The sequence below is a fragment of the Triticum urartu genome, chromosome 3 (assembly GCF_003073215.2).
Source record: "Triticum urartu cultivar G1812 chromosome 3, Tu2.1, whole genome shotgun sequence".
In the NCBI taxonomy this organism is placed as follows: Eukaryota; Viridiplantae; Streptophyta; class Magnoliopsida; order Poales; family Poaceae; genus Triticum; species Triticum urartu.
Genome location: NC_053024.1, coordinates 44330508 through 44402596, shown reverse-complemented (window position 1 = coordinate 44402596; position 72089 = coordinate 44330508).

Here is a 72089-nt window from a genome sequence, read left to right as displayed (position 1 = left end):
AAAAGAAGTTAACAGCTAATCCATGGTAATGCACAAGACTTCGATATCCTCGATGATGGTTTCCACCTGAACTCGATAGTGTTTTATTGTAAGACTACTATGTGGTCATGCTTGTCTTGGACAACATGCTCACATGTATGTAGCAGAACCAACTCATGTTTTGGAGCTTGCTATCATAGTTCATTTCCCGAGAATCTCGCAACGTCATCTCGTCGATTTGTGTTGCAACTCTTCTTTTCAGACATGTTGAGTCTGAAGCATCCTGTTTCTAACCAGATCTTAATCTCAGGCAGATATGATGGTTGGAACATTCCCAACATTTGCATTTTGTTCCCAGCTTGCAACCCATTGTGCCAATTTTCCATGGGCTGCCCTTCTCAGTAATTGATGTTCAGGATCATCTTCGAAAGTGGTCCTACCATGGGTCCCATCCATTTCTGATGATAAGCAAAGTCATCCATTGCGTTGTCTTCAACAAGGTAGTCCACATCATCCATCCTAGTCCGAGTATGAAATTTCTTCGAGCTCTTTCAAACAATCAGTTGTAATTTGCCTTAAGCTGGTATGAAGAGTTTCAATGATCTATGGATCAAAAGTAATTCTTTTTGCCACTTAAGGGAACAGTCCAACAAGTCACCTTTTCCAAGGTGCCCCATTACGGGATCATGACAATTGTTTTCTCCCCACCTTGACACCATCCACCATCTTTCTAAGCGTGGAATTGTTGCCCACCAAATTAAACCCTGTCATTGTTCTTCCATCCCTCTCAATGTGTTTTGTGTCTCAACTCGAGATGTTTCAACATCTCATTTCGCGAGCTGATATTGTATAACTCGATCCTCGAGAAGATCAATCCTAGTAGAGTTTCTTTCCGTCATCATCTCGTAGATGAATATCTCAAAAGCGAGGATGTCAAGATCAACGTTTGCTACGAATCAACAACCTTATGAGGTGCAACTTGGATCGTGAAGATTGTGTTGGTCTTGTGCCCCCTCTGTCTTCTTACCTCACGTCTTGAATCTCGGGACGAGATTCTTGTTTAGTGGGGGTGAGTTGTCACAGCCCTAGCTTTACCCTGGCCTTGGACTAGTTTGGTTTGCTGCATCATGTTTAAATTCAATTGAAATTTGAATTGAGGAATTTTCCAAGCCTTAGAAAACCTCTAAAAATAACCAACATTTAAATCTCATCAAATGAGTCCAAGAAAATGTTCCTGTTATTCTGTGAAAATATTGGCAAGAGGTGAAATTCAAACCAATATTTTGGGAGTCACAGAAATAATTTATTTGGGCCTTTGATTTAAATCAATAATATAATTGGGTTGGAATTATTTCTGTTATATAAGAAATAATGTCCAAATAATCCCAAACTGAAATGTTTCATGTTGGGTTTATTCCATACAGTGAGCATGAGCAGTTTGGTGATTTTTGGAAGTGTCTAAGTATTTTTAATAAAGCCCTAAAGACTACAGAATAATAGAAAACAAAATTAAAAGAGAAAGAGGGAGAACCTACCTGGTGGGCCAACCGGCCCACCACTGTAGCAGCCCAGCCGGGCAAAGCCAGCCCGGCCCACCAGGGGCAGCGCTGTCTTCTTCCTCCTGCCAGGAGGAGAAGCAGCTGCGTGCCCGATGCACAGGGGAGCCGCGCTGGCTCCTCCCTGCCTACGTGCCCCCCCTCGACTGCCTGGTCGCCGCCACGCACACCCCCGGACCCCCTCGTCCTCTCCCCTCTCTCCCTGGACCTCTTTCCCCTCCTCTAGCTCCCTCTCCCTCTCTTCCCGAGCGCACCAGAGGGCACCGCCGTGCTCTACCACGGCCACCGGCCACCCCACGCCTCGCCGACGCGCCAAGAAGCCCCGCCTCGTTCCCCTCTTCCTCCTCACCAAGGCGGAGGGCGCCGGAAGCCCTGTGATGCCGCCAACGTCATCTTCTTTCTCGCCGGTTGCCGGAGATCCTCCTTGCCGCCCCGACTGCTCTGGAGCGTCTCCGAGCTCGCTGACCTCCCCGTCCGACTCGCCGTGAGCCTCCGACCCTGCCCATCCCTCTCCTCTTCCCCGTAGGTCTCCGTAGCCACCGGACTGCCTACGCCCGAACCCGCCGCCGCCTGCGCTCGCCGCCGACGCGACTCCGGCGACCAAATGGTCCGCCCGATGCATCCAACACACTCACCGCATCGTGTAGATCACGTAGGAGCTGGCCCCGTTCTTCTAGAGCCACCGCAACGACGAGTTCGGCCTCGCCCGAACTCCGGCAGCCGCAAGGCTCGACGCCGGCGTCGATTCCGGCCGTCCCAGGCCCGACAACCACCACCACTCGACACACCGTCACGCCAGCTTTCCAGAGAGCCCAGCCAAGCTTCGAACGAAGCACCACAGCTCGACTCCGAGCACCTCTGCCGCGCCTGGCTATCGCCGGTGGCCTAACTCCGGCGAAGCCGACGTGGCGATATCATTAGCCTCTAATGACGCCTTAACTAACACCATAGTGCCACTGCCGTGTGGGCCCCGGCGCCAAAAATTAATTAGTTTAATTTCTGTTTAGATTAGTGCTAATCGGTGTGGACCCCAAGTGTCAGCTTTGACTTGGTCAAGTCAACGTTGACCGGTCCCACCTGTCATAGACCCAAACCAGCCCGAGACACTGACCAGTGGGTCCCAGCGTCAGGTTTGACCTGGGCTAACGCTGTTGACTTGATGACATCATTCTGACGTCAGGCTGACGCAGTAATGCTTTATGGCTTTTAAATAAATCATAAATGATTATTTAATTCAGAAAATGTCCAAAACTTCCAAAAATCATAGAAATTCAACCATAACTCCAAATGAAATAATTTATATATGAAAAATTATCAGAAAAATCCAATCTATCCATTTATACTACTTTCATGCATGTTGAACCAACTTATACCCACTGTATAAGTGTAAACATGATAATGGCATTTTAAATGCTAAATATGGAGTTTGCATATGAACCCTTGGTCCATATGGACTTCATTTAAATTGTTGCTAGATGCATTAGTGCAAAACACATTCATATTGCCATGTCATAGCATGCATCATATTGTTGCATATCGTCATGTGTTGATTGAGTTCTTTCTCAGTTGCCGGTGTTTGTTCCCTCTCGATAGACGTTGTACCGACGCTGTGATCGTTGACACTGATGAAGACCCAATGATATCTTCAGAAGTGCCAGGCAAGCAAAACCCCCTTGTTCATTCCGATACAATCCCACTCTCTCGCTCCTGCTCTCTTTTACTGCATTAGGACAACAACGTTTCAACTGTTACATGCTGCGGTAGCTGAACCCCTTTCCTCTGCATGACCTGTCATTGCCACAGTAAATAGATGAAACCCACTAGCATGAGTAGGAGTTTCTTGAGACCTGATGTGCCTACTCATTCATGCTTGTTTTTCATGCCTGCTACTGCTTAGAGTTGAGTCAGGTATGATTCATCGGGGATGAATTGGAATGGTGTTGAACATGCCCTAGTGTGTGTGATCTAAGTGTGTGAACACAATTTGGTAAAGGTAGCGGTGAGAGGCCATGTAGGAGTACATGGTGGGTTGTCTCATTGCAGCCGTCCTCAGGAACTGAGTTCTGTGTTTGTGATCCATGAACAGTTACTAGCACACATTGGGTTCCGGCAACTCAGCCCATCTCGGCTTATTAATCAACTCGATCTCTGTCCAGGAGTTGCAACTAGTTTCTGGTGTTTGTAGGTAGTGTTAGTAGTCTACCAAGTGGCACCCGGTACAGGTGGGCTTGGGACATACTAGGCACAGTGGCACAGTGTACCTAGTGGCACCCGGATGGTGGGCTTGGGAACCCTGCACACATCGTTTGGGGCCGTGAGCGACACCCCGGTCGGATCTCCTTGCGGATGGAACCCGAATCGGCGATAAACCTGGATTAGAGATTTGTTGGTTAGTCAGGTCATGGCCGACTCCCTCGCCCGGCTTCCGCTTGAAGGTTGCCGAGGTACATGATGTGTACAGGGCGATAAGTGGCGAGAGCGTGTGTGAAGAAGTACACCCCTGCAGGGTTATCATTATCTATTCGAATAGCCGGATTCCTCGGAGATGGAAACTTGGACCCCTTGCATAGTTCATAGACAAGTGAAAGTGGATACTCTAAAACTCGCAAGATAAGCGTGAGTGCAATGGATGGCCTTCTCGTAGGGAGACGGAAGCGGAGCCATAGTGGTGTATTGATATGGTGAATATGTGGACTCGTGTGCGCCACCTCAAAAGAGTTACTTGCAGTCGTAGTTCAGGTTAGCCACTGAGTCAAAAGCTGGCTTGCTGCAGTTAAACTCCACCACCCCTTTGTTGATACCGATGCATATGTAGATAGTTCTGATGTAAGTCTTGCTGGGTACATTTGTACTCACGTTTGCCTATTTTATGTTTTGCAGAGAGACGTCAGTCTCGCTAGTAGTTCCGTGTGGACTTCGACATTTAGCTTGATACCTCAGCTACGATCTTGTGCCCTAGGCAGGATCTGGTAGATAGTCAGGCTTCTTAGCCTTTTTCATTTGTAGTTGTTTGTACTCGGACAAGTTAAGCTTCCGCATGTGCTTGTTGCTTGTATGCTCTATATGTTGGGTCATGAGACCCATGTTTGTAATATCTCGCTCCTCGGAGCCTAATGAATAAATACTCTGGGTCGTAGAGTCTTGTTGTGATGCCATGTTGTATTTACCCATATCGAGCATATTGTGTGTATGATTGAAATGCTAGGTATGTGTGGGATCCGACAATCTAGTTGTTTATCCTTGGTAGCCTCTCTTATGGGGAAATGTAGTCTAGTGCTTCCTTGAGCCATAGTAGTCCGCTACAGCCCGGTTCACCGGAGTCCTGCTAGCCCACCACTACTGCTCAGGAAAATTGACTGACCGGCATGTGTTTCAATTCGTTCCTGTGTCTATCCCTTCGGGGAAATGTCACGCGGTGACATCCGGAGTCCTGCCTAGCCTGCTACAGCCCGGGTTACCGGAGTCCTGTTAGCCCAGTGCTACAGCCCGGATTCACACGCTGCTGACCGACATGCTCGAAGTTGATTCATGTATGCCTGTCCCCATGGGTTAGTGCCGCTTTGGGTTCACGACTAGCCATGTCGCCCGGGTTCTCTGTCATATGGATGCTAGCCACACTATCATATACGTGAGCCAAAAGGCGCAAACGGTCCCGGGCCACGGTAAGGCGACACCCGTGGGAATACTGTGCGTGAGGCCACAAAGTGATATGAGGTGTTACCAGCTAGATCGATGTGACTTGGAATCGGGGTCCTGACAACATTGGTATCAGAGCCTGACTGCCTGTAGGATTACCAAGCCAAACTGGTCGAAGTTGAGTCTAGAAATGCTTTAGTTATAAGGGGAATTGATTGTGGAAGGGAACGTAAGGCTCTTTTTACTCCTTTACCTTATGCCCTTCTGATCTGAGTCAACCTCTTATTTTCTACGCGGATTAAGAACTAGGCCTTCTCATCTATCTATCAGGATGACGTGTTACTAATCCATAGACTTATAGAATTGATAGTTTCAAGTCTCAGTTCAGGTTCTACTACTTCCATATGTTCATAGCTGGCCTCAGAACCTTGTTATTGTGATGTTGAGTGGTCATGCCACTATTTTGCAGGATGTCTCAAATATTTTTGAGCATTTACAGCCGTTATGCTGTCCGAGTCATCCTAGGTTTCTAGATAATCTGATGCACTTGCAATCATTCCTCCATGTTCCTGATGTCAATTTGGGGCCAGATTAAATCACACTAATTGCTGAGTTGAGGTACTCTATTGCCTCGACATATATGTTGGAGCTATTATTATGACCCTAGGTGTCTTAGGGAGTCACCTAGTAATCTAGCAATGCTTTGTATTCCCGGTGTGATGATTATGGCCATTGTTCTTGAAAGCATCCCGTGATGCCAATTAGTTGTAGGTATTCTATTCCTGGGTTCTTGACCCAAGATTCACTCTACTTACCTCGTGTTGATAGTGTTGCTCGTACCTTTAGGATATTAGTAACCTTTGCGATAGTCCTCGAGGTCCGTGGTATTTCCTTCTTCCAAATACCATGAACTTCTTATGGCAGAAGTTCTTCTGAACCAAAAGATCACAATCAGAGTGCTCTTAATGGGTTCTCCATTCTACATTGTGATTCTGCCAGTTCTACCTTTCTGCATGGGTTATCTGGAAGAAATGTTGAGCTTTGCTCGACATACTAATCTATGCATCCACAACTCAGAAAGTTATATGTTCCTTGAGTTGACCCTCCTCAGCTGTATTCCGACCCTAGTCTATCAATTGATAGTCAGGAATAGTTGTGCATTCATGTTCGTCGATGCCTATTATTCTTGTGGTCTGTCAAGCCATTCTATTCTGGAATGACTAGGAGAAACAAACTCCAGTACCTTGTCCACTTCGAGGATTGGGTCAAAGTAGTTGTATTCCACAGATCAAAATGCCAATTCAGCTTTTGCTCTATTCTACCTTGGAGTGTCACCCTCTTTCATATCAAGAATGACGTGAGAATTGTACAATCTTTTATGAATTCTTGATATAGTGATACTTTCGCCATCATTATTCATTTCTTGGTCTCCGTGTTGGTTGTAACTGGAATGCCGACATGTGAACTATGATGTGTGGACAATACTCTCACTCTTAGCATGCTGGTTATTGAATCATCATCCTAGGATTGATCGTGCTACCTTGTCCTTATTTCTGGTGCACTCTTCGATCTTTGAGTTAGGATTGAATCCCTTGCTCTTATGATCATGTCGTCTTGCCGTGAAAAGCAAGATTGTTCTCGAGCTTAGGGACATATCGGTGGTTCGTGATGTTCCGAATATCTTCTCGGAAGTATTACCAGGTTTTTACCTGACCGCTATGTTGAGTTTGTGATCAAGTTGGTTTCCTATAAACCACCCCTTCTCCAAGAATCTGTGTTGGATACCCCTGAGCTAGTTGGTTGAGCTAAACAACAACTTGGAGATTTGGAAGATAAAAGCTTTGTCCGGCTTAGTTCACTCCAAAGGTATATCTTTTGTGTGTGTGTGTTGAAGAAAGATGATATCTCCATCGATTGGTCCTCGTGATCAGTTGTTGGATCTATTGTCTTGTCAAAACTTTGATTTGAGTATGGGCTATCGTCAAATCAAATCAGAACCAACGATATTCGTAATGTTGTCTTACTCGTGGTTGTTTCCTTGAGCATGCACCATTATATTCTTTGGGTTTGACCAATGCTATCGCTTTGTTCACATAGTTGTGGAATTCCATCTTCATGGAAATCTGGATGACCTGTTGTTGAGCCCATCGGCAATATTCTCATCTTGTCCATGATTCATGTTGAACATTACACTAGTATTTGAAACTTTGTAAGCAATGCCTTCGTGTTCCGTTCATGAGGCATATGATTGGCTGCAAGAAGTGACTTTCTCCAAGTTCACGTGCATTAGGTGTAAGTTGCCGCCATGAATTTGAGAAAGGTTTGTTTTGTTTTCCTTGGAATTCTCCCAAATCAGTCATGCATGTGCGAAGTATTCCGTGGTCTGTTAGACTGATCATCTTCGTTCCATATGAATTCCGTAGCACACCAAGCCACTGATTGATTTGTTCAAGGAGAAGAAGTTTCTTCCTAAGAGCTAGACTTACGCAAGGACTTCGATATCCTCGTTGATGGTTCCCCCCCCCCAAACTCGGTAGTGTTTCGTTGTAAGACTACCAGGTGACCATGCTTGTCTGGGACAGTGTGTTCACATGCTTGTAGCAGAACCAGCTCATGTTTTGGAGCTTGCTATCGTAGTTCATTTCCCAAGAATCTCGCAACGTCATCTCGTCGATTTGTGTTGCAAACTTTCACTTTTCTTTCTAGATTCGATGAGTCTGGAATATCCTGACACCAACCAGATCTGAATCTCAGGCAGATATGATGGTTGGAATGTTTTCCCAAGAACTATACTAATGGTCTCTCTGTAACCCGGTAAGTGGATGTCGTGGCCAACACACCCAGCCGGAAGACCTATTATTGTAGTATCTTGATTGAGAAAGTTGGCCACCTCCCCATAAGGATTTCGTAGGATTTGCTTTCGTAGTTTTCCTTATGGATTCTGGTGCTCCCGAAGTCCGACCTTTATTTGATGGCCATGTTGAGCTTTTAAGCATGACAATGGTAGCTAGAACAACAAAGAGAACATTAGAAGCGGAGTGCTAAATGTCTCTCGGTTGATCCTCCAGATTTTGTTTCCTTGGCATCGTCAAGGTAAAATCTGAGAAAGTGTTGTCCTCCTCTGCACCTGCACCCTCCATCGTTATTCATCATGGTAGTACGAGGTGTCACCAGGATCTTGACCTAGATGTTGGTAAAACCTTGATGAATATGGAAATGCTCAAATTCTTGAAAGAACACTCAGTCACTAGGTTATATCCTTGGTTTCAACTGGAATGTGCCTTCCATTTGCCGAGTTGTTCTATAACCGTAGTTTCATTTCCAAACTGAGTATGCCATCCTCTCGAATTCTTTCAAACGATCAATTGTGATTTGCCTCAGGCTGGTATGAAGAGTTTCAATGATCTATGTGTCAAAAGTAATTATTTTTGCCACTTAAGGGAATAATTCTACGAGCCACCTTCCCTAAGGTGCCCCATTATGGAGTCATGGCAATTAACTCCTTGCTACTTTGAAGCCATGCACCATCTTATTCAGTGTGGAATTGTTCTTATCAACTTGAATCCTCGTTCTCTGTTCCACTCCATCCCTCCTGATGTATGTTTTGTGACCAAGCAGTGCATGATAGCCACTACGGAAAGGGACGATATCAAAGATTAACTCTTCGCTTCAGAAATTATCCGGGGATCCGAAGACCACTTCCAGTGTGATTGAGCCCGTACAACAGGCCTCTACACCTGGTATGACACCTTTAAAGGTGGTTTTTGTGGGCTTGATCCTTGAGGGATCGATACCCATTTTGCGCACTGTATCCTGATAGAGGAGGTTCAGACTGCTGCCACCATCCATGAGGACTCGCGTTAGATGGAATCCATCAATAATTGGGTCAAGGACCAGTGCGGCTGAACCGCCATGACGAATACTGGTCAGATGGTCCGTGCGGTCAAAGGTGATCAGACAGGAGGACCATGGGTTAAATTTTGGGGCGACTGGCTCCATCGCGTAGTCATGTTCCCCGTATGTCGGACAGGAGGAATATGGGTGGCGTAAATCATGTTCACCATCTGTCCCCCTGTGTTCGGTGGTCGGGGTTCCTCATCATCGTCCTTGCTTTGTGACCCTTTCTCCTTATTCTCGGCGTTTAACTTGCCGGCCTGTTTGAAGACCCAACATTTCCTGTTGGTATGATTGGCTGGTTTATCCGGAGTGCCATGGATTTGGCATGGTCGATCTAGTATGCGGTCCAGACTGGACGGGCTCGGATTGTTCCTTTCAAATGGCTTCTTTCGCTGACCGGACTTAGAGCCACTGAATCCGGCGTTGACCGCCGTGTCTTCGGTACTGTCACCGTTGTTTCGACGCTTGTGTCTATTGCCTCGGGGCTTGCTGGTGCTGTTTCTGGCTCTCTTGTATTGTTGTTGCTACGGGCTAGCCAGCTGTCTTCGCACGCACAGAAGCGGGTCATGAGGGCCGTAAGGGATGACATGGACTTCGGTTTTTCCTGGCCGAGGTGTCTGGCCAGCCATTCATCGCGGATGCTGTGCTTAAAGGCCGCTAGGGCTTCGGCGTCCGGACTGTCGACGATCTGGTTCTTTTTAGTTAGGAACCAAGTACAGAATTTCCTGGCCGACTCTCCGGGCTGTTGGATTATATGACTTAGGTCATCGGCATCCGAAGGTCGGACATATGTGCCTTGGAAGTTGTCGAGGAAGGCGCCCTCCAATTCCTCCCAGCTGCCAATGGAGTTTTCGGGCAGACTGTTAAACGAGTATCTAGCTGGTCCCTTGAATTTGAGCGGGAGGTATTTGATGGCGTGAAGATCATTGTCGCGGGCCATATGAATGTGGAGAAGAAAATCCTGAATCCACACCGCGGGGTCTGTTGTGCCATCATATGATTCGATGTTTACGGGTTTAAACCCTTCTGGGAAATCAGGTCCCATTACTTCGTTAGTGAAGCAGAGGGGTTGTGCGGCGCCTCTATATCGGACCAAGTCGTGACGTAGTTCGGATGGAGCTCGTCTGCGCTTTTCGGCTCGGACATGGTTATGTTTCTCATGTTCCGCCAGATGGCCGTCGTCGCGCGTCGAGGCGCGCCCCCGTGATCCATAGATTGATCTTGTCTGACCTGCTCTCCTTTGCAAATCGCGTCGCAGGTCATGTGTATATCCCCGAGCTGTTGTATTTCTGTTTGTTCGGCGAGGTAGTGCGGGCTGGTATTCAGCTTGAGGTGCCTCTTTGTCCCGGCCACGTGGTGGTCGGTCAGCCGTACTGTACCTTGGTAGGACGGGTTCCAGCACCTTGTCATCGAACTGTGGCAACAGTTTGCGCTTCGGGTAGCTTTTGGTTGGGCGCTTGAGGCCATATTCCTCGGCTGCCAGGACGTCAGTCCATCTTTCATTGAACAGATCTTGATCAGCTTGAAGCTGCTGGTGCTTCTTTTTCAGGCTTCTTGCAGTGGCAATTAGCTGATGCTTAAAGCGTTCCTGTTCGGCGGGCTCTTCAGGCACGATGAAATCTTCGTCACCGAGGCTAGCCTCGTCCTTGGAGAGCGGAAGGTAGTTGATATCCTCCGAGTCTTCGTTCATGGCCTGTTCGCCAGGGCTGACTCGCCCATCATCCCGTTCTTCCTGTTCGGAGGTTGGCTCAATGGGGTCTTCATTGTTTTCGGCACCGTCCGGAGTGTTGTCCTCTTCTGTGACGGTATTGCTGTTTTTGCTGCGGGGTGGCTTGGAGCGGCGCTGCTGACGTTGGCGTTTCGTCTGTATCTCAGGGGGTTTATCCTCGACTGGATTTTCATCGTCGCCGTTGTTTTCTTTGGGTGTATCCACCATGTATATGTCGTACGAGGAGGTGGCTGTCCAACGCCCTGTAGGCAGTGGTTCCTGATCCTCTGCAGCATCGTCGTCCATACCGTCGATGTCTTCGGAGTCGTAATCAAATATGTCGGTTAAGTCGTCGACAGTGGCTATAAAGTGGGTGGTGGGCGGGGAACGAATTTCTTCATCATCCGCTTCCCATTCGAGCCGGACATAGTTCGGACAAGAATCTCCTGACAGGGAGAGAGATTTCAATGAATTCAACACGTCGCCAAAAGGCGAGTGCTGGAAGATGTCCGTGGAGCTGAACTCCAAGACCGGCGTCCAATTAGGTTCAACGGATGCGGATGCACGTGATCCGAAATCCATGGCCGGAGACGAGTCCGGGGTTCCGGTAACACAAGCCCCGGTCGATGTTGGGTCTGTGTGCGGCTCGAGCGCCTCTGAGTCTGTGGCCTCTGTGGTGGGGTTAAGCTTCCCGTCCTCGGATGACACAGTCCACTCTGGCTCTAGGGCTAGGGCAGTCACAGGTGCTATATCCTGCGTGTGGCACGATGACAGATCTAGGTCATTTTCATTGTAGTGGTCGTGACAACCGTCATGGGCTCGAATCCGTCGAAGATCAAGCCTCCACGGACATCGGCCACAAAATTGAGGCTTCCGAATCTGACCTGATGGCCAGGGGCGTAGCTATCGATTTGCTCTAGATGGCTGATCGAGTTGGCCCGTAGTGCGAAGCCATCGGATACGAAGATCTGTCCGGGGAGGAAGATTTCCCCCTGGACTACATTGTTGTAGATGATAGACGGAGCCATCAAGCCTATCTTCGACGACACAGTGGAACTCTCAATGAAAGCACCAATGTCAGTGTCAAAACCGGCGGATCTCGGGTAGGGGGTCCCGAACTGTGCGTCTAAGGTTAATGGTAACAGGAGGCGGGGGACACAATGTTTACCCAGGTTCGGGACCTCTCTATGGAGGTAATACCCTACTTCCTGCTTGATTGATCTTGATGAATATGAGAATTACAAGAGTTGATCTACCACGAGATCGTAATGGCTAAACCCTAGAAGTCTAGCCTATGAGATTATGATTGTTGAGCGTTAACCCTAGAAGTTTAAACCCTCCGGTTTATGTAGACACCGGGGGGGGGGGGGACTAGGGTTGTACAAAGTCGGTTACAGAGAAAGGAATCTACATATCCGAATCGCCAAGCTTGCCTTCCACGCCAAGGAGAGTCCCATTCGAACACGGGACAAAGTCTTCTATCTTGTATCTTCATAGCCCAACAGTCCGGCCCAAGTATATAGTCCGGCTGTCCGAGGACCCCTTAGTCCAGGACTCCGTCACTAACCTTGTGCCATGTCTCATCGGGACATGATGTTGCACCATGACACTATGACACTATGCAGGAGCGCCCTGCCTGGCCGACCATTATGCCGACCTCTGTTGGGAAACATAGTAGAAAACAAAAAAAATCACGCCTACGCACACCCAAGATCAATATGAAGATGCATAACGGGTTGGGATCACAATCATTATCATCGCCGTATTACAGCGGAAGATGAACTTGTCGGCGTAGATCATACTTAGAGTCCCTCGAACCATCGACGAACGATCCCAAGAACCTCCCAAGAACAGTCCCTCAAACCGAAGGCCGAAAGCATAACCTCTCTACTTGGTTGCAAGCTTGCAACCTTCACGATCTGGTAGCGCTTCACCATCCATAGCTAATTATCGCCGGAGAATTAGAGGGAGGAAATCAAAACCACATTCGTCTTCTACTTACGAGGATTAGAGGAACTAGACCTAGCTCTAATTAGTCAATTATGGTCAACTAGAACTAGAACTAGAAGAATTAGAGGAGGCTCCAAAACTTGTATGTCCATTAGAGCAAAAAACCCTAGTATATATAGGTTAGAGGAAAGGGAGAGGGCAGACACCAAAGAGGGAAAGTCCCTCCTTGGGGCGCCAGCCAAAGGGGGGGGGGGTTGTGCCTCCTCCACTTGGGCCAAGTTGGCCTAAGTTTCCTTCTCCGATTTGGCATTTTGAGTCCCGTTTTATTAAATTAAATATAAAAGTGTTTTAAATTTTTTTAGACGCTTTTATATATAATTTAACAACCCCATAAACATTTTCCACATATATATTAATTATCCGTAATACCCGGTATTACCCGATACTCTCCGAAACCCTTGTGGTGACCCCAAAACGCTTCTGGATCCTCTCGAAACTATTTTGAGTATTAATGAAACAATTTTGCAAATATGTTCTCATCACTCCCGTCCTACTAACACTCAGCATATCATGATTTCCTTAAGCTTGTGACCCCGTAGGTTTGGTAATTCTCAGACATGAACGAAACCCTTTCGTTCAATTAATGACCGATAGCGGAACCGTGGACGTCCATATCGATCCCTATGAACACATGAATGATATTCGAGTGAACCTTTGGTTATTATGTGATGTTACCTTCGGTTCATAATACTTTAAAAAACCCGGGATGCGTCGATATCCTGCCGAGTCATCACATGCTTACTATACCAATATCCTCATTACCGGTTTTGTTCTTCTTTCTTGTTATCGTGTTCCGACATCCCTGTGACGAAGTCATCTATGTCTAGCTAGATGATGATGGATGCCGTCACACCGAGAGGGCCCTAAGAATATCTCTCCATTGTTGGAGGAGAAAATCCCACTCTTGAGTTATCTAGTCCTTGTCAAACTTTGCGATAAACCTATAAATTGTCTTTATGGTCACCGTGTTACAAGTGATGTTTGAGAAACCCCAATGCCCACCGTATGGTAAGAAGTGACTATGATACTCTCATGCTCTAAGGAGAAAAATCACATGTTAACACTCCGTGTTATTACAATTGATTGTGGACAATATCAAGTCAATTCATAACAAACAAGTTTGGGTCGATTTAATATAATCGATCTTCCAATGGCATAATCTCAATGTTGTTTTAGGATGATCATTACACTTAACAATATCCTATGACCCGGAAAACTTGATCACCAACAACAATTGAGCTAGTCCTAGAGGCAATACTAGAAACTTTTTATTTATCCGTTTATCATTCCATACGTGCATATGAGTTTTCCACTGAATCGCATATTCCAGCATCATAATAGTTATAGCATAGAAATAAACTCTTTAATTATGAATATGGAAATATAATAATACAAATATCATTGCCTCTAGGCCATATTTCCAACAGTCTCCCACTTGCACTAGAGTCAATAATCTAGTTGCATGCTTTTCCAACACCCATGGCTATCTTGTGTTGCTGATGCTTTGCTAGTGGTAGAGCCTTCTGATGGGGAAGCTGCACGAAAATCAAAAAAATCCTACAAAACACCAAAAGATCTATCTATGGAGATGCTAGCAATGAGAGGGGAATGTGTCTACATACCATTGTAGACCGAAAACGTTAGTGTATGTAACATGGTTGATGTAGTCGTACTCTTCGCGGTCCAATCACAATCAAATCCAATCTAGTGCTAAACGGACGACACCTCCGAGATTAGCACACGTTCAGCTCATCGGTGTCCTCTCCTTCTTGATCCAGCAAGCGAGGGAGGGGAGGTAGATGAGATCGGGACCAATCCAATGGTGAGGTGGTTGTGGTGGTGGCAGTGGAATTCTAGCAGGGCTTTGCCAAGCACGTACCGGAGAAAGCTAGCATGAATTTGGGAGCAATAGAGTGCAAGGGTGGAAGGGTGCGAGTGCCCTCCCAAGCCCCCACTATATATAGGGGTGAGGGGAGGGGCACTGGTGACCCACAAGTATAGGGGATCAATCGTAGTCCTTTCGATAAGTAAGAGTGTCGAACCCAACGAGGAGCATAATGAAATGACAAGTGGTTTTCAGCAAGGTATTTTCTGCAAGCACTGAAATAGTCATTAACAGGAAGTTTGATAGCAAGATAATTTGTAATGGACAAGTAACAGTAATGGTAAATAAAGTGCAGCAAGGTAGCGCAATCCTTTTGTGGCAAAGGACAAGCCAAAACGGTCTCTTATAATATTATAAGCAAAGTGTTCTTGAAGGTACACATGAATTTTATCTAGTCACTTTCATCATGTTGGTTTGATTTGTGTTCGCTACTTTATAATTTGATATGTGGGTGGACCGGTGCTTGGATGTTGTTCTTACTTGAACAAATCTCCCACTTATGATTAACCCCCTCGCAAGCATCTGCAACTATGAGAAAAGTATTAAGATAAAATCTAACCATAGCATTAAACATTTGGATCCAAATCGGTTCCTTATGAAGTAGCACATAAACTAGGGTTGCTTCTGTCACTCTAGCAACCCATCATCTAATAACTGCTCCACAACGCATTCCCTTAGGCCCAAATATGGTGAAGTGCCATGTAGTCAACGTTCACATGACACCATGCTAGTAGAAAACATGGCTTTGGTTGAGGCCTGGGTAAGGGCATTAATCCCGATTCACTCACGAACCAGGACCAAAGGGTGCATCAGTCTCGGTTCGTGAGGCCAGGGCGCCCGCCGGTCCTCGGGGGCCACTGGTCCCGGTCCGTCTGACACTTTTGGTCTCGGTTCCACACACGAACCAGGACCAATGGGCCTTGCTCCTGGGCCTGCACCTTTAGTCCCAGTTGGTGGCTGGAACCAGGACCAAAGGTTGTCCGTGAGTCCCGGTTTTAGCCACAAACCGGGACTAAAGAGAAGCCTACATATACCCCCGCCCCTGCCCGTGAACAGAGCCACTGCTCTATTTTTCTGGACGGCCATGGGAGAGGTGGGTGGTGCTCTAGCTCACCTCCTATGCACATGAGGTGTTCGATGAAATGCCCGAGCCAAACTTAAGCTTTCTCCTATCGAAGCTCCTTGTCCAAGCTCCATTTTCCTCAAGATTGTCTAGGTTTGGCGGTCCGTCCTGTCCCGTCTCCGTCCTCACCGCCGTCGATCACCCACGCTAATCTCGTCGCCGGCACCACCGTGGTGAGCCTCTTGTTCTTATCTTCTTTCTAAAATAAAAAAAATTCTTACTTGTATGATTTAGGTAGATATACTTGAATAATTTTCTTACTTTTATTATTGTTTATTATTATATAGTGTGATGGTTTTGGTATCCACCCCCGTCGGCCCTCGTCCCGTCTATGATTCGGATGTGGTATATTATCTTTTATAACTATTTGTTTCATTTAGTGTTTATGACAATTATGTCGACCAATGTGACATAGATGTTTTTATCTAGGAGGTATGTGAACCAGAAATTTCAACCGACCCTCTTGTCGAGAGGTTAAATTAGTTGAAAAAGAAAACAATTACCTGAAGAAGAAATTGAAAAGAATTGAGGAGGAGAAGAGCATTGGAGTTGCATGTTGTAGATGTTGTCTATGATCACAAGATCAGGATGGATGCAATGCACTTGAAGATTAGAAAGATTAGAAAATATGCCATTCATACTGAGGCTTGGCATCATTATGCCGTTGGATCAATTGTTACCTTAGTTGCGATTATGATCGCATTTGTTGTTGCATTTAAATGTTTTACATAGTTTCAATGTATGTTTTAATTAGATGCTCTAGAAAGCTATATGTTGTTCAATGATAAGTGAGAACTATGGATGAACTTAATGCGATGATGAAATTCTATTAATTTGGTCACTTCTCTATTCATGATGTTTTGTAATGGTTTTTGACACACTTAATTATGTATAATGCACGTAGATGAACCGGCAATGGATGTACGGTGACAGACGCACCTCCGAGTACATTAAGGGCGTGCATAACTTTCTCGAAGTGGCTGAGGCAAACAAGCAGAATGGTTTTATGTGTTGTCCATGCCCTATCTGTGGGAATACGAAGTCTTACTCTAACTCAAAAACCCTTCACATCCACCTTCTTTAGAAGGGTTTCATGCCACACACTGGTACGCGTCGGTGCTATAAGAACGGTTTTCAACCCCTTTCCGCGATGACATTTGGAACCGCCGCCAAGTGAGTGTGGGCGATTGGGGGGGGGTCCTTCCCACACGACCCAAAAACCATCTGGGATAGGCCCTCCTGGCACACATGCTGTGGCAAAATGAGCTCGTGTGCGATCGGGCGAGGCATCGAAATCCAATCATTTCTGTTTGTATGTACATCCCACACGGTGAAACCCAGAAAAACATTTCCGTTCTTATGTATATAACACATAGTCAATCCAAGGAATATGTTTCCGTCCTTATGTACATCCCACACAGTTAATCCAGAGAAAATGTTTCCATTCATATGTATATCACACACAGTCAATCCAAGGAATACGTTTCTGTTCTTATGTACATCCCACACAGTCAATCTAGGGAAAACATTGCTGTTCGTATGTACATCCCACACAGTTTTATGTATAGGCTCGTGTGTGAAAGGTGTAACTATCACACATGCTCTGCCTTGGTTAACCGTTTGCTTTTATCAACTACATCACACACGATTTGGTGAAGAAAACTGTGTGGCATTGGGCTATCCATCACAAGTGCTTTTACTGCCAGAACCGTTTGTAAAGTTCCATGACCCATTTAGCAGGTTTATTAGTTTACAATTAATAATTCCAGTATTACGCAAATTCACATTTCATATCCAGTAGCTATTTGCCAATTTCATATCAGGCACATAAATATATTTTAACATCACAGTACGATAGCTACCTGAAAACAACACAGTACAACATATAGCTAGTTCAACTTCATAAGAACAATATTAGAACAATATATACATTTCCCTAATTGAGATCATCCAGGCACGTCTTATCCACCTTTGCTTTCAGTTCACTAAGAACCTGTTTTGCACTGTCCAACTGGAAAGTGCCTCCTCCTTCGCCAACACCATCTTAGCAAAGTCTAATTTAAAAAGCTGAGATCATTCTCCACCTTCCTCTTTTTATCCCGCATCTTCAAATATTCTTCAACGTTGACAACACTTTCTCTAAGCCTACCTCTGTTCTCTAACTCATACATGCTCCAGAATCAACTCCAAGTAAGAACACTTCCGTTCATCCTATAATATTTAAAACTAGATTAGTAACGATTGTAGGGGAAATGGGTTTATAGCAACATAGAAAATCACGAATACTTATTTTGAAAAACTGAAGAAACAGGTTAATTATGACATATCTTCTCAAAAAGATCAATGTGCAAATGAATTAATTTCTACTGAGACAACAACCAAATTCTGAAACATCAGAAGCTATAATTAACTACAACAACGCTACAAGTTCTTACTCATGTACTATAAATAAAAAATTGAACATTTTATGAGGAAGGTAAATTTAACTACAACAACATAGCGGCAGTGTTTGGATGACAGCAATTGATACTAACAGGTGTGTACATGCACAAATTTAGTAACAGAGAACTAATAGCACTAAGGTCATCCCCTATGTATGCCAAAACCGGTGTAAAGAAAACTTTTGATACATCTCGCATCGGTGCCCTGCACTGGCGAGCCGATGCAGCGGAAAAAAATAAGGGACCCTGACTCCGGAGCACATAGTTGCTCCGATGCCCAGTTCCTTCGTGCCATAAAGATTTAGTATTTTACTGCTTGGCTGCTCGGATGTGTGGACCAAAGTTGGCTACACAAACTGCTAAAGCGGTGCTAAATAATTTTCTAATGGCACCAATGACATTTTTAGATACGAGGAACAAACTGTGACACTATCTTAGGATGCGTTTGCTTAAAGGTGTGGTATGAATGGGTTGGGACCGTGACAGTGTCTGAATCACATCTAACAAATGATTTGTAACAACGAAAGGGTCTCACCTTCTCTGCACATGCCAGAAACTTCCTCCCACTGTCCACAGATTCAAACGCAACTAGCTTCACGCATGGAGATTGATGGTGACAACTAGCAGACAGATCTTCAGCCACTCCGCTCCATTCATTTCAACTAATGGTCCTAGGGAGCTACAAGAGGAAGAAATGACTCAAATCGACCACGGGGTTAAAATCCTTCATTCCAAATCATAGACCGAGAGAGAGAAGAGAGTCATACCCGGGTGGTGAAGGAGTCGTCGTCGTCGGAGGAACCGCTGGGGAGGTCATTGAAGAAGACCATGGCGACCCCGGCAGTAGGATGCGAGACAGCGAGAGCGAGGAAGCAAGCAAGGAAGCGGCTATAGCTTAGGAAGGAAGGAAGGAAGGAGGAAATAGGGAAAATATGACTTGTGGTCAGGAGAAAATGGGGTGGCCAAGGGGGGTGGGGGGCGCGGGTAGATATTTTGGCGGTAGGCCAAGATTTTGGAAATGTGGAGGGAAACTCTGCGCGTGGTACCGCCAGGCACCATTCACTTTGAATGATTGTGTGCATCACAAACGATTCTTCTGCTTTATGCGCATGGGATGAGTTTGATAATTCAAATTTTGGTGGAAATTTACCCGGGTACGTCATTGCATAATTTAACATCGCTTGCTAATTTGGGCACACAAAAGAGCATACAGCACACATACCACACTTATTGAATCGAGCAATTTTAGTAATTAAATAGAGCCACTTGACCTAAACATTGCTCTAACAAAAGGTCAGCATTAAAAACAAAGCCTAAGTACGCATAATTTTAACAAATCTGCGGTCGCGCCAGCCTATGCATTGCCAGTGTGAGATGAGAGGTCGATGACTTGTCCTGGCAAAATGCCGCCGTTGGTGGACTCTGTGTCCCCCCTGCTGAAGGCGACCTCGTCCTCGCTGACGTCCTCAAGGTTGTAGTACTCGTAGTAGTGGCTGCGCTAGAGCTCGCGTTGGTACTCCACCACCTATTCCTCGACGGACAGACTCTTCTCTATGTCGACCTCGGCCACACGCAACTCCTCCTCCTAGCGCTCCTCGATCTCCACCGCCTCCTGCATCTCGAGCTCCCGCTCAGCAATCTCATGAGGAAGCAAGTGCTCCATGGCCACCGCCGCCTTTTCGTACGTGGGTTGCTTGCTGGATTCCAAGGTGGCCTGGAATATCTTGGCATGTGCGTCCTCGATCTTTGCGTGGATGGCCTCGACCCGCGCCAGGGCGACATCAGCGGCACGGATGGCAACTCGAGCGTTCTCGGCGTTTGCAGCCGCCGTCACAGCAGCAGCTGCAGCCGTCTCGGCTGCTGCATCTGCCCTGTTGGCTACCGTAGATGCCCTCTCGGTGGATGCGGCCGCGCTCAATGCGGATGCTTCAGCACTCTCGGCGTAGGCGGCCGCGCTCTCGGCATAGGCGGCGGCGCTCGGGGTGGACGCGACCATCGTACTTGCCTTCATGAAGCGTTTCCACAACGTCATCTTTGCATTCATGGATTCGGGGGTTGCCGGCACTGGAGCAGACGAGCCGGTGAAGCTTAGGGAGAAAGATTAAAATAGACCCAGAAATTGTCATCGCAAATGGTTCCTACAAAAAAATTGTGTGTGATGTTGTGGACATTTTTTATTAGCTGTGAAAGACGAATTTGGAGTAAAGTGGCAACGGATGGTGTTTTAAATGTACGAGAAATATTTTAGTACTAACACAACTGTCATGTAAAATTTGGAAAATTTTAGGGGTCATTTGACCTTCTAAGACATTTATGTGATTTTCTAGCAATTTAATGACCGTAACTCAAATTTGAACTACATGTACATGCAACAGCTAACCATAACGGTTTGAAAAGTCATATTTTGTGTACTTGTGTGCGAATTAATTCCATGTGCAGTAAATTGAAAGGAATTTTCAAACATATTGGTCTAACGGCTATGACACAATTAAGCATGAAGTGCCATGGCATTTAAATTCCAAAAAGTTAAAAAAAGATCAGAAACACATGAAACATTGCTTGATGTAATGTCATGCCACCAAGATGATGTGGTAAAAATTTTGGCATGTTTGACGAAAATTTGGACACACACTCCTCACACACCGAAGCAACTCACTAGAAGGCTCGTGTTTTCGAGAGGGAACAATGCATGTTTGATGACGAACGGGAGATAGCTTCCCCTTATGGCCTTCAACTTTTCTACATTTAACGTGCACTAATACAACTGTCATATAAAAATTTGGAAAATTTCAAGGGTCATTTGACCTTTTAAAGACATTTAAGTGATTTTCTAGCCATTTAATGACCATAATTCAAATTTGAACTACATCTACATGCAACGGCTAACCATAACGGTTTAAAAAATCATATTTGTGTACTTGTGTGCGAGTTAATTCCATGTGCAGTAAATTAGAAGGAATTTTCAAACATATTGGTCTAACGGCATGGAGACATGCATGGAGTGCCATGGCATTTTAATTCCAAAAAATTAAAAAATGATCAGAAAAACATGAAACCTTGCTTCATGTAATGTCATGCCACCAAGATGATGTGGTAAAAACTTGCCATGTTTGACGAAAGTTTGGACACACACCCCTCACAAACCGAAGAAACTCATTAGAAGGCTCGTGTTTCTGAGAGGGAACAATGCATGTTTCATGACGAACATGAGATAGCTTCCCCTTACGGCCTTCAATTTTTTACTACATTTAACATGCACTAATACAACTATCATGTGAAAATTTGGAAAATTTCAGGGGTCATTTGACCTTTTAAAGACATTTGAGTGATTTTCTAGCCATTTAATGATCGTAATTCAAATTTGAACTACATCTACATGCAACAGCTAACCTAACAGTTTGAAAATTCATATTTGTGTACTTGCGTGCGTGTTAATTCCATGTGCAGTAAATTAGACGGAATTTTCAAACATATTGGTCTCACGGCATGGACACATTCATGGACTGCCATTGCATTTTAATTCAAGAAAATTAAAAAATGATCAGAAAAACATGAACCCTTGCTTGATGTAATGTCATGCCACCAAGATGATGTGGTAAAAAAATTGACCTGTTTGACGAAAGTTTGGACACACCCCCTCACAAACTGGAGCAACTCACTAGAAGGCTTGTGGTTCCGAGAGGGAACAATGCATGTTTGATGACGAACGAGAGATAACTTCCTCTTACGGCCTTCAATTTTTTTGTGCATTTAACATGCACTAATACAACTGTCATGTGAAAATTTGGAAAATTTCAGTGGTCATTTGACCTTTTAAAGACATTTAAGTGACTTTCTAGCCATTTAATGACCGTAATTCAAATTTGAACTACATCTACGTGAAGCGGCTAACCATAACGGTTTGAAAAATCATATTTGTGTACTTGTGTGCGAGTTAATTCCATATGCAGTAAATTAGAAGGAATTTTCAAACATATTGGTCTCACAGCATGGACACATGCATGGAGTGCCATGACTTTTTAATTCCAAAAAATTAAAAATGATCAGAAAAACATGAAACCTTGCTTGATGCAATGTCATGCCACCAAGATGATGTGGTAAGAAAATTGTCCTGTTTGACGAAAGTTTGGACACACACCCCTCACAAACCGGAGCAACTCACTAGAAGGCTCTCTTGGTTCCGAGAGGGAACAATGCATTCTTGATGACGAACGGGAGATAGCTTCCTCTTACGGCCTTCAAATGTTTTCTACATTTAGCATGCACTACTACAACTGTCATGTGCAAATTTGGAAAATTCTAGGGGTCATTTGACCTTTTAAAGACAGTTAAGTGATTTTCTAGCCATTTAATGACCGTAATTCAAATTTGAACTACATCTACATGCAACGACTAACCATAATGGTTTGAAAAATCATATTTTTGTGTACTTGTGTGCGAGTTAAAAAATAATCAGACGATGTGAATATCTAGTGTTCAAAAAAACAAAATGTAAAGATCTAGTAAGACAACCGCCCCCACACGATTGACACTCTATTTTGCGGCTCAAGGTTTGGTAGGTGAGTGGCGGGGGTCATTAATCAGACACGGTTATGTATTGGAGACTGTCAGCTATTATTTTCACACACGGATTTTGCTGCGGGAATCATGTGTAATTCAAACTACAATACTCGTAAATTCCGGCTACCGTCGTGTGTACTGTTCCCGTCGATCTAGATTCCGGCCGAAAATAAATACTACCTTGCTCGTGTCGTCCCGCCGGCATTCTCATCTACATCCTCCCCTCGCTCGCCCCCCCTCTCTCTCTCTCAAATCTCTGCCATGGCGCCGCCGGTCTGCCCACGCGCTGACGAGGAGTCGCTGCCTCCTGAGGACGCTCACTCGAATAGAAGCGACGAGGACCCCTACGCGCCGCCAGACGAGGTTGTGCCGGACCCCCCAACTTTGGATTTGTTTTGGGGCCAGTACAATCTTTGTCTGTGGAAGTCACTGCCGCCGGCTAAGAAAGCCAGGCATGTGGCGTTCAAGAAGGAGATGGCGGAGGAGGAAGCCAGGTTGCCAGGCGGCTTGTGAATCCTGTGATTCTGCCTGGAAAAAGGAGGCGGTCGAGCTTTGGGGGCAGGCATGTCGTCGTGCGGAGGAGGTGTACGAAGATGGATACTTCGCGAGGAAGGTCAAAGGCGCTGGACGCTTCGTCGCTGCATGGAGGTGGGCTGATAAGCTCCTGCATGCCACCAATGAGGAGCTCCGGTGGACGCCCAATGAGATGGCAAGATCGTTCACACTTGTTCGGCAGGAAGAGGCAAATTTGTACGTCAAGCCCTGCGAGACGGAGGATGCAGAGTACTGCCTCCGCATTAGGAAGACGCCACGCACCAGGGAGCTACTGGAGAGGGGCTGCCGGAATACTGGCCCCAGGAGGGATTATTAGTTTTAGTATTGTTCGTTTTCAGTTTTATGCATTGTACCTAGTAGTTAAGTATCATCATGTATATGTGATGTTATTAAATATATATATATATTCTGTGATGAACTAATGAACAATTAATATATATATTATGAATTCCATTTTCTATCTATTTTTGTATACTAATTTGAATCTAGCTGTTATCATCCACATATACAGAATGGAAAGAGTATATACACACATAGACACAGAACATATAAGAATGGAAAACAAAGTACACACATTGAAATAGAGCAATAAACAGAGAAATACTATGATTGAAGTGAATACATAGCTATCCACGTCGAAATGACTCAAAAAAATAAAAGCGCCCATGAGACCATGACCAGCAGCCCTTGCCTACGGTAGCTCTTGGCTCATCCTGAACTTGTGTAGGCATTCTTCCAGGCGGTCGACATGCTCACGGTACATATGGAGTGCGATCTCGAGCTCCAAGTTGGCTCTTTCATCGGGGATCACCAGCTCAAGGATGCGACGGCCATGTTCCTCTACAGCGCCCAGGTGGACACTTGGGCCAAGGAGGCGGTCGAGCCTATCGACCAGCGCGTTGGTATTGAGCGGGCCGCGGACAATGTGAATAGTGCGACCCATGCGAACGGTGCGACGGACGTCCGGTGCAAGTACGCAGCGGCCGCCCTCTGGTGCAAGTACGGCGCTGAGGGCCTCTACCCACTCCCGGCGAGGAATGTGGGTATTGACGGGACGTGTACCTAGCTGCGACGCCCCATCTACAGCAGGCAAGCGCTGATGGATCCGCTATTGCTATGCGGCGCGCCGCGCCTCTCGCTTTGCGGCGCTCCAACGGTCTTGCCGTGTGGCGAGCTGCAGCCTATCAGCATGGATGCGCCTAGCATGCTCTGCGGCGCGCCATCGATCACGTTGTGTGGCGAGTTGCAGCCTCTCGGTGCTGACATGCCTATCTTGATACGTGGCACTGAAGCACCATGCGTCAAGGGTCTGCTCAACCCTGGCGATGACGTGCATCACGCCATCGTCCATCGCGTCGCAAGGGAGCGCCTCCTCCTCGATGGGCCATGGCGCCTGCTCATTTTCCTCGTCGACGAGGTTGATGGCAAAGGCGGCGCTTTGGTGGGTTGGCATGCTTGGAAAAGTTGTATGTGCTACAGGCTGCGCTTGTTGCCTCCGTGCGTCGCGTGCCGCCTAGGTTTATGCACAATATCGCTGGGTGGCGGGAAACAGGTGAGGAAATGGCGGGAAATGGTGGCATGTTCATAAAATGCCATCAATTAATGGAAATTAGCATATAAGGAACATCGAGCTAGCGCAAGAAGTAGATGATGATCAGGTGAACACGGACCACACTAGGGAACCCGTCGGTGATGAATTCGTTAATCACAAACGGTTGTATACTAGCAAGCATTTGCCCACAACACACACGACTTATTCCATCACAAATAGGTCGTATGGATCAACTGTATGCCACGTCTCGCACATTGTAAAAAAGTAATGGGTGACCTTCTTTAACATGTGTTAAGAAAACAAGGACCTCGAGGTTAATTTAACTGATGTGCTGGATCATCCAGGTCAAGGTAATTTAATTTGACCTGGATGACCCATCCCATCAGTTAATTTAACATCAAGACAACTTCCTATCCAGTCACCCATTTGATGGTTGCTCCAGCCTGAGCACAGTTAACTTGAGAGTTCTCTTAGTTGAGCTATTGGTGGGACATCTAGTCCTTGCTGATATAGGATGCCTCTTCGCATCCTTATTGCGTACCCGGATGACCGCCCATCGCCCAATGGCCAATAGATGTTGTGTAGACAGAGCATATCACATACATCTTATTAGAGGCAATCATTTGTATTATTATCGGTCTTCGCACACATTTCTGATTATAGAACTGTTTGCCGCGTATAACACACATCTTGTTATATTGAACCGTTTCTGTTCTCTTGCCTCAACACAAACAGTTCATCCGAGTGGACCACATGCCCTATATCACACACACCTTGATCTGGCTGACCGTTTCTTTTGTGTTGCCTAATCAAAAATAGTTTATCCGAGTGAACCGTATGCTATATATCGCACACACCTTCATCTGGCTGCTCGTTTCTTTTGTTCCTCCTCATCGCAAACAGTTAATTGAACTGAACCATATGCCCTGCATTGCACACGCAACTAAAATCTGAACCGTGTTTGATGCATCCATCATCGCAAATGGTTTGTACCTTTTTGACAGTTTTTCTACACCATCGTTTGCGATTATTGGATCGCACACAGTTTCGTCGAAGGGTCTCTGATCGTAGTGTCGCATTAGAACAATCCTGCAATAGTCACACTATAATGTTTGGACCAAGCACGGAGAAAGAGGGGTTATGATGGAAGACAACAAAGAAGAAGAGGATGATGACAACTATCCGCCCACTGAATGCGGTGATGCTGCAACGGGGGAAGCTAAAGATCAAGAGGAACCAGATGATGTGCTTGATGATGATCTTCGTTGGGTCATTGTTGATGCAAAGAGACAATACCAAAGTGAAAAGGAGAAGTTGAAGTTCGATCGCATGTTAGAGGATCACAAAAAAGGGTTGTACCCAAATTGCGAAGATGGCAACACAAAGCTCGGTACCACACTGGAAGGCAGACAATGGTGTATCTGACAACAGATTTGAGAAGCTACTGAAAATATTGAAGAAGAATCTTCCAAAGGATAACGAATTTCCCGACATTACGTACGGAGAAAAGAAGGTTCTATGCCCTCTAGGATTGGAGGTGCAGAAGAAACATGCATGCCCTAATGACTGCATCATCTACCGTGGTGCGTACGAGGATTTGAACGCATGCCCGGTATGCGGTGCGTTGCGGTATAAGATCAGACGAGATGAACCTGGTGATGTTGAGGGCGAGTGCCCCAGGAAGAGGGTTCCTGCCAAGGTGATGTGGTATGCTCCTATAATACCATGGTTGAAATGTCTATTAAAAAACAAGAGCATGCCAAGTTGATGCGATGACACAAAGAGGACCATAAGAAAGATGGGAAATTGAGAGCACCCGCTAACGGGTCGCAGTGGAGAAAACTCGAGAGAACATGGGGGGACTTTGCAGGTGATGCAAGGAACGTATGGTTTGGTTTAAGCATGGATGGCATTAATCCTTTTGGGGACTGATGACCCACAAGTATAGGGGATCTATTGTAGTCCTTTCGAAAAGTAAGAGTGTCGAACCCAACGAGGAGCAGAAGGAAATGATAAGCGGTTTTCAGCAAGGTATTCTCTGCAAGTACTGAAATAAGTGGTAACAGATAGTTTTGTGATAGGGTAATTTGTAACAAGCAACAAGTAACAAAAGTAAATAAAGTGCAGCCAGGTGTCCCAATCCTTTTTGTAGCAAAGTACAAGCCTGGACAAACTCTTATATAAGGAAAAGTGCTCCCGAGGACACATGGGAATATCGTCAAGCTAGTTTTCATCACGTTCATATGATTCGCGTTCGGTACTTTGATAATTTGATATGTGGGTGGACCGGTGCTTGGGTGCTGTTCTTACTTGAACAAGCATCCCACTTATGATTAACCTCTATTGCAAGCATCCGCAACTACAACAAAAGTATTAAGGTAAACCTAACCATAGCATGAAACATATGGATCCAAATCAGCCCCTTACGAAGCAACACATAAACTAGGGTTTGAGCTTCTGTCACTCTAGCAACCCATCATCTACTGATTACTTCCCAATGCCTTCCTCTAGGCCCAAATACAAATAATGGTGAAGTGTTATGTAGTCGACGTTCACATAACACCACTAGAGGCTAGACAACATAACATCTCATCAAAAATATCGAACGAATACCAAATTTCACATGACTACTAATAGCAAGACTTCATGTCCTCAGGAACAAACGTAACTACTCACAAAGCATATTCATGTTCATATCAGAGGGGTAATTAATATGCATAAAGGATCTGACTTATGATCTTCCACTAAATAAACAGCATCAACTACAAGGAGTAATCAACACTACCCACTACCAGCAACCTACTAGTACCAATCCCAGACTTGGAGACAAGAATTGGATACAAGAAATGAACTAGGGTTTTGAGATGAGATGCTGCTGGTGAAGATGTTGATGGAGACTGCCCTCTCTCGATGAGAGGAGCGTTGGTGATGCGATGGCGATGATTTCCCCTTCCCGGAGGGAAGTGTCCCTGGCAGAACAACCCAAGATTGGTTCCGCCAAGGTTCCGCCTCGTGGCGGCGGAGTTTCGTCCCGAAAGGTTGCTTATGATTTTTTCCTCAACGAAAGACCTCATATAGAAGAAGATGGGCATCGGAGAGCCAACAAGGGGCCCACGAGGTAGGGGGGCGCGCCCAGGGGGGTAGGGCGCGCCCCCACCCTCATGGATAGGTGGGCCCCCTCTGGTGAACTTCTTCCGCTCAATATTTTTTATTATTTCCCAAAATGACTTTTGTGGAGTTTCAGGACTTTTGGAGTTGTGCAGAATGGGTCTCTAATATTTGCTCCTTTTCCAGCCCAGAATTCCAGCTGCCTTATGTAAACCTTGTAAAATAAGAGAGAATAGGCATAAGTATTGTGACATAACGTGTAATAACAACCCATAGTGCAATAAATATCAATATAAAAGCATGATGCAAAATGGATGTATCAACTCCCCCAAGCTTAGACCTCGCTTGTCCTCAAGCGAAAGCCGATAACAATAAATATGTCCCCATGTTTAGAGGTAGAGGCGTCGATAAAAATAAAATACGGACATGAAGGCATCATGATTATTTTCATAACAGCAACATATATAGATATTGTCATATGATTTCTTATTCTCAAGTAATAATCTATTCACAATTCAAAAGTAAGAATCACAAACTTTATTGAAAACCAGCAAACTATAATCTCAGTCATTGAAGAAATTGCAATTTATCATGACATCAGAAAGAGTCTATGTCAGAGCTTAATAGCAAGTCCACATACTGAACTATCATTTAGTCTTTCATAATTGCTAACACTCACGCGATACTTGTGGTTATGGAGTTTTAATCAAACACAAAGAAATATAGGGGCTTATAGTTTTGCCTCCCAACCTTTTACCTCAAGGTAATGTCAACAATAATAACTCATGCTCCCCTACATCCAATTAGATATATCCATTAGGATCTTTCCAACATACTGTGCTTGCCAAAGGATAAAATGAAAAAGGAAAGGTGAAGATCACCATGACTCTTGCATAAGGTAGAAGATGATAATAAAAGATTGGCCCCTTCGCAGAGGGAAGCAGAGGTTGCCATGCGCTTTTATGGTTGGACGCACAAAATCTTAATGCGAAAGAATGTCACTTTATATTGCCACTCTTGATATGAAACTTTATTATGCAGTCCATCACTTTTATGTCTTCCACATCACAAGATCGTATAAAGCTTATTTTCTCCCACACTAATAAGTCATAGATATTCAGAGAGCAATTTTTATTGCTTTTCACCGATGACAACTTACTTGAAGGATCTTACTCAATCCATAGGTAGGTATAGTGGACTCTCATGGCAAAACTGGTTTAAGGGTTTTTGGAAGCATAAGTAGTATCTCTACTTGGTGCTGAGAATTTGGCTAGCATGAGGGGGAAAGGCAAGCTCAACATGTTGGATGATCCATGACAACATACTTTATCTCAGATATAAGAAAACATAACTCATTACCTTGTCTTCCTTGTCCAACATCAACTCTTTAGCATGTCATATTTTAATGAGTGCTCCCAATCATAAAAGATGTCAATAATAGTATATTTTTATGTGAAACCCCTCTTTCCTTATTACTTCCTATTAATTGCAACAATGACCAAAGCTATGTCTGCCAACTCCCAACAACTTTTAATCATCATACTCTTTCTATGTGAAGTCATTACTCTCAATAAGATCAATATGAACTCTTATAATTTTTATTCTTTTTCTCTTTTCTTTTATTCACTCAAGATCATGGCAAAACGATCAAGGCCTTGACTCAACACTAATCTTTATTATATAGCTCACGGACTCGATTACATAGAGAGATCATAAAGCAAAACTCAAAACTAGATCATGCCATAAACTTTATTCTACTAGATCAAGATACTACTAATAGGATCAAACTAGGAAAAAGGTAAAGATAAGAGTGTGATGGTGATACGATACCAGGGCACCTCCCCCAAGCTTGGTAGTTGCCAAGGGGAGTGCTCATACCTATGTGATTATGTCTCCTTCTTTTTCGATGGTGTAATATTCTTGGCGATGATGCCCCTTAGGATACGATTCCCGAGCTTATTGACTTGGTGCTTGAAATCTATTATTTCCTTACGAAGCTTTCCTATGACGGCTAAAGCTCCTTGCACCCAAAGGTGTTGCATAGCTGCGGGAGAATAAGTGACACTCCTCTTCATATTTTTATAAGAAAGAAATCTAACATTGGAAGGGATAACCGAGTTTGGAATAGCTGAGCTCTGTAGTTCCCCCATCGTGAACCCAGCTCGGAAGCAAGAAGTGACTTCTTGATCCTCCATGGCATCTACCCTCATCAAATCAGCCTCCATCTCTTCCTCCGTTGCTGGCCCAAAGTGGTCAGCATCGCTGTTTGCCCTTGGTTCCGATGTTGGATGAGACACCCGGCTCTCCCGACTGATTCTTGAGAAGACATCTTGCTCTAATCTGCAATAGCAACAGCTCGAAACAAAAACAGAGGATATTTGCGTGATACGAGAGTAAAAACCTTCGGGAGAATACATAATGAATTTTTACCGACCAAAATACGTATCGTGCAAGAAAACGGAGTCCAGAAGGCACACGAGGTGACCACGAGGTAGGGGCGCGCCCTCCACCCTTGTGGGGCCCTTGTGTCCTTCCCAAACTACTAATTATTTTTCTATTTTTCTAAATATTCCAAAACGGAGAAATATTGCCTTAAAACTGTTTTGGAGTCGGTTTACTTACCGTACCACATACCTATTCCTTTTCAGAGTCTGAAACATTCTGGAAAGTGTCCCTTATGTATCCTCCGGGGTTACGGTTTCGATAACATTGGTTTCAACATTTATGGGATTACCTGAGATATAACGTTTGATTCTTTGACCGTTTACCACCTTCGGATTTGTGCCTTCGAAGTTGTTGATTTTTATGGCACCGGAACGATAGACCTCCTCGATAACGTAGGGGCCTTCCCATTTAGAGAGAAGTTTTCCTGCAAAAAATCTTAAACAAGAGTTGTATAGCAATACATAATCACCTACATTAAACTCATGCTTTTGTATCCTTTTGTCATGCCATCTTTTAACTTTTTCTTTAAACAACTTGGCATTTTCATAAGCTTGGGTTCTCCATTCATCAAGTGAGCTAATATCAAATAACATATTTTCAGCGGCAAGTTTGAAATCATAGTTGAGCTCTTTAATAGCCCAATATGCCTTATGTTCTAGTTCGAGAGGTAAGTGACATGCTTTTCCGTAAACCATTTTATACGGAGACATACCCATAGGATTCTTATATGCAGTTCTATAAGCCCATAATGCATCATCAAGTTTCTTGGACCAATTCTTTCTAGACCTATTGACAGTCTTTTGCAAAATTAATTTGAGCTCTCTATTACTCAATTCTACTTGACCACTAGACTGTGGCTGATAAGGAGATGCAATTCTATGATTAACATCATATTTAGCAAGCATTTTTCGGAAAGCACCATGAATAAAATGTGAACCACCATCAGTCATTAAATATCTAGGGACTCCAAACCTCGGAAAATAACTTCCTTAAGATTTTAATAGAAGTGTTATGATCAGCACTACTAGTTGGAATAGCTTCTACCCACTTAGTAACGTAATCAACAACAACTAAAATATGTGTATACCATTAGAGGCAGGAAAAGGTCCCATATAATCAAAGCCCCAACATCAAATGGTTCAATAACAAGTGAATAATTCATAGGCATTTCTTGACGTCTACTAATATTACCAATTCTTTGGCATTCATCACATGACAAGACAAACTTACGGGCATCCTTGAAGAGAGTAGGCCAATAAAAACCGGATTGCAATACCTTATGTGCAGTTCTATCTCCAGCGTGGTGTCCTCCATAAGCTTCGGAGTGGCACTTGCATAGGATCTGTTCCTGTCATGCTCAGGTACACAACGTCTAATAACACCATCTACTCCTTCTTTATAAAGATGTGGGTCATCCCAAAAGTAATGTCCAAATCACAGAAAAACTTTTTCTTTTGCTGGTATGTGAAACTAGGTGCTATGAATTTAGCAACAATGTAATTAGCATAATCAGCATACCATGGAGTACTACGAGAAGTATTTATGACATTTAATTGCTCATCAGGAAAGCTATCATCAATAGGTAGTGGGTCATCAAGAACATTTTCTAACCTAGACAAGTTGTCTGCAACGGGGTTCTCAGCTCCCTTTCTATCAACAATATGCAAATCAAATTCTTGTAGAAAGAGAACCCATCTAATAAGTCTAGGTTTAGCATCTTTCTTTTCCATAAGATATTTAATAGCAGCATGATCCGTGTGAATAGTTACTTTAGAATTAACAATATATGGTCTGAACTTATCACAAGCAAATACAACTGCCAAGAGTTCTTTTTCAGTAGTAGCATAATTTCTTTGAGCATTGTCTAGAGTCTTACTAGCATAATGGATAAAATTTAATTTCTTATCAACTCTTTGCCCTAGAACAACACCTACAGCATAATCACTAGCATCACACATAATTTCAAAGGGTAAATTCCAATCAGGTGGCTGAACAATAGGTGCAGAGATCAATGCCTTCTTAAGTATTTCAAATGCTTCTACACAATCATCATCAAAGACAAATGGTATATCTTTTTTTAATAAATTAGTCAGAGGCCGAGAAATTATTGAGAAATCCTTAATGAACCTCCTATAAAATCCAGCGTGACCAAGGAAACTTCTTATACCTTTGATGTCCTTGGGACATGGCATCTTTTCAATAACATCAACCTTAGCTTTGTCAACTTCAATACCTCTTTTAGAAACTTTATGCCCCAAGACAATACCTTCATTAACCATAAAATGGCACTTTTCCCAATTCAAGACAAGATTAGTTTCTTCACATTTCTGCAAAACTCGATCAAGATTGCTCAAGCAATCATCAAAAGAAGATCCATAGACGGAAAAATCGTCCATGAAATCCTCACAAATCTTTTCACAAAATTCAGATAATGTAGCCATCATGCATATTTGAAAGGTAGCAGGTGCACTACATAAATCAAAAGGCATACGTCTATAAGCAAAAGTTCCAAAAGGGCATGTAAAAGTAGTCTTTGATTGATCTTTAGCTGATACGGGTATTTGAGAGAAACCAAAATAACCATCTAGAAAGCAATAATGTGTATCTTTGCATAATCTTTCTAACATTTGATCGATAAAAGGTAAGGGGTAATGATCTTTCTTAGTAGCCTTATTTAATTTGCGGAAATCAATTACCATCCTATAACCTGTAATAATTCTTTGCGAAATCAATTCATCTTTATCATTAGGAACAAAAGTAATACCTCCCTTCTTAGGGACACAATGGACATGACTTACCCACTGACTATCAGCAACGGGATAAATTATACCTGCCTCCAAAAGCTTTAGTATTTCTTTTCTTACCACTTCTTTCATTTTAGGATTAAGCCTTCGTTGATGATCACGAACTGGTTTGGCATCTTCTTCCAGATTTATTTTGTGTTGACATAGAGTGGGGCTAATGCCCTTAAGATCATCGAGAGTATATCCGATAGCAGCACGGTGCTTCTTCAGAGTTTTCAATAATCTATCTTCTTCATGCTCTGAAAGGTTAGCACTAATAATAACATGATATATTTTCTTTTCATCAAGATAAGCATATTTAAGATTATCAGGCAACGGTTTAAGCTCAAACACGGGATCACCCTTGGGTGGAGGAGGATCCCCTAAGATTTCAATAGGCAAATTGTGTTTCAGAATAGGTTCCTGTTTAAAGAATACTTCATCTATTTCCCTTCTTTCATTCATAAACATATCATTTTCATGGTCTAGCAAATATTGTTCTAAAGGATCACAAGGAGGCACGACAATAGAAGCAAGACCAATAATTTCATCCTTACTAGGTAATTCTTCTTCACGATGTTGTTTACTAAATTTAGAGAAATTGAACTCATGAATCATATCATTCAAGCCGATAGTAACAACATTCTTTTCGCAGTCTATCTTAGCATTAACAGTATTCAAGAAGGGTCCACCAAATATAATGGGACAAAAGCTATCTTGTGGGGAACCAAGAACAAGAAAATCAGCAGGATATTTAGTTTTCCCACACAAGACTTCAACATCTCTAACAATTCCCATTGCTGATATAGTATCTCTATTAGCAAGCTTAATTGTGACATCAATATCTTCTAACTCAGCAGGTGCAATTTCATGCTTAATTTCTTCATATAAGGTAATAGGTGTAACGCTAGCACTAGCACCCATATCACATAAGCCATGATAACAATGATCTCCTATTTTAACAGAAATAACTGGCACGCCAACCGCAGGTCTATGTTTGTCTTTAGCACAAGGTTTAGCAATTCTAGCAGTTCCACCGCAGAATTGAATAAGATGCCCGTCAATGTTATCAGCCAAGAGATCTTTAATAATAGCAATATTAGGTTCAACTTTAACTTGCTCAGGAGGTGTATAAATTCTAATATTTCTTTTACGAACCACAGTTGAAGCTTTAGCATGATCCTTTATCCTAACAGGGAAAGGTGGTTTCTCAACATAAGAAGTAGGAACAATAGGATCATTATAAGTGACAATCTTTTCTTCAACTTTAATAGGTGTAGCTACTTTTACTTCTATGGGAGGATGATATTTAAACCACTTCTCCTTGGGGAGATCAACATAAGTAGCAAAAGATTCACAAAAAGAAGCTACTATCTCAGAGTCAAGTCCATATTTAGTGCTAAATTTACGAAAAACATTGGTATCCATAAAAGACTTAACACAATCAAACTTAGGTGTCATACCTGACTCCTTACCTTCGTCGAGATCCCAATCTTCAGAGTTGCGTTTAATTCTATCCAATAAATTCGATTTGAATTCAATAGTCTTCATCATAAAAGAGCCAGCACAAGAAGTATCGAGCATGGTGCGATTGTTTTCAGAAAGCCGAGCATAAATTTTTTGAAGAATTATTTCTTTCGAGAGCTCATGATTGGGGCATGAATTTAACATTGATTTAAGCCTCCCCCAAGCTTGAGCGATGCTTTCTCCTTCGCGAGGCCAAAAATTATATATATAATTGCGATCACGATGAACAAGATGCATAGGATAATACTTTTGATGAAATTCCAACTTCATTCGTGGATAGTTCCATGACTTCGTATCATCACATAGCCTATACCATGTCGATGCGTCTCCCTTCAAAGATAAAGGGAAGACCTTATTCTTAACAACATCATCGGGTATACCTGCAAGCTTAAATAATCCACAAACTTCATCCACATATATTAGGTGTTCATCAGGATGTTTTGTTCCATCTCTTGTAAAAGTATTAGCCAGCAGTTTTTGTAACATACCCGAAGGAACTTCAAAGGGAATAATTTCATTTTCAGTAGGTTCAATAGGTTGAGGAGCAACTCTTTGCTCTACTGGTCGGGGTGAAGATACCCCGAACAAGCCCCTCAGAGGATTACTTTCCATAGTAACAAGTGACAGTAAATTTCAGCACACTATATAAAATTTTCGTTACCAAATTCCACCTACCAAAGGCGCTTCACTCCCCGGCAACGGCGCCAGAAAAGAGTCTTGATGACCCACAAGTATAGGGGGTCTATCGTAGTCCTTTCGATAAGTAAGAGTGTCGAACCAAACAAGGAGCAGAAGGAAATGATAAGCGGTTTTCAGCAAGGTATTCTCTGCAAGTACTGAAATAAGTGGTAACAGATAGTTTTGTGATAGGGTAATTTGTAACGAGCAACAAGTACCAAAAGTAAATGAAGTGCAGCAAGGTGGCCCAATCCTTTTTGTAGCAAAGTACAAGCCTGGAAAAACTCTTATATAAGGAAAAGCGCTCCCGAGGACACATGGGAATATCGTCAAGCTAGTTTTCATCACGTTCATATGATTCGCGTTCGGTAATTTGATTATTTGATATGTGGGTGGACCGGTGCTTGGGTGTTGTTCTTACTTGAACAAGCATCCCACTTATGATTAACCTCTATTGCAAGCATCCGCAACTACAACAAAAGTATTAAGGTAAACCTAACCATAGCATGAAACATATGGATCCAAATCAGCCCCTTACGAAGCAACGCATAAACTAGGGTTTAAGCTTCTGTCATTCTAGCAACCCATCATCTACTTATTACTTCCCAATTCCTTCCTCTAGGCCCAAATAATGGTGAAGTGTTATGTAGTCGATGTTCACATAACACCACTAGAGGCTAGACAACATACATCTCATCAAAATATCGAACGAATACCAAATTCACATCACTACTAATAGCAAGACTTCTCCCATGTCCTCTAGAACAAACATAACTACTCACAAAGCATATTCATGTTCATAATCAGAGGGGTAATAATATGCATAAAGGATCTGAACATATGATCTTCCACCAAATAAACCAACTAGCATCAACTACAAGGAGTAATCAACACTACTAGCAACCTACTAGTACCAATCCCGGACTTGGAGACAAGAATTGGATACAAGAGATGAACTAGGGTTTTGAGATGAGATGGTGCTGGTGAAGTTGTTGATGGAGATTGCCCTCTCCCGATGAGAGGAGCGTTGGTGATGCGATGGCGATGATTTCCCCCTCCTGGAGGGAAGTGTCCCCGGCAGAACAGCTCTGCCGAAGCCCTAGATTGGTTCCGCCTCGTGGCGGCGGAGTTTCGTCCCGAAAGGTTGCTTATGATTTTTTCCTCAACGAAAGACCTCATATAGAAGAAGATGGGCATCGAAGAGCCAACAGGGGGCCCACAAGGTAGGGGGGCGCGCCCAGGGGGGTAGGGCGTGCCCCCACCCTCGTGGATAGGTGGGCCCCCTCTAGTGAACTTCTTCTGCTCAATATTTTTTATTATTTCCTAAAATGACTTTCGTGGAGTTTAAGGACTTTTGAAGTTGTGCAGAATAGGTCTATAATATTTGCTCCTTTTCCATCCTAGAATTCCAGCTGCCGGCATTCTCCCTCCTTATGTAAACCTTGTAAAATAAGAGAGAATAGGCATAAGTATTGTGACATAACGTGTAATAACAGCCCATAATGCAATAAATATCAATATAAAAGCATGATGCAAAATGGACGTATCAGGGAGCAGAGCAGCAATCATATCACCTAGCCCGTGACTATGTATCTATAACCTTCCTCCTTGGTTGTGCATGAAGCATAAGGTCATTATGATGTTAGTGATCATCCAAGGCCCTAAGCAACCCGACAATGAAATTGATGTGTACCCAGGGCCATTAGTTGAAGAACTTTTACAGCCGTGGAATGGAAAAGGTGTACGTGTGTGGGATGAGCATGAATAGGAGGAATTTGACCTATATGCGTTGTTGTTTGTAACCATCAATGATTGTCCTGCTCTCAGTAACCTTTCAGGACAGACGAACAAGGGATACCACGCATGCACGCACTGTTTAGCTTACACTGAAACTATATATTTGGACAAATGCAGGAAGAATGTGTACCTAGGACATCATCGATTTCCTCCGACCAACCATCGATGTCGAAAGAAAGGCAAGCATTTCAAAGGCGAGGCAGATCACCGAAATAAAGCCCGCCGTTCGTACTAGTGATCACATACTTGCTATGGTCAATGATTTACAAGTAATCTTTGGAAAGGGTCTCGAAGGACTATGTATTCTGAATGACGCTGAGGGACGCGCACCCATGTGTAAGAAGAAATCTATATTTTGGGACCTACCCTATTGGAAAGACCTAGGGGTCCTCTCTGCAATCGACGTGATGCACGTGACGAAGAATCTTTGCGTGAACCCGCTAGGCTTCTTGGGTGTGTATGGGAAGAAAAAAGACACACCGGAGGCACGGGAGGGCCAACAACATGTGCACGAAATAAATGACATGCCTCCAAAGCAGTATGAAGGTCCTGCCAGCTACACTCTTACCAAAGAAGAGAAGGAAATCTTCTTTGAATGCCTGCTCAGTATGAAGGTCCCGTCTGGCTTCTCGTCGAATATAAAGGGAATAATAAGTATGATAGAGAAAAAGTTCTAGAACCTAGCTAAAGTCTCATGACTGCCACATGATTATGACGCGATTGCTTCCGGTTGCATTGAGGGGGCTTCTACCGGAAAACTTTCGATTAGCCATTATGAAGCTATGTGCATTCCTCAATGCAATCTCTTAGAAGGTAATCGATCCAAAAATCCTACCAAGGTTAAGGAGTGATTTGGCGCAATGTCTTGTCAGTTTCAAGCTGGTGTTCCCACCATCCTTCTTCAATATCATAACACACATCCTAGTTAATCTTGTCGACGAGATTGCCATTCTGGGCCCTGAATTTCTACACAATATGTTCCCCTTTGAGAGATTCTTGGGAGTCTTAAAGAAATATGTTTGTAAACGTGCTAGGCTAGAAGGAAGCATATCCACGGGCCATCAAACAGAGAAGGTCATTGGGTTTTGTGTTGACTTCATTCCTGACCTTAAGAAGATTGGTCTCCCTCAATCGCAGTATGAGGGGAGACTGACTGGAAAATGCACGCGAGGAGCGGACTCAATAATATGTAGGGACGGGCATTCTTGGTCTCAAGCACACTACACAATTCTACAGAATTCTACCTTGGTGACCCTGTATGTCAATGTACACAAGAATATTCTGCGCTCCAAACACCCGAAGCAGTGTGACGACTGAATTACGTGTGAACACATCAGGACTTTCGGCAGTTGGTTGCAAACACATCTCATGGGTGACAACACTGTTTCTGATGAGATGTACTCATTGGCCAGGGGACCATCTTCGACTGTATTGACTTACAAAGGGTACGAGATAAATGGGAATACATTTTACGCGATCACCCAAGATCAAAAGAGCACCAACCAAAATAGTGGTGTCCGCTTTGATGCAGCAACCAAGAGGGGAAAGGACACATATTATGGTTACATCATGGACATATGGGAACTTGACTATGGACATAATTTTAAGGTCCCTTCGTTTCAGTGCAAATGGGTCAATCTATCAGGATGTGGGGTACAGGTAGACCCACAGTACGGAATGACAACAGTGGATCTGAACAATCTTGGGTACACAGACGAACCATTCATCCTAGCCAATGATGTGGCGTAGGTTTTCCATGTGGAGGACATGTCTACCAAACCGAGAAAAAGATAAGATAATGAAGCGAATACATCATACGATGAGCCTAAGCGCCACATAGTTCTTTCAGGGAAAAGAGACATCATGGGACTGGAGGGCAAGACATACATGTCTGAAGATTATGAGAAGTTTCATGAAATTCCTCCCTTCAAAGTCAAGGCTGACCCAAGCACCCTATTAGACTATGAAGATTATCCATGGTTACGGCGCAATAAGCAAAGGACACGCGCGAAGAAAAAGTGAAGACTTTCTCTCCAGAACTATTCTGATGATGGCTTTGATCTAGAATATCACTATAGTGACATGTCTAGAAATAAAATTCCTTTTGTAACAGATGAGTTTTCGTCCGAAACCCTGAGACTTCAAAAGAGATTGTCCATTTTGTACACGAAGTGCATCCAGCTTTTTCCGTAATCCTCTCAACTTTTTAGCACATGCTATGTGGGTGAAATGAGGATACCATGCCAACTTTCAAGCTTATCAGAGTTCATTTGTAGTGCTTTTCGATTTCAGGGTCATTTAGTTAAAAAAATCAGTAAATGCATGAAAAATACCAAATGAAGTCAGAAAGGGTTGAAAATTGATGATGAGGCTTTGAATGGTGCATTTTGAACACACAAAAAGTCTGGAGTTCAAACAAGTTCAAAAGAATGAAATCCCTTTGTAATAGATGAGTTTTCATCCGAAACCCTGATACTTCGAAAGAGATTGTCCATTTTGTACATGAAGTGCATCCAGTTTTTGCCGTAACCCTCTCAACTTTTTAGCACATGCTATGTGGGTGAAATGATGATACACTAGTACGCGTTGGTGCTATACAAACAATTTTTAACCCCTTTCCGCGATGGCGTTTGGAACCGTCGCCAAGTGAGTGTGGGCGATAGGGGGGGTCCTTCCCACACGACCCAGAAGTCGTCGGGGATATGCCCTCCTGGCACACACGCTCGGCCAAATGAGGTCGTGTGCGACCGGCGAGTGCTCAAATATGGCAATACGTACAATAGAGCTAAAAATACAATTATACAGGCGAAATTGTTTCCGGTCGCAAGTACATCCCACATAGTCAGTCCCCGCTAAACATTTCCGTTCGTATGTACATCCCACACAGTCGCTCCAAGGAAAACAGTGTTCCGTTCACAGGTACATCACACATAATTTTCCTTGTTAAATCGTTTGTGATAGCGTTGCCATTGCACACGATGTTAACAATTTTATTGTGGTAAACGTTTGCGCAAGGGGGCCTAACGCAAACAGTTTTCAAGAGGATGTCGTGTGTGTAGTGGAGATTGATCGCACACGTAGCGGATCCTAGAAACGTTTCTGATCTCCACGTCTATCGCAGACATTTCGCTTTCGCAAACCGTGTGCAGTGTAATCCCCAATTTAAAATCACATGTTTTGAATTTTAAAGTAGGCAATCACTTATTTCATATCCAACCATGTTTATTACAAATATAGGTTCAACCACAAATGCATAATTCGATGCACATGTACATATACTGAAGAACTATAGAAGCACCAAGTAAAGAATGATGAACCACAGTTGTACTAAAGACTGTAAAGAGAGAGGCAAAAGACATTCTGGTCGCTGGAGAAGGTGAAGTGGAATGCCCATATTGTGCCCTCCTCCATGCGTAATGCGCGCACGACTCTAGGCCAACCCCTTGTGATGGCTGCCCGTCCATGCTTCACTGTCTTCATTACGACTTCTCGATGCTCATTGTAGTCTGGATGAAATACTTTAACCTTCATTGCATGTCCACCAATCATATACTTTGCGAGGTAATCTTGAGTGAACTGCTTCGAGAACCACTTCGAACGAAAAAGATTCAGACATTGTTGTCTAACAACTCATTATGGACAGTAAAAAGAGAAGGTTGCAGAGTTTGAGGTTACCACCGTACATCTCACTGTTGTGTTGGATAGAGCATAAACAATAATTTTCTTGCCACCATTCGTATCTTTTTGCTAATAATCCTTATCAGTTTCCTCACTTTATGCTTGTTCATGAATATCTCATTGCCCCAATAGCGTCGTCCAATTCATGGACCCACCGCGATCAGCGTCAAGTTCTTCGGGAGAGAGCCCTTGAAGATGCTCGGACAACCATCACGCACCGGCGTGATGCACGCCACCAGTCAGATAGACGGGCAGGACCCACTATGGACCACCCGGCACTGGGAGGCTACGGTGGCCTACCCTACGAGGTGGGTTGACCAGCCTTTACCCGTGAGCTGCGGCAGTTCCAGTGGCCTCCCACTGCACATCAAGCCGACGTTGGCGCGAGGTGGGTTGACCAGCCTTTACCCGTGAGCTGCGGCAGTTCCAGTGGCCCTCCCACTGCACATTCAAGCCCGACGTTGGCAAGAAGTACAACAACAAGACTCACCCGTTAGAGTTCCTCAGCATCTACACAATCGTGATGCAAGCTGCTGGAGCCCGCGATGACAAGGTGCTTGCCAATTACTTCCAGTTGGCGCTTAAGCCTAACGTCATGTCATGGTTGATGCATTTGCCAGCGGACTCCATTTCGTCCTGGTCGGACCTGTGTCATGAGTTTATTGGCGCATTCACTGGAGGCCATCAAGCTCATGGCCAGGCAAGCGATCTGCATATCATCCCCCAGAAGGAAGGAGAAAGCCTGCGCAAGTACATCCAGAGGTTCAGCCGAGTGCAGTACAACATTCCAGACGTTCATCCCGCCGCCGTGATTAGTGCATTCCATCAGAATATGCGCAACCGCATGATGCGTGAAGAGCTGGCGATGAACAAGGTCAGGGATGTGGCCGAACTTTATGTTCTGGCCAACAAATGCGCTCGGGTGGAAGAGGGGAGGAAGTACCCTAGCAAGGACGCTGGTGCGGAAACCGACTCCACGGACGATGACACCTCTGCCCCGACGAAGAAGGGCCGGCGCCGTAACAGAAAGCGCAAGGGCAAGGTTGTGCTTGCCGTCGAGGGATCCAACGACACCGGCACCGCCAAGAAGGCCAAGGTGAGCGACCCGGACAAGGAAGTTCCCGGTTGTGCCGCTTGCTGGGCCTTGGCGGCTGCCGAACAGCCAGGAAGCTCTGACAAGCAGTACTACAAGATCCACCGCACCAAGGGTCATGACCTCCAGAACTGCCGACAAGTTGAGCTGCTTGCTGAGAAGAAAAAAGCTGAGTATGAGAGGCGGGACAAGGAGAAGGGCCAGGACGGTGCCGAAGGATCCGGCAAGAAGCGTGGCGGCCAAGGAGGCCGCCGTGGCAAAGATAACCAGCAAGAGAGGCCCGCCCGGGGCCGCGACAAGAAGCAGGAGGATGATGATCACAACGAGGACGACGAGTCTAGCGACCACGAGTTCCAGAAAGCTACGGAGGCCATGTGCATCTACGGTGGCGCCTCATTGCACACCTCTCACCGCCAGCTCAAGCAGTGCGCGTGAGATCACAGTGGTGGAACCATCAGTCGACGCACGGAAGCCACTAAAATGGTCCATCACGCCTATCATCTTTGACATCGAAGACCACCCTAATCGCACGACTGCGGTCGGGTGTTTGCCGTTGTTGGTTTCACCAACGATACGCAACCTTGAGGTGACGAAGATGCTAGTTGATAGCGGGGCCGGGCTGAACTTGATCTCGCCTGTTGTGGTCAAAAGGCTGCAGATTCCTGATGGAGACCTCGAGGAGACGGGCACGTTTCAAGGGGTCAACCCGGGAAGAAGCCAGCCGAAGGGTAAGGTCACGTTGCCTGTGACGGTTGGAGGTGAGTTGAATCACCGGACGGAGAGGATTGTCTTCGATGTAGCCGAGATCCCCTTGCCCTACAACGGGATCCTCGGCCGCCCGACACTAGCCAGGTTCATGGCGGCGTCACATTACGCCTACAACACGCTGAAGATGCCTGGGACGATGAACATCATCACCGTCCCCTTCGACAAGAAGGATGCGCTGATTTGCACTGACCAACTCTACCGAGAAGCAGTTACAGCAGCTACCGCTAAGGCACTCGCTCCTGCCGCTGAAGCCCCGTGAGGGAAGAAGACCGGCAAGACCTCTCGCACCCACTCAAGCAAGCGCACCTCTCCGGAGTGCTGTGCTCCTGTCGAGGACGTGCCAGAGAGCTCCACTGGCAAGAGCACGAAATCCAAAGCTGCACTGCCAGAGACCAAGAAGGTGTCTGTCAAGGAGGATGGCACAGGAGGGGCTTTCACCATAAGCTCCACCCTCGATAGAAAATAGGAAGGCGAGCTCGTCACTTTCCTGCGGGCGAATGTCGATGTGCTTGCGTGGCAAGCATCCGACATCCCCGGCGTTCCTAGGGAGGTGATTGAGCACCATCTTGCTGTCTGTCCTCACGCGCGGCCCGTCAAGCAGAAGGTAAGGAAGCAAGCTCTGGAAAGGCAGGAGTTCATGACGGAAGAGGTCATAAAGCTAGAAGCGGCAGGCCTTGTAAGATGGATACTCCATCCGACGTGGTTGGCCAATCCGGTGGTAGTGCGCAAGGCAAACGAGAAGTGGAGGCTGTGTATTGCTTACACATATATCAATCAGGCTTGTCCAAAAGACCCTTTCCCGTTGCCGCGCATTGACCAGATTGTTGACTCCACGGCCGGGTGTGACCTGTTACCATTCCTCGACGTTTACTCAGGATGCCATCAGATTTTCATGACGAGAGAAGATGAAGAGAAGACATCATTCATCACCCCATGTGGTACGTATTTCTTTTTACGAATGCCTTTCGGATTGAAGAGTGTTGGCTCGACCTTTGCAAGACCAGTCCAAATTGGTTTTGAGCCTTAGCTACATAGAAATATGGAAGCTTATTGATGTCTACTACGCAACCTTCTCCTTGTAGACTGATACGTATCCAACGTATCTATAATTTTTGATTGCTCCATGCTATATTATCTACTATTTCGGGCAATATATGGCTTTATTATCCACTTTTATATTATTTTTGGGACTAACCTATTAACCGGAGGCCCAACCCAGAATTGCTGTTTTTTGCCTATTTCAGTGTTTCTGTCACATCCCTAGCTTCTGGTAATGCTCTAGGCTAGCTTCATGTGTGCATCATGTCTATATTCCGAAAGTTGAAATGAGGAAATTGAAAGCCTCGGAAATCATTTTAATAAAAGGGCAAGAAACCCTAAAATTGCAATCAGTAAATCCAAAATGCCCTAGAAATAGCTCTGACAATTTTGGCACGAGTTATAAATCAAACCAAAATTTTGGAACATTTCTAAGGAATTATTTGGGCTCTGATTTTAAATCAATATTCTATTTGAATTTGGAGTTATATTCATAGTATATAATGAATATATTTTCAAATGCCCTGACATATTTTATGTATATGAGGAGTAGACCTTAAGTGACATAAAATTATCCAGGGGAGTTTTGGCACTGATTTCAAATTTGTTTGAATTTGAATTCAGTGGCAATTAAATAAAACAAAACAGAAGAAAAATAAAAAAAGAGCAGACGACCTACCTGGCGCTTACCTACAGCCCAGCGGCCCAGCTGTGCTGCCCAGCCCACCTGGCCCGTGCCAGTCATCACCTACCTCTGCCAGTAGGCAGAGGAGGGAGAGAGCACACGCGCGCCCGCGGCGCCACACACCTCCCTGCTCGCCTGCGTCATCGAGGCCACCGCGACGCCCCGGGCCTTCTCTTCGGCGCCGCCCCGAACCCCTGGACGTTTCACTCTCCCCCTCTGCCCTCTCTCTCGCCCTCTCCTCGCCATGGCCGCAACCGTCAAGCGCTCGCTGCCGTGAAACCCATAGCCACCGCGCACCCTAGGCCCCGCACCGTGTCCAACCACGGAGAGAAGCTCGTCCTCGTCTGAATGCTGAAGATCAGAAGCCCGGACGCACTACAGCGCCGTCAGCATCATCGTCTTCCTCGCTGGCAACCCGTGGATCGCCGCCGTCGATTCGCGCCGAAGAGGGCCTCCCCGAGCCGTCTGAGCTGCTAAACCACTTCGCTGTGAGGACTCCTTCGTTTCCCCCTGCCTCCCCTGCTCGTTCTCGTGCCGTAGCTGCCGTCCCCGCAAGCATCGAGCTCCAGCCATCGCCATGGCCGGCGAACCTCGCGCCCCGGAGCTCTTCCGCTCACTCCAGTAGCCCCCGCGTGCTCTTCAGGTCCCCAGGATCTCGACGCGCTCCTCTGCTCTCTGGCTAACGCGCTGCAGCCACCGCGCCCATGCTTGCCCAAGCTCCGGCCCCCACCAAAGCCACCATGGTCATCGTCCCCGGCCACTCCACAGCCTCCCGAGGCCTCCCCTAGTCGCGCACGAGCGTGAGCTCTCCACTGGTACCCTCGGCGCATCGAACCGCTACCGGAGCAGCGATTCCAACAAGCCTCCACCGTCGATTGAGGTCACCGGCGACTAACCCCGGCGACCGCTGACGTGGCACCATCATTAGCTCTAATGACGGGGCTAACTAACCTCCCTACCTCACTGACATACGGGCCCCAGCACCCATTTAGGTTAGCCTAATTTTTCTGTTTAGATTAGTGCTAAGCATGTGGCCCCACGTGTCAGCTTGACTTTGACTTAGTCAACGTTGACCGGGCCCACCTGTCAGCGACCTGACTAACCCAGGCTCACTGACCAATGGGTCCCGTAGGTCAGGTTTGACCCTGGCCGCCCTGTTGGCTCGCTGGCATCACTGTGACATAATGCTGATGCAATAAAACATTTTCTAGATTTAAGTTTATTCAGGAAATTCCAGAAAATGCTACAAACTTCAAAAAATCATAGAAAATAATCCATAGCTCAGAATTAAATAATTTATATATGAAAAATGATCAGAAAAATCCAATCTACCCATCTGTACTAGTTTCATGCATGTTTAAACAAGTTAACCTGCTGTTTAGTGCAAAACATGATAAGGCACTATTTAAGATCACAAATGAGTTTGAACTTTGAATCTTTGGTTCAAAATAGCTCAAACCCATCTAGTTGTTGTTTCATTAGCCCAACACACTCATTTTACCATGTCATGATCATGCATCATATTGTGCATTGCATTGATTGTGTTTCTTTCTGTGTTGCTGGTATTTGTCCCCTCTCGTTAAACGTGGTTTCGACGGTTTGATCGATGACACCGATGAAGAACTATACTATTCAGAAGTAACAGGCAAGCAAAACCCCCTTGTTCATTCCGATACAATCCCACTCTCTCGCTCCTTCTATCTTTTACTGCATTAGGACAACAACGTTTCAACTATTGCATGCTACGGTAGCTGAACCCCTTTCCTCCGCATGACCTGTCATTGCCACAGTAAATAGATGAAACCCACTAGCATGAGTAGGAGTTGTTTGAGCCCTGATGTGCCTACTCATTCATGCTTGTTTGTCATGCCTGCTATTGCTTAGAGTTGTGTCAGGTCTGATTCATCGGGGATGAATTAGATGTGTGTGAACATGTCCTACTGTTGAGAGCTAAGTGTGTGAACACGATTTGGTAAAGGTAACGGTGAGAGGCCATGTAGGAGTACATGGTGGGTTGTCTCATTGAAACCGTCCTCAGGAACTGAGTTCTGTGTTTGTGATCCATGAACAGTTACTACCACACATTGGGTTCCGGTAACTCGACCCCTCTCGGCTTATTAATCAACTGGATCTCTGTCCAGGAGTTGCAACTTGTCTGGTGTTTGTAGGTAGTGTTAGTAGTCTACCAAGTGGCACCCGGTATAGGTGGGCTTGGGACAGACTAGGCACCGTGGCACGGTGTACCAAGTGTAGATGCATCCGTCAAGGTGGGCTTGGTAACCCTGCACACATCGTTTGGGGCCGGGAGCGACACCCCGGCCAGATCTCCTTGCGGATGGAACCCGAATAGGCGATAAACCTGGACGAGAGACTTGTGTGGTTAGTCAGGTCATGGCCGACTCCCTCGCCCGGCTTCCGCTTGAAGGTTGCCGAGGTACATGATGTGTACAGGGCGATAAGTGGCGAGAGCGTGTGTGAAGAAGTACACCACTACAGTGTTATCATTATCTATTCGAATAGCGATTCCTCGGATATGGAAACTTGGACCCCTTGCATAGTTCATAGACAAGTGAAAGTGGATACTCTAAAATGCACAAGATAAGCGTGAGTGCTATGGATGGCGTTCTCGTAGGGAGACGGGAGCGGATCCATAGTGGTGTATTGATATGGTGAATATGTGGACTCGTGTCAAAAGAGTTACTTGCAGTCGTAGTTCAGGATAGCCACCGAGTCAAAGCTGGCTTGCTGCAATCAAACTCCACCACCCCTTTATTGATACCGATGCATATGTAGATAGTTCTGATGTAAGTCTTGCTGGGTACATTTGTACTCACGTTTTCCTATTTTATGTTTTTGCAGAGAGACTTAAGTCTCGCTAGTAGTTCCGTGTGGACTTTGACGTTTTGCTTGTTACCTCAGCTACGATCTTGTACCCTTGGGAGGGTCTTGTAGATAGTCAGGCTTCTCGGCCTTTTTCATTTGTAGATGTCTGTACTCAGACATGTTAAGCTTCCGCATGTGCTTTGACTTGTATGCTCTGAATGTTGGGTCATGAGACCCATGTTTGTAACATCTCGCTCCTCGGAGCCTAATGAATAAATACTTGAGTCGTAGAGTCTTGTTGTGATGCCATGTTGTATTTACCCATATCGAGCATATTGTGTGTATGATTGAAATGCTAGGTATGTGTGGGATCCGACAATCTAGTTGTTTATCCTTGGTAGCCTCTCTTATGGGGAAATGTAGTCTAGTGCTTCCTTGAGCCATAGTAGTCCGCTACAGCCCGGTTCACCGGAGTCCTGCTAGCCCACCACTACTGCTCAGGACAATTGACTGACCGGCATGTGTTTCAATTCGTTCCTGTGTCTGTCCCTTCGGGGAAATGTCACGCGGTGACATCCGGAGTCCTGCCTAGCCTGCTACAGCCCGGGTTACCGGAGTCCTGTTAGCCCAGTGCTACAGCCCGGATTCACACGCTGCTGACCGACATGCTCGAAGTTGATTCATGTATGCCTGTCCCCATGGGTTAGTGCCGCTTTGGGTTCACGACTAGCCATGTCGCCCGGGTTCTCTGTCATATGGATGCTAGCCACACTATCATATACGTGAGCCAAAAGGCGCAAACGGTCCCGGGCCACGGTAAGGCGACACCCGTGGGAATACTGTGCGTGAGGCCACAAAGTGATATGAGGTGTTACCAGCTAGATCGATGTGACTTGGAATCGGGGTCCTGACAACATTGGTATCAGAGCCTGACTGCCTGTAGGATTACCAAGCCAAACTGGTCGAAGTTGAGTCTAGAAATGCTTTAGTTATATAGGGGAATTGATTGTGGAAGGGAACGTAAGGCTCTTTTTACTCCTTTACCTTATGCCCTTCTGATCTGAGTCAACCTCTTCTTTTCTACGGGGATTAAGAACTAGGCCTTCTCATCTATCTATCAGGATGACGTGTTACTAATCCATAGACTTATAGAATTGATAGTTTCAAGTCTCAGTTCAGGTTCTACTACTTCCATATGTTCATAGCTGGCCTCAGAACCTTGTTATTGTGATGTTGAGTGGTCATGCCACTATTTTGCAGGATGTCTCAAATATTTTTGAGCATTTACAGCCGTTATGCTGTCCGAGTCATCCCAGGTTTCTAGATAATCTGATGCACTTGCAATCATTCCTCCATGTTCCTGATGTCCATTTGGGGCCAGATTAATCACACTAATTGCTGAGTTGAGGTACTCTATTGCCTCGACATATATGTTGGAGCTATTATTATGACCCTAGGTGTCTTAGGGAGTCACCTAGTAATCTAGCAATGCTTTGTATTCCTGGTGTGATGATTATGGCCATTGTTCTTGAAAGCATCCCGTGATGCCAATTAGTTGTAGGTATTCTATTCCTGGGTTCTTGACCCAAGATTCACTCTACTTACCTCGTGTTGATAGTGTTGCTCGTACCTTTAGGATATTAGTAACCTTTTTGATAGTCCTCGAGGTCCGTGGTATTTCCTTCTTCCAAATACCATGAACTTCTTATGGCAGAAGTTCTTCTGAACCAAAAGATCACAATCAGAGTGCTCTTAATGGGTTCTCCATTCTACATTGTGATTCTGCCAGTTCTACCTTTCTGCATGGGTTATCCGAAAGAAATGTTGATCTTTGCTCGACATACTAATCTATGCATCCACAACTCAGAAAGTTATATGTTCCTTGAGTTGACCCTCCTCAGCTGTATTCCGACCCTACTCTATCAATTGATAGTCAGGAATAGTTGTGCATTCATGTTCGTCGATGCCTATTATTCTTGTGGTCTGTCAAGCCATTCTATTCTGGAATGACTAGGAGAAACAAACTCCAGTACCTTGTCCACTTCGAGGATTGGGTCAAAGTAGTTGTATTCCACAGATCAAAATGCCAATTCATCTTTTGCTCTATTCTACCTTGGAGTGTCACCCTCTTTCATATCAAGAATGACGTGAGAATTGTACAATCTTTTATGAATTCTTGATATAATGGTACTTTCGCCATCATTATTCATTTCTTGGTCTTCGTGTTGGTTGTAACTGGAATGCCGACATGTGAACCGTGATGTGTGGAATCAATACTCCTAGCAACCCGTTGCTTGGTAGTTAATGGACAATACTCTCACTCTAGCATGCTGGTTATTGAATCATCATCCTAGGATTGATCGTGCTACCTTGTCCTTATTTCCGGTGCACTCTTCGATCTTTGAGTTAGGATTGAATCCCTTGCTCTTATGATCATGTTGTCTTTCCTTGAAAAGCAAGATTGTTCTCGAGCTTAGGGACATATCGGTGGTTCGTGATGTTCCGAATATCTTCTCGGTAGTATTACCAGGTTTTTACCTGACCGCTATGTTGAGTTTGTGATCAAGTTGGTTTCCTATAAACCACCCCTTCTCCAAGAATCTGTGTTGGATACCCCTGAGCTAGTTGGTTGAGCTAAACAACAACTTGGAGAGTTGGAAGATAAAAGCTTTGTACGGCTTAGTTCACTCCAAAGGTATATCTTTTGTGTGTGTGTTGAAGAAAGATGATATCTCCATCGATTGGTCCTCATGATCAGTTGTTGGATCTGTTGTCTTGTCAAAACTTTGATTTGAGTATGGGCTATTGTCAAATCAAATCAGAACCAATGATATTCGTAATGTTGTCTTACTCGTGGTTGTTTCCTCGAGCATACACCATTATATTCTTTGGGTTTGACCAATGCTATCGCTTTTTTCACATAGTTGTGGAATTCCATCTTCATGGAAATCTGGATGACCTATTGTTGAGCCCGTCGGCAATATTCTCAACTTGTCCATGATTCATGTTGAACATTACACTAGTATTGGAAACTTTGTAAGCAATGCCTTCGTGTTCCATTCATGAGGCATATGATTGGCTGCAAGAAGTGACTTTCTCCAAGTTCACGTGCATTAGGTGTAAGTTGCCGCCATGAATTTGAGAAAGGTTTGTTTTGTTTTCCTTGGAATTCTCCCAAATCAGTCATGCATGTGCGAAGTATTCCGTGGTCTATTAGACTGATCATCTTCGTTCCATATGAATACCGTAGCACACCAAGCCACTGATTGATTTGTTCAAGGAGAAGAAGTCTCTTCCTAAGAGCTAGACTTACGCAAGGACTTCGATATCCTCGTTGATGGTTTCCACCCCCCCCCCCCGAACTCGGTAGTGTTTCGTTGTAAGACTACCAGGTGACCATGCTTGTCTGGGACAGCGTGTTCACATGCTTGTAGCAGAACCAGCTCATGTTTTGGAGCTTGCTATCGTAGTTAATTTCCCGAGAATCTCGCAACGTCATCTCGTCGATTTGTGTTGCAAACTTTCACTCTTCTTTATAGATTCAATGAGTCTGGAATATCCTGACACCAACCAGATCTGAATCTCAGGCAGATATGATGGTTGGAACATTTTCCCAAGAACTATACTAATGGTCTCTCTGTAACCCGGTAAGTGGATGTCGTGGCCAACACACCCAGCCGGAAGACCTATTATTGTAGTATCTTGATTGAGAAAGTTGGCCACCTCCCCATAAGGATTTCGTAGGATTTGCTTCCGTAGTTTTCCTTAGGGATTCTGGTGCTCCTGAAGTCCGACCTTTATTTGATGGCCATGTTGAGCTTTTAAGCATGACAATGGTAGCTAGAACATCAAAGAGAACATTAGAAGCGGAGTGCTAAATGTCTCTCAGTTGATCCTCCAGATTTTGTTTCCTTGGCATCGTCAAGGTAAAATCTGAGAAAGTGTTGTCCTCCTCTGCACCTGCACCCTCCATCGTTATTCATCATGGTAGTACGAGGTGTCACCAGGATCTTGGCATAGATGTTGGTAAAACCTTGATGAATATGGAAATGCTCAAATTCTTGAAAGAACGCTCAGTCACTAGGTTATATCCTTGGTTTCAACTAGAATGTGCCTTCCATTTTTTGAGTTGTTCAATAACCGTAGTTTCATTTCCAAACTGAGTATGCCATCCTCTCGAATTCTTTCAAACGATCAATTGTGATTTGCCTCAGGCTGGTATGAAGAGTTTCAATGATCTATGTGTCAAAAGTAATTCTTTTTGCCACTTAAGGGAATAATTCTACGAGCCACCTTCCCTAAGGTGCCCCGTTATGGAGTCATGGCAATTAACTCCTTGCTACTTTGAAGCCATGCACCATCTTATTCAGTGTAGAATTGTGCTTATCAACTTGAATCCTCGTTCTCTGTTCCACTCCATCCCTCCTGATGTATGTTTTGTGTCTTAGCTCGAGAGATGTTTCAATGTCTCACTCCGTGAATTGATCCTGAGTTGTTCGACCTTCGATAAGATCGATCCCTCTCGAGTTTTCCTTCTCCTCTCATTGTCATGCTAGTTGGAGTTCTCGGGGCAAGACATTGAGACAAAGATGGTGATTGAATCAACGTTCATTTGAAGTGCAACATGGATCGTGAAGATTGCGTTAGTTGCGTTCCTCCATCATCTTACCCTACACTTGAATCTCGGGACGAGATTCTTGTTTAGTAGGGGTGAGCTGTCACATCCCTAGCTTCTGGTAATGCTCTAGGCTAGCTTCATGTGTGCATCATGTCTATATTCCGAAAGTTGAAATGAGGAAATTGAAAGCCTCGTAAATCATTTTAATAAAAGGGCAAGAAACCCTAAAATTGCAATCAGTAAATCCAAAATGCCCTAGAAATAGCTCTAACAATTTTGGCAAGAGTTATAAATCAAACCAAAATTTTGGAACATTTCTAAGGAATTATTTGGGCTCTGATTTTAAATCAATATTCTATTTGAATTTGGAGTTATATTCATAATATATAATGAATATATTTTCAAATGCCCTGACATATTTTATGTATATGAGGAGTAGACCTTAAGTGACATAAAATTATCCAGGGGAGTTTTGGCACTGATTTCAAATTTGTTTGAATTTGAATTCAGTGGCAATTAAATAAAACAAAACAGAAGAAAAATTAAAAAAGAGTGGAAGACCTACCTGGCGCTTACCTACAGCCCAGCAGCCCAGTTGTGCTGCCCAGCCCACCTGGCCCGTGCCAGTCATCACCTACCTCTGCCAGTAGGCAGAGGAGGGAGACAGCGCACGCGCGCCCGCGGCGCCACGCACCTCCCTGCTCGCCTGCGTCATCGAGGCCACCGCGACGCCTCGGGCCTTATCTTCGGCGCCGCCCCGAACCCCTGGACGTTTCACTCTCCCCCTCTGCCCTCTCTCTCGCCTTCTCCTCGCAATGGCCGCAACCGTCAAGTGCTCGCCGCCGTGAAACCCGTAGCCACCGCGCACCCTAGGCCCTGCGCCGTGTCCAGCCACGGAGAGAAGCTCGTCCTCGTTTGAACGCTGAAGATCAGAAGCCCGGGCGCACTGTAGCGTCGTCAGCATCATCGTATTCCTCGCTGGCAACCCATGGATCGCCGCCGTCGATTCGTGCCGAAGAGGGCCTCCCCGAGCCGTCTGAGCTGCTAAACCACTTCGTTGTGAGGACTCCTTCGTTTCCCCCCGCCTCCCCTGCTCGTTCTCGTGTCGTAGCTGCCGTCCCCGCAAGCATCGAGCTCCGGCCATCGCCATGGCCGGCGAACCTCGCGCCCCGGAGCTCTTCCGCTCACTCCAGTAGCCCGCACGTGCTCTCCAGGTCCCCAGGATCTCGACACGCTCCTCTGCTCTCTCGCTAACGCGCTGCAGCCACCGCGCCCGTGCTTGCCCAAGCTCCAGCCGCCGCCAAAGCCACCGTGGTCGTCGTCCCCGGCCACTCCACAGCCTCCCGAGGCCTCCCCTAGTCGCGCACGAGCGTGAGCTCTCCACTGGTACCCTCGGCGCATCGAACCGCTACCGGAGCAGCGATTCCGACGTGTCTCCACCGTTGATTGAGGTCACCGGCGACTAACCCCGGTGACCGCTGACGTGGCACCATCATTAGCTCTAATGACGTGGCTAACTAACCTCCCTACCTCACTGACATACGGGCCCCAGCGCCCATTTAGGTTAGCCTAATTTTTCTGTTTAGATTAGTGCTAAGCATGTGGCCCCACGTGTCAGCTTGACTTTGACTTAGTCAACGTTGACCGGGCCCACCTGTCGGCGACCTGACTAACACAGGCTCACTGACCAATGGGTCCCGCAGGTCAGGTTTGACCCTGGCCGCCCTGTTGACTCGCTGGTGTCACTGTGACATAATGCCGATGCAATAAAACATTTTCTAGATTTAAGTTTATTCAGGAAATTCCAGAAAATGCTACAAACTTCAAAAAATCATAGAAAATAATCTATAGCTCAGAATGAAATAATTTATATATGAAAAATGATCAGAAAAATCCAATCTATCCATCTGTACTAGTTTCATGCATGTTTAAACAAGCTAACCTGCTGTTTAGTGCAAAACATGATAAGGCAATATTTAAGATCACAAATGAGTTTGAACTTTGAATCTTTTGTTCAAAATAGCTCAAACCCATCTGTTTGTTGTTGCATTAGCCCAACACACTCATTTTACCATGTCATGATCATGCATCATATTGTGCATTGCATTGATTGTGTTTCTTTCTGTGTTGCTGGTATTTGTCCCCTCTCGTTAAATGTGGTTTCGACGATTTGATCGATGACACCGATGAAGAACCATACTATCTTCAGAAGTAACAGGCAAGCAAAACCTCCTTGTTCATTACGATACAATCCCACTCTCTCGCTCCTGCTCACTTTTACCGCATTAGGACAACAACGTTTCAACTATTACATGCTGCGGTAGCTGAACTCCTTTCCTCTGCATGACCTGTCATTGCCATAGTAAATAGATGAAACCCACTAGCATGAGTAGGAGTTGTTTGAGCCCTGATGTGCCTACTCATTCATGCTTGTTTGTCATGCATGCTATTGCTTAGAGTTGTGTCAGGTCTGATTCATCGGGGATGAATTAGAGGTGTGTGAACATGTCCTACTGTTGAGAGCTAAGTGTGTGAACACGATTTGGTAAAGGTAGCGGTGAGAGGCCATGTAGGAGTACATGGTGGGTTGTCTGATTGAAACCCTCCTCAGGAACTGAGTTCTGTGTTTGTGATCCATGAACAGTTACTACCACACATTGGGTTCCGGTAACTCGACTCCTCTCGGCTTTTTAATCAACTCGATCTCTGTCCAGGAGTTGCAACTAGTTTCTGGTGTTTGTAGGTAGTGTTAGTAGTCTACCAAGTGGCACCCAGTACAGGTGGGCTTGGTACAGACTAGGCACTGTGGCACAGTGTACCAAGCGTAGATCCATCCGTCGAGGTGGGCATGGGAATCCTGCACACATCGTTTGGTGCCGTGAGCGACACCCCGGCCGGATCTCCTTGCGGATGGAACCCGAATAGGCGATAAACCTGGACGAGAGACTTGTGTGGTTAGTTAGGTCGTGGCCGACTCCCTCGCCCGGCTTCCGCTTGAAGGTTCCCGAGGTACATGACGTGTACAGGGCGATAAGTAGCGAGAGCGTGTGTGAAGAAGTACAACCCTGCAGGGTTATCATTATCTATTCGAATAGCCGGATTCCTAGGATATGGAAACTTGGACCCCTTGCATAGTTCATAGACAAGTGAAAGTGGATACTCTAAAATGCGCAAGATAAGCGTGAGTGCTATGGATGGCGTTCTCGTAGGGAGACGGGAGCGGATCCATAGTGGTGTATTGATATGGTGAATATGTGGACTCGTGTGTGCCACCTCAAAAGAGTTACTTGCAGTCGTAGTTCAGGATAGCCACCGAGTCAAAGCTGGATTGCTGCAGTCAAACTCCACCACCCCTTTATTGATACCGATGCATATGTAGATAGTTCTGATGTAAATCTTGCTGGGTACATTTGTACTCATGTTTGCCTATTTTATGTTTTTGCAGAGAGACTTCAGTCTCGCTAGTAGTTCCGTGTGGACTTCGACGTTTAGCTTGTTACCTCAGCTACGATCTTGTACCCTTGGGAGGGTCTTGTAGATAGTCAGGCTTCTCAGCCTTTTTCATTTGTAGATGTCTGTACTTAGACATGTTAAGCTTCCGCATGTGCCTTGACTTGTATGCTCTGAATGTTGGGTCATGAGACCCATGTTTGTAACATCTCGCTCCTCAGAGCCTAATGAATAAATACTTGAGTTGTAGAGTCTTGTTGTGATGCGATGTTGTATTTACCCATATCGAGCATATTGTGTGTATGATTGAAATGCTTGGTATGTGTGGGATCCGATAATCTAGTTGTTTATCCTTGGCAGCCTCTCTTATGGGGAAATGTAGTCTAGTGCTTCCTTGAGCCATAGTAGTCCGCTACAGCCCGGTTCACCGGAGTCCTGCTATCCCAGCACTACTGCTCAGGACACTTGACTGGCGGGCATGTGTTTCACTTCGTTCCTGTGTCTGTCCCTTCGGGGAAATGTCACGCGGTGACATCCGGAGTCCTGCCTAGCCTGCTACAGCCCGGGTTACCGGAGTCCTATTAGCCCAGTGCTACAGCCCGGATTCACACGCTGCTGACCGACATGCTCGAAGTTGATTCATGTATGCCTGTCCCCATGGGTTAGTGCCGCTTTTGGTTCACGACTAGCCATGTTGGCCCGGGTTCTCTGTCATATGGATGCTAGCGACACTATCATATACGTGAGCCAAAAGTCGCAAACGGTCCCGGGCCATGGTAAGGCGACACCCGTGGGAATACCGTGCGTGAGGCCGCAAAGTGATATGAGGTGTTACCAGCTAGATCGATGTGACTTGGAATCGGGGTCCTGACAGCTTTGGTATCAGAGCCTGACTACCTGTAGGATTACCAAGCCAAACTGGTCGAAGTTGAGTCTAGAAATGCTTTAGTTATATAGGGGAATTGATTGTGGAAGGGAACGTAAGGCTCTTTTTACTCCTTTACCTTATGCCCTTCTGATCTGAGTCAACCTCTTCTTTTCTACGCGGATTAAGAACTAGGCCTTCTCATCTATCTATCAGGATGACGTGTTACTATTCCATAGACTTAAAGAATTGATAGTTTCAAGTCTTAGTTTAGTTTCTACTACTTCCGTATGTTCATAGCTGGCCTCAGAACCTTGTTATTGTGATGTTGAGTGGTCATGCCACTATTTTGTAGGATGTCTCAAATATTTCTGAGCATTTACAGCCGTTATGCTGTCCGAGTCATCCCAGGTTTCTAGATAATCTGATGCACTTGCAATCATTCCTCCATGTTCCTGATGTCCATTGGGGCCAGATTAATCACACTAATTGCTGAGTTGAGGTACTCTATTGCCTCGACATATATGTTGGAGCTATTATTATGACCCTAGGTGTCTTAGGGAGTCACCTAGTAATCTCGCAATGCTTTGTATTCCCGGTGTGATGATTATGGCCATTGTTCTCGAAAGCATCCCGTGATGCCAATTAGTTGTAGGTATTCTATTCCTGGGTTCTTGACCCAAGATTCACTCTACTTACCTCGTGTTGATAGTGTTGCTCGTACCTTTAGGATATTAGTAACCTTTGCGATAGTCCTCGAGGTCTGTGGTATTTCCTTCTTCCAAATACCATGAACTTCTTATGGCAGAAGTTCTTCTGAACCAAAAGATCACAATCAGAGTGCTCTTAATGGGTTCTCTATTCTACATTGTGATTCTGCCAATTCTACCTTTCTGCATGGGTTATCCGGAAGAAATGTTGAGCTTTGCTCGACATACTAATATATGCATCCACAACTCAGAAAGTTATATGTTCCTTGAGTTGACCCTCCTCAGCTGTATTCCGACCCTAGTCTATCAATTGATAGTCAGGAATAGTTGTGCATTCATGTTCGTCGATGCCTATTATTCTTGTGGTCTGTCAAGCCATTCTATTCTGGAATGACTTGGAGAATAAAACTCCAGTACCTTGTCCACTTCGAGGATTGGGTCAAAGTAGTTGTATTCCACAGATCAAAATGCCGAGTAAGAGGGATTGTTGCGTATGGGAATAAAGAGGACTTGATGCTTTAATGCTATGGTTGGGTTTTACCTTAATAATCTTTAGTCGTTGCGGATGCTTGCTAGAGTTCCAATCATAAGTGCATATGATCCAAGTAGAGAAAGTATGTTAGCTTATGCCTCTCCCTCATATGAAACTGCAATAGTGATTACCTGTCTTGTTAACAATTTCCTAGGACAATTCCGCACACCGATCCATCATTATTCCACACTCGCTATTTATATTATTTAGTAATATATTCGAACTTTATGATAACAGCACCTACTTTATTATTTTAGCTCTCCGATATCATGCAAAGTTATCCTCTTCATACCCACAACATAGTTTTATTTCTCGTTGCGAGTTGGAAGCAAATGTTCGGTGTACGTAGAGTCGTATCAGTGGCAGATAGGGCTTGATAGAATATTGATCTTACCTTTAGCTCCTTGTGGGTTCTACACTCCATACTTATCACCTCCACCTTTGGAAAGTGCTACGATGATTCCCTGCACTTGGGGATTATCAAGCTCTTTTCTGGCGCCGTTGTCGTTGAGCAATAGCGTGGGGTTGATATTTTCGTGTGTGCTTGTTCGCTTTCTTCACTAAGTAAATTTTGTTTTTGCTTTTTGTTTATTTAGTTGTGGGTGAAACATACAAAAAAATTAAAAAATGAAAATACAAAAAAGTATTACTTGCCTCTCATGCCTAAAAAGTGTTTCAAAAAGAGAAGTGATTGGAAGGTTTTGCATTGAAGAAGTGAGGGTCGACCTTGAGCACTTGTGTTCATGCTCACGGAAACAATGTAGAATTTTTCATGGAAGTTTCTATGTAAATAATTATCCCCTTGTATATATTCATTGTATTATAAAAATAAATGTGCCAAGCTTTGGTTTTAGGATGATTAGATTGCTTGTTTGCTATGTGCAAAACAAAAAAAGAAACTTTAGCTGTAGTGCGTGAATTTACATTTTTTACTGGAAAGTCAAATGGGTCTGAAACTTTTTGCACATTACTTCTGTACAAATTTTTCAAATTGTCTAATTTAGTTCATAATTTTAGCAGTTATATAAGTTTGCCAAACTTCCAGATTACTACAGACTGTTCTGTTCTTAACAGATTCTGTTTTGAGTGTGTTGTTTGCTTATTTCGATGAATCTATGGCTAGTATCGGGGGGTATGAACCATAGAGAAGTTGGAATAAAGTAGGTTTAACACCAATATAAATAAATAATGAGTTCATTACAGTACCTAAAGGTAGTGATTTGCTTTATTACACTAACGGATCTCACAAGTTTTTTGTTAAAGTTTTGTGTGGACGAAGTGCCCGAAGGTCGAGGAGCTATCAATATGAGAAGAATAAAGAGAGGCAAGAGTTCAAGCTTGGTGATGCCCAAGGCACCCCAAGTAAATATTTCAAAGGGTACTCAAGCATCTAAGCTTGGGGATGCCCCAGTTGGCATCCCATCTTTCTTCTTCAACAATTATCGGTATACCTTGGGTTTTTGCTTTGTTCACATGATTTGTGTCCTTTGTGTTTTTGTTTTTCCTTTAAGAACCATGCTAGCATGAGATAGCCCTTCATTGATTTATAGAATACTTCATGTGCTTCACTTATATCTTTTAAGTATGATCTTATAGAATTGTTTTTTGTGCTTCACTTAAATCTTTTGAGTATGGTTTTATAGAATGCTTCATGTGCTTCACTTATACATTTTGAGCTTGGATATTGGTAAGTTGTAGAATGCTCCATGAACTTCACTTATACCTTTTGTATTATGACTAATACTATCATTTAAAGTGGGTCTGGAAGAGTGTCAACTTTAGGAATTAGTGATCCCACTATTTTGGAGGGTGTTGAATCTTAATGTGATATTTATGGAAGTGGATTTGGAAGAGTGTCAACTTTAGGTAGTAATGATTCCACTATTTCAGAAGAGGTTCCAATTATGTATGAGAACAAAGTTACTATCCATGATGCTATTGAAAATTATTATGAGGAAGGAATACATGCTTGTAGGAGTTGCAATAATATCAAGTTTCCTCTCTATGTGCTTAAAGTTTTGAAGTTATACTTGTTTTGCCTTCCTATGCTAGTTGATTCTTGTTCCCATAAGTTGTGTGCTCACAAAATCCCTAGGCATAGGAAGTGGGTTAGATTTAAATGTGCTAGTCATATTCTTCAAGATGCTCTTCTTGTGTTTCAATTCTTATCTTTTATGTGAGCATCATTGAAATCATCATGCCAAGCTAAAAGGCATTAAAGAAAAGCGCTTGTTGGGAGACAACCCAATATTTACCCTTACTTTTTTGTGTGTTTACATGATTAAGATACTGTAGTAATCATGTTTTATAGCTTTTGTTTCAATAAAGTGCCAAGTAAGACCTTTGGGAAGACTTGGGTGAAAGTTAATGTGATCTTGCTGTAAAAAACAGAAACTTTGCGCTCACGAGAATAGATGTCATTTTTCACAGAAGAGTGCTTTTGAGTTGATTATTTTTGAAGAAGATTAATATACAAATTCCAAACGTCCACCAATTTATTTCATAATTTTTGGAGTACCAGAAGTATGGTTATTGTTCAGATCATTACAGACTGTTCTGTTTCTGACAGATTCTGTTTTCATTGCATAGTTTGCTTGTTTTCTAGTTTCTATGGCTTATATTTCTCAATTTAAATTTTAGAAATGATATGGTAAAGTAGGCATTGTGTGAGAACAATTATGAAACTTGTACTTAACAGTAACAAAGTGAATGGTTTACTCTTTATCATACTAACCTATCTTACGAAGTTTGGTTAAGTTTTGTGTGATTGAAGTTTTCAAGTTTTGGGTGAGATATCGATATGAGGAGAATAAGGAGTGGAAAGACCCTAAGCTTGGGGATGCCCAAGTGTAACACCCCAAAAATTTAAACATGTTTTGGTTATTAAAATTTTTGCCAGGAAATTAAATCTTTCATTTTTCTGGATTTTCTTTGATTTCAGAACCACTCCTTTCTTTGATATTATAGAGTTTTTACCCCAAGTGAAAACTTTCCAAATATGTTATTGGACTTGTTTATCTTCCCAAGACCATTTCTTTTGATCAGTGGAATTATTTCTAAAATTATTCTTTCCTGAACTTTATTTCCCTTAAAATGGTTTTTCATAAGTGTCAGAGCCTCATTTGCACTACAACCCTTTCAGAAAATCCTTTAAAATTCTCATCAAGATTTGGGGATGCCATGTGATGTTTTTAAATCACTTTGATGCAAAAATATCTCTTATTCATTGGATATTTTGAGCTCTACCCCAAGTTTTCAAAACTGGTCCAGTTGATAAAATTGCACTACAACCTAGTTAAATATTTCTTTCAATCCTCCACCAAAATTATGGGATGTTAGTAGTAGTATATTATTCAACTTTATGCATTAACCCACTGATGTTCTTTGAAAATTCTGAGCAAATCATCCTCTTTTGCTCTCTGGCCCAGTTGGGTGTTTCCTACTGCATCCCTAATTATTCTTGCCCTAGTGACCATGAGCTTTCTCCTGCTTGTAGTACACCCTACCAAACCCTTAAGTCCAGGAGATTGGGTCCATTGGAATATTTTTAGTACATGCAATAATGCCCTTTTCTTTCTGTCCAGATTTGATTTTCTCAAAAACATGCACTAACAAGTTTCTGTTTTTGCCAAACCAACCTTGCCACCATCTTCTAAACCTAAAGAGCCCCTGATCTGGAAAATTTGGACACCCCAAGAGTTGCCTAGATACACTTGGCATTTTGGCAAACACTTCTTGTGCATGGCCAGTTTTGGCATGACTTTTAGTTTACATTGTGAACTTGATCCCCTGACCTAACCACCATGTCCATTAATCTCCTTGCAAACTCTAACCTAGTGCTGTTAATTGTCAGCCTCGCTCAAGCACTCTAGGCCACCCTGGCATTCTGTCGAGCATGTCGCGTGCGTGCTCTGGGCGCGCCCAAAGCGCACGTTTTGCACGCGCGCACGCAACCGAGACACCGCGTTCGCTACCCCACGCCCTGGCCTTTGCCCGCCTGCAGAGCCACGCCCCGCCCTCGACCACTCGCTAGAACACTCCAAGCCGCCCTGGCGCCCTACAGCGCCGCCGTCAGGGCCCTCTTGGTGGCACGCCGGCGTCCACAGTACGCCTCTGCCATGGACGGCACCGGCCGAGCCACAACTCCTCACTAGCTGCCCTCATGAGCAGGCCGTCCTTATCTCCAAGCCCGTCCGCTAGCACCGACCCTGCTCCGGCCATTGCCACGTCGCTCTGCCGCAACAGAGGTGGTCGGCCGACGATCTTATCCCCAGCAGCGGCGGAACCGACCTTCCCCGGCTATAAATGGCCCCAGACCTCGTTCGAGCATACTCAGGCAAGCCGTAGAGTGCACCCCCCGCTCAAATGCTTCTGAAACCACCGTCTTCCCCGCCTCCAGCAACTTCGGCTGTCGCCGTCCCTCGGTTAAATTCGCCGTAGCCAGAGCCCCCTAGTCCTTCCAGCGCCACCATACGACTTCCCTCAACCTTGCGGAGCCACTCAGCCCCTCAAACGCGATCGGAACCACCATAGCCCCAACCCCCAAATCCACCCGAAGCCATCCCTGCCAACCCAGCAACTACCGAGAGGACCGCCCTAGGCTGGCGGATCCATCCCCGCCCTCAGAACCCCGCGGGGAGTCGTCGTTCGACGACGGCGATCGCCGGGGCCCGCCTCACCTCGGCCAGGGGAGAAAGAAGAGCGCGGGCGACTTGTCAAACCTGACCAGTGGGCCCAGGGGACCCACTGTCAGTGACCCCGAGCCAGCCCGCGCTGTTTTAAGTGAAGGCGCATTTCACAAAATACACCTTCGCTAAGCGAGAAGCGTAAGCCCCCCGAAACGTTTTCTTTTCTGATTTATTATTATTATAAACAGATTTTGACTAAACTTTGACCGGCTATAACTTTTTAAATATAAGTCCAAATGACTTGATTCTTTTTCTGTTGTTCCTCAAATTTAGTCTAGATTATTTTCATATTTATTTGAAAATTTTCCAAACAACTTTTTTGTACTGTCGTTAAAACTATGTGTTGATTTTAAATTTTCTTAAATAGGATTTTTTTGAAGAAGGAAGAAACTTTCAAAAGTTTTGGAATGCACCCTGTCTCTCCACAACTTGAAGGCAAGCATTTTTAAACCCTGGCATAATGTTATCATGTGTTGTTCGATACAGTTACCACACCACATTGTCTCGGAGTTTTCATTACTTTATGTCATGATATCACCCTACTCATAAGTGCATATTGATGACCCCGTGCTATATGGAAATTTTGATATGTTGATAGTAATTATCCTCGTATGCTTTTCGTGCCTATCGGAGGGAAGCCGGGAAAGTCTCTGTCTTGGGTAGACACGAGCTTGTCTCCGGTCTCCGTCGAGACGGTTGTGTCCGGTACGGCATAGTGAGGCATGTTGAGTGGTGATTGTGTCTGTTGGTTGAAACATATTTTTCATGTTAACCGTGCAGGGAATACTTAAACCTCCTAAGTCGACCATAGATCAAGTCTTGTTCCGGTAACCCCCATACTTGTTTCGTGCTACCACTGGTCCCTGCCATTGGTAGGGTACGGTTCAGTAAGTTGTCAACCCCTTTCCTAGCACACACCGTACAGACAGGCCATGGTGGAAGATACCAGAGGCATCCGGTAGGCATGCCACCTAGTCCGAGGGCATGGGTGTTTTCGGTTGTAGCCGAAGGGGTAGCTCCCCTAGTTTGCGCGCGGTATAAATTTTGTGATCCCATGCTAGTCGAGGTTGTAGCCTCCCCACTTAGAGTTTTGCTTAATAGGTGTCAAGGGTGATTCCAGACACCGGTGAGTTAGGCTGGTGTGTGCGATCAGGTGTGTTTTCTATCAAAAGACCGTAGACGGAATTAGTCCCAAAGGACTAAAGAAATCCGTTGCTCGTGGGTAAAGAGTACACCCTCTACAGAGATTATATCTATTCGAATAGCCGTGTCCATGGTTAAGGACTACAGTTTGGGATGGGTCAAGTGTCGGTCTTCGGAGGAGAAACTGCTAAACCAAAACATTGATTATGACCTGAGGCATATGATGATTATGATTATGGACTAACCATATGCATTATTTGAATTAATGAGTATCCCTGGGACGGTTCTACCTCCTGGATATTCACCGTGATTATTCTTATATAAGCCCTTTATGTGGTGTCGCTCAGACGCCCGACTGTGGCATGCTTGTTGTTTAATTTACTTATAAGCCCTTTATGCGGTGTTGCTCAGACGCCCGACTGTGGCATGTTTGTCATTTAATTTTTATAAGCCCTTTATGTGGTGTCGCTCAGACGCCCGACTGTGGCATGCTTGTTATTTAATTTACTTATAAGCCCTTTATGTGGTGTCGCTTAGACACCCGACTGTGGCATGCTTTATATTACTATCCTTTCGAGGCGTCGCTTCAGACACCCGATCGGTGCATTCTATTTCTACTCTCTGATTGCACAAATAACCTGCTTGCATGCATCATGATTTTTATTTATGACTGACGTTGTGATCATGGAGTATTTCAGAGCATGTTTGTCTTTTGCAATATTATACCCGTGTTCATGATGTTTGTGAGTACATTCAAAGTACTCACTGGCTTGTCCCTGGCTATTGTCTTGGCCAGATTTCTTGCCTGGAGAGGAGCGTAGCGATGATCGCCCCGGAACATATGCAATGGTGATAGCAGCCTCGCGAAGATAGGAGTTATCCTGGTCAGCTATTCTTGTGGGACATCAACCACTAGAAACCATCTGTTGTATTCAGAGGCCAGAATGGTCTTGTACTACATATCTTGTATTTTGCTTGGAGTTTCTGTATCAAGTTGGTGCCTCATCAGCTAACAGTAATCCTGGGGCTGGTGAGCCCAGGGGCCATTTTTGGGAAATTAATATCCCGAAAATCCGGTCTTGACACCAAGGCACCCCAAGGTACTATTCAAGGAAGACTCAAGCGCCTAAGCATGGGGATGCCCCGGAAGGCATCCCCTCTTTCGTCTTCAAAACTATCGGTATACTTTACTCGAAGCTATATTTTTATTCATCACATGATATGTGTTTTGCATGGAGCGTGCTTTCGATTTTACTTGCTGTTTGAATAAAATCATTGGATCTGAAATATTGAATGAAAAGAATCCTCCCATGGCTAGTTAATTATTTGACTACTAAGTGTTCTTCACTCGTATCTTTTGGAGTAGTTTGTCATTCACTCATGTGCTTCATGTATATCCTATGAGTAAATGGTTGAATAAATTGAATGTCATAAATCTGAATTTATATATGTTTCATATACTTATAACATGGGGAATAATGACTTCACACATAACAAGTATAGGTAGTAAACTTATTGAAAGTTAGCAAACGTTGAATTGGTCACTTGAACAATTCATGAAAGAATATTGAAGGAAGAGAGGTTTCACATACAAATATACTATCTTGGACATCTTTTATGATTGGGAGCACTCATTAAAATATGACATGCTAAAGAGTTGATGTTGGACAAGGAAGACAACGTAATGGGATATGTTTTCTTATACCTGAAATAAAGTATATTGTCATGGATCATCCAACATGTTGAGCTTGCCTTTATCCCTCATGCTAGTCAAATTCTTTGCACCAAGTAGAGATACTACTTGTGCTTCCCAAAACCCTTAAACCAGTTTTGCCATGAGAGTCCACCATATCTACCTATGGATTGAGTAAGATCCTTCAAGTAAGTTGTCATCGGTGCAAGCAATAAAAATTGCTCTCTAAATATGTATGATTGATTGGTGCGGAGGAAATAATCTTTATACGATCTTGTGATGTGGAAGCAATAAAAGCGACGAACTGCATAATAAAGGTTCATATCACAAGGGGCAATATAAAGTGACGTTATTTCGCATTAAAATTTTGTGCATCCAACCCTGAGAGCGCATGGCAACCTCTGCTTCCCTCTGCGAAGGGCCTATCTTTTATTATTATCTTCTACCTTATGCAAGAGTCATGATGATCTTCACCTTTCATTTTTACATTTTATCCTTTGGCAAGCACAGGGTGTTGGAAAGATCCTGATATATATATCTAATTGGATGTAAGTTAGCATGAGCTATTATTGTTGACATTACCCTTGAGGTAAAAGGTTGGGAGGCGAAACTATAAGCCCCTATATTTCTCTGTGTCCGATTAAAACTCCATAACCACAAGTATTGCGTGAGTGTTAGCAATTGTGAAAGACTAAATGATAGTTGAGTATGTGGAGTTTGCTAAATCAAAGCTCTGATATAGACTCTTCCGGAAAATAGGATGAATTGCAATTGTTTGATGACTGAAAATATTGTTTGTTAGTTTTCACGAAAGTTTATGATCCATACTTTAAACTTGTGACTTGCTTGTTACTTGATCATGAAAAGTTTTATGAGATGAGCTATTGTTATGATATGTAATGATGCTAGAAAAAGTGATTCGAATTATCATTGATCAAACTTAAGCACTTACTATCATTCCACATCAAAAATTATCTTTTTTATCATTTACCTACTCGAGGACGAGCAGGAATTAAGCTTGGGGATGCCTGATACCTCTCCAACGTATCTATAATTTTTGATTGCTCCATGCTATATTATCTACTATTTCGGGCAATATTGGGCTTTATTATCGACTTTTATATTATTTTTGGGACTAACCTATTACCCGGAGGCCCAACCCAGAATTGCTGTTTTTTGCCTATTTCAGTGTTTCGAAGAAAAGGAATATCAAACGGAGTCGAAACGGAACGAAATCAACTGGAGAAGTTATTTTTGGAAGGAAAGCTACCGGATGGACTTGGACCCTACGTCAGGAGATAAGGGAGGTGCTCACAAGGGTGGGAGGCGCGCCCCCCCTAGGGCGCGCCCCCTGCCTCGTGGGGCCCCCGAAGCTCCACCGACGTACTTCCTGCACCCATATATACTCTCATACCCTAAAACTTCCAGAACAGAGATTAGATCAGAAGTTCCGCCGCCGCAAGCCTATGTAGCCACAAGAAGTCAATCTAGGCCCTCTCCAGCACCCTGCCGGAGGGGGCCATCATCATTGGTGGCCATAGAGGAGTATCCCGGATGGGCCATCATCACCATGAAGGCCAAGGACCAGAGGGTGGAGGCCATGGATGAGGAAGCACAAGGGGGAGAACCTCTCCTCCTCTCTACCAGGTGGCGCCGGAGTGCCATCGGGAGGGGAATCATCACCACAGTGATCGTCTTCATCAACATCACCATCCTCATCACCATCCTCATCTCTTTTACGCGGTCCACTCTCCCATACATCGCTGTAACCCCTACTTGAACATGGTGCTTTATGCCACATATTATGATGCAATGATGTGTTGCCATCCTACGATGTTTTGAGTAGACATCTTTTGTCTTTGGGTTGATTGATGATCTAGATTGGTATGAGTTGTATGTTTTACTTTGGTGCTGTCCTATGGTGACCTCCGTGTCGCGCAAGCGTGAGGGATTCCCGCTGTAGGGTGTTGCAATACGTTCATGATTCGCTTATAGTGGGTTGGTGAGTGACTGAAACACAAACTCGAGTAAGAGGGATTGTTGCGTATGGGAATAAAGAGGACTTGATGCTTTAATTGTTGGAAATATGCCCTAGAGGCAATAATAAAAGCATTATTATTATATTTCCTTGTTCATGATAATTGTCTTTATTCATGCTATAATTGTGTTATCTGGAAATCGTAATACATGTGTGAATAATAGACACCAACATGTCCCTAGTAAGCCTCTAGTTGACTAGCTCGTTGATCAACAGATAGTCATGGTTTCCTGACTATGGACATTGGATGTCATTGATAACGAGATCACATCATTAGGAGAATGATGTGATGGACAAGACCCAATCCTAAACATAGCACAAGATCGTATAGTTCGTTTGCTAGAGTTTTCCAATGTCAAGTATCCTTTCCTTAGACCATGAGATCGTGTAACTCCCGGATACCGTAGGAGTGCTTTGGGTATACCAAACGTCACAATGTAACTGGGTGACTATAAAGGTATACTACGGGTATCTCCGAAAGTGTCTGTTGGGTTGACACGGATCAAGACTGGAATTTGTCACTCCGTATGACGGAGAGGTATCACTGGGCCCACTCGGTAATGCATCATCATAATGAGCTCAAAGTGACCAAGTGTCTGGTCACGGGATCATGCATTACGGTACGAGTAAAGTGACTTGCCGGTAACAAGATTGAACGAGGTATTGGGATACCGACGATCGAATCTCGGGCAAGTAACATACCGATTGACAAAGGGAATTGTATACGGGGTTGCTTGAATCCTCGACATCGTGGTTCATCCGATGAGATCATCGAGGAACATGTGCGAGCCAACATGGGTATCCAGATCCCGCTATTGGTTATTGGCCGGAGAGTCGTCTCGGTCATGTCTACGTGTCTCCCGAACCCGTAGGGTCTACACACTTAAGGTTCGGTGACGCTAGGGTTGTAGGGATATGTATATGCAGTAACTCCAATGTTGTTTGGAGTCCCGGATGAGATCCCGGACGTCACGAGGAGTTCTGGAATGGTCCGGAGGTAAAGAATTATATATAGGAAGTGCTATTTCGGCCATCGGGACAAGTTTTGGGGTCACCGGTATTGTTCCGGGACCACCGGAAGGGTCCCGGGGGTCCACCGGGTGGGGCCACCTATCCCGGAGGGCCCCATGGGCTGAAGTGGGAAGGGATCCAGCCCAAAGTGGGCTGGGGCGCCACTTCCCCCTAGGGCCCATGCGCCTAGGGTGGGGGAAACCCTAAAGGAGGAGTCCTAGAAAGGGAAGGCACCTCCTAGGTGCCTTGGGGAGGAGGGATTCCTCCCTTGGCCGCCGCCCCCCCTAGGAGATTGGATCTCCTAGGGCCGGTGCCCCCCCCTAGGCCCCCTATATATCGGGGGGGAAGGGAGGACCTCTCACCTTTGCCTTTGGTGCCTCCCTCTCCCTCTCCAACACCTCCTCCTCCTCCATAGTGCTTGGCGAAGCCCTGCCGGAGTACTGCAGCTCCATCACCACCACGCCGTCGTGCTGCTGCTGGAGCCATCTTCCTCAACCTCTCCTTCCCCCTTGCTGGATCAAGAAGGAGGAGACGTTACGCTGACCGTACGTGTGTTGAACGCGGAGGTGCCGTCCGTTCGGCGCTAGGATCTCCGGTGATTTGGATCACGTCGAGTACGCCTTCCTCATCCCCATTCTTTGAACGCTTCCGCGCGTGATCTACAAAGGTATGTAGATGCAATCTGATCACTCGTTGCTAGATGAACTCCTAGATGGATCTTGGTGAAACCTTAGGAGAATTTTTGTTTTCTGCAATGTTCCCCAAAAGTGGCATCATGAGCTAGGTCTATGCGTAGTTCTCTTGCACGAGTAGAACACAATTTGTTGTGGGCGTTGATGTTGTCAACTTTCTTGCTGCTACTAGTCTTATCTTGCTTCAACGGTATTGTGGGATGAAGCGGCCCGGACCAAACGCTTACGTGAGACCGGTTCCACCGACTAACATGCACTAGTTGCATAAGGTGGCTGGCGGGTGTCTGTCTCTCCCACTTTAGTTGGAGCAGATTCGATGAAAAGGGTCCTTATGAAGGGTAAATAGAAGTTGATAAATCACGTTGTGGCTTTCACGTAGGTAAGAAAACGTTCTTGCTAAAACCCTACTTCAGCCACGTAAAACTTGCAACAACAATTAGAGGACGTCTAACTTGTTTTTGCAGCAAGTGCTTTGTGATATGATATGGCCAAAGTTGTGATGAATGATGAATGATCTATATGTGATGTATGAGATGTTCATGCTATTGTAATAGGAATCACGACTTGCATGTCGATGAGTATGACAACCGGCAGGAGCCATAGGAGTTGTCTTTATTTTTGTATGACCTGCGTGTCATTGAGAAACGCCATGTAAATTACTTTACTTTATTTCTAAACGTGTTAGCCATAGTAGTAGAAGTAATAGTTGGCGAGCAACTTCATGGAGACACGATGATGGAGATCATGATGATGGAGATCATGGTGTCATGCCGGTGACAAGATGATCCTGGAGCCCCAAGATGGATCAAAGGAGCTATGTCATATTGGCCATATCATGTCACTATTATTATTTGATTGCATGTGATGTTTATCATGTTTTTGCATCTTGTTTACTTAGAACGACAGTAGTACATAAGATGATCCCTCATAATAATTTCAAGAAAGTGTTCCCCCTAACTGTGCACCGTTGCGACAGTTTGTTGTTTTGAAACACCACGTGATGATCGGGTGTGATAGATTCCAACGTTCACATACAACGGGTGTAAGACAGATTTACACATGCAAACACTTAGGTTGACTTGACAAGCCTAGCATGTACAGACATGGCCTCGGAACACAGAAGACCGAAAGGTCGAGCATGAGTCGTATAGAAGATACAATCAACATGAAGATGTTCACCGACGTTGGCTAGTCCGTCTCACGTGATGATCGGACACGGCCTAGTTAACTCGGATCATGTTATACTTAGATTGCAGGAGGGATGTTTATTCTAAGTGGGAGTTCATTGAATAATTTGATTAGATGAACTTAATTATCATGAACTTAGTCTAAAATTTTACAATATGTCTTGTGGATCAAATGGCCAACGTAGTCCTCAACTTCAACGCGTTCCTAGAGAAAACCAAGCTGAAAGACAATGGCAGCAACTACACGGACTGGGTCCGGAACCTGAGGATCATCCTCATAGCTGCCAAGAAAGATTATGTCCTACAAGCACCGCTAGGTGACGCACCTGTTCTCCCTACAGAACAAGACGTTATGAACGCTTGGCAGGCACGTACCGATGACTACTCCCTCGTTCAGTGCGGCATGCTTTACAGCGTAGAGCCGGGGCTCCAAAACATTTTGAGAGACACGGAGCATATGAGATGTTCGAAGAGCTGAAAATGGTTTCCCAAGCTCATGTCCGGGTCGAGAGATATCAAGTCTCCGACAAGTTCTTCAGCTGTAAGATGGAGGAAAACAGTTCTGTCAGTGAGCACATACTCACTATGTCTGGGTTGCATAACCGCTTGACTCAGCTAGGAGTTAATCTCCCGGATGACGCGGTCATTGACAGAATCCTTCAGTCGCTTCCACCGAGCTACAAGAGCTTTGTGATGAACTTCAATATGCAGGGGATGGAAAAGACCATTCCTGAAGTATTTGGAATGCTGAAATCAGCAGAGGTAGAAGTCAAAAAGGAACATCAAGTGTTGATGGTGAATAAAACCACTAAGTTCAAGAAAGGCAAGGGTAAGAGAACCTTCAAGAAAGACGGCAAGGGAGTTGCCGCGCCCGGCAAGCAAGCTGCCGGGAAGAAGCCAAAGAATGGACCCAAGCCCGAGACTGAGTGCTTTTATTGCAAGGAAAGTGGTCACTGGAAGCGGAACTGCCCCAAATACTTAGCGGACAAGAAGGCCGGCAAAACAAAAGGTATATGTGATATACATGTAATTGATGTGTACCTTACCATTACTCGTAGTAGCTCCTGGGTATTTGATACCGGTGCAGTTGCTCACATTTGTAACTCAAAGCAGGAGCTGCGGAATAAGCGGAGACTGGCGAAGGACGAGGTGACGATGCGCGTCGGGAATGGTTCCAAGGTTGATGTGATCGCCGTCGGCACGCTACCTCTACATTTACCTATGGGATTAGTTTTGAACCTCAATAATTGTTATTTAGTGCCAAGTTTGAGCATGAACATTGTATCAGGATCTCGTTTAATTCGAGATGGCTACTCATTTAAATCCGAGAATAATGGTTGTTCTATTTATATGAGAGATATGTTTTATGGTCATGCTCCGATGGTGAATGGTTTATTCTTAATGAATCTCGAGCGTAATACTACACATGTTCATAGTGTGAGTACCAAAAGATGTAAGATTGATAATGATAGTCCCACATACTTGTGGCACTGCCGCCTTGGTCACATAGGTGTCAAACGCATGAAGAAGCTCCATGCTGATGGACTTTTAGAGTCTCTTGATTACGAATCATTTGACACATGCGAACCATGCCTCATGGGTAAAATGACCAAGACTCCGTTCTCAGGAACAATGGAGCGAGCAACCAACTTATTGGAAATCATACATACTGATGTGTACGGTCCAATGAGTGTTGAGGCTCGCGGTGGCTATCGTTATGTTCTCACCCTCACTGATGACTTGAGTAGATATGGGTATGCCTACTTAATGAAACACAAGTCTGAGACCTTTGAAAAGTTCAAGGAATTTCAGAGTGAGGTTGAGAATCAACGTGACAGGAAAATCAAGTTCCTGCGATCAGATCATGGAGGAGAATACTTGAGTCATGAGTTTGGCACACACTTAAGAAAATGTGGAATAGTTTCACAGCTCACGCCGCCTGGAACACCTCAGCGTAATGGTGTGTCCGAACGTCGTAATCGCACTCTATTAGATATGGTGCGATCTATGATGTCTCTTGCCGATTTACCGCTATCTTTTTGGGGCTATGCTTTAGAGACTGCCGCATTCACTTTAAATAGGGCTCCGTCGAAATCCGTTGAGATGACACCGTATGAATTATGGTTTGGGAAGAAAC